Genomic DNA, 72089 nt, shown 5'->3' on the forward strand with positions numbered 1-72089 from the left:
CACAGGCAACTTTATGGTCCCGGGATCCCTTGTGTAACTCGAAACCATGTCCAAACACATTCAAACACATAACGACAACACTATGTATTTAATTAACGAAATTAAACCAAGATCACACCAAATACACCCTAGCACGACTCCTAAACATGCCAAGACTCAACGTAAATCACATAACGATCCAAGGACTTCTGGAAACACAAGAACATCAATAAATCTATATGCAAAGTCCTAAACGCAAGTCCTAGGCTAGACTCAACACCCGATCATGCAAAATCCCACCCAAATATACCAAGAATATCATAATTCGAAATCCACGTTATAACCCTAGGGCTCTAGACGTAATCAAAGTACAAGATCATTCATATAATTTATCATAGTATCAAGAATATCAAGATTATCACATAAACATCAAGATTATCACATAAACACCAAGATTACCACATAAACACGATATAAACCCTAGGCAAAGCTCACAGAATCATATATCAAAGGAGCCAATGAATAAGATATAGAAAGGAAAATAGGTTTTGTTGAGACATGGGTTACCTCTTAGCCTTAATTAATCCTCCCTTGGCTATTAAGGTTCTTCTCTAAGATTTCCATATGATTGATCTCCCTAGGCTTGGTGGTGGGGAATCTCCCGGGAATATATTCGTGTAATGTAACTATGGATGGTGAGGGTTCTAATTGCTTTCTAATCCCCTATTTATAGAGCTAGGAATCATAATAAGACTCTGAATGGTGAAGACCTACATTTTATTTCTAACAGGTATATAGGTCTAGGATTCCTAATTAGAATCTGAGTAGTAAAGGCCTACTATCTTTATTCCTAATAGGTCTAGGATTCCTAATTAGAATCTGAATAGTGGAAGGTCCACTTTCTTTATTCCTAATAGGCTTAAGACTCTAGTGTAGGCAAGGGTCCACGATCCATGGTGGACCACATTAATTAATTAAAGGGAATCCTAACCAAATTAAATCCTTTTTAATTATTATTAACGGAATTAATCAAATAATTAATCCAGGATTAAAGGCCGTAACACAGGGTGTTACAAGGCAAGTTTGAACCCAAAAGCGACAAGGGAGTATTCCTTGGATACTCACCAAATAGTTGAGCTTATAGGGTATATAACAGGATTACAGGAGGACACGAATAATCATGGAGTCAGTAAACGTAGTGGTTGATGATTAACCAGATGTTCATGCCTACAACTAATGCATCCACTGATGCTCAAACGGATTCATTGTCCAAACTTACAGATGAACCAGGTGATACCGATCAATAAACTAATGTAACTGATAATCAACCCCCAGACGACAATGATGACGAAGATGGACTATTTCAAACTCTATCTAATAGGACTGGAAGGAACAGATCCACCAGAGTAGAGAAGAATTATCCTTCTGACAATATTATTGGTGATCCATTAGTTGGTATACAGATTCGAAGCAAGTTAAGAAGAAATCTAGTGGAACTTGCTGGATATTCTTGCTATACATCAAAGATAGAGACAAAGACTATTAAAGAAACTCTACAAGAATTAATATTTAAAATATGCAAATTTGTAATTAAATTAAAAAGTGTAGAAGTTCAAAGGTAAGAATTAATATTTAAAATTTTGATTTATATATATATATTATATATATATATATATATATATATATATATATATATATATATATATATATATATTGTAATAGGGGAAATTGCACTTTCAATACCTCAAATATTGTTGCATATGCCATGTAGTCCTAATTTTCAATTGAGTTAATATCCAAAATGGTCCTCCGACTATGAACTTTTCTCAAATTGGTTTCTTGACTTTTAATTGCACCCAAAGTGGTCCTCCGACTATTGAATTTTAAGTCAAAATGGTCCTCCGTTAGTGTTGCTATTAAGTAGGTGTTAAAATGAGGGGTAAAATTGGTAATTTAGGGTTTTCACTATAGTCACAGGACTACTTTGGGTGCAATTAAAAGTCAAATGACCAATTTGAAAAAATGCCATAGTCGGAGGACCATTTTAGGAATTTTCTCTTTATAGTTCAAACATGATTGTATTCATTTTGATTAAAAGGGTTTGATCTTGTACTTATTTTCATTTTCTAAATAAACAATCTTTTTACTTTAATTGTTAGCTAGAAAATTAATTATTTTAAAAATAACTTAGAATAATAATTTTGATTATGAGCCTAATACTTATATATAGTTATACAAACTAACATTAACATTGGAATAACTCTTTATTATCATCAGGAATGCTTGACATTATGTATTTGGATTTTGATTTTCTATGATCATAAATAGGCATATATATAATGACAAAACTATTGTGAAAAATTACAACCAAATGGACAACAGACATAAACCATTGCTTATTAAAAAAAAAAAAAAGACAACAGTTAAATACAAACGGATAAGAAAGATAATAATAAAAAAATCATTGTCTATTACAAAAATACAATATTGATTTATAGGGCAGAACCAAAAACGCTAGTCAGTGGAGGTGGAAAAGAAAAACTTCAAAACTTGATAAAAAAATATTTGTAATAAAATATGAAATGATTGGAATAAATTGTATATCATCGCTATTAATATTATATTCATAAGTACTTTTTAATTTAATTAGATCAACTCTAAGTATTTTATATTAATTTAAATACGATAATATACAATTGAAACTTTTAGATTATATTAACTAAATAGTTCATAAATATGAAATTTTCTTTTAAAATATTAACTAGATAGTTCAAATTGGTCTTTTGACTTTTAATTGCACCCAAAGTAGTCCTTTAACTATAGTGAAAACCCTAAATTATCAATTTTACCCCTTATTTTAACACCCACTTAACACCAAAACTAACGGTGGACCATTTTGGCTTAAAATTCAATAGTCGAAGGACCACTTCGGGTGCAATTAAAAGTCAAGGAACCAATTTGAGAAAAGGCCATAGTCGAATGACCATTTTGAAAATTAACTCTTTTCAATTATAATTAAGAAATTCAGTTCTTCAATTATTTCAAACGTAGCCCATTTAATCTTTAGGTGAAATTTCTTTTTAACAGTTGTAAGGCTTTTTTGAAATTTCAGACCCCATTAATTATTTTCCCCTAATTTCTTTCTTTAATTTCCTTCGACCATTTTGCCCAAATTTTCGTGATTTAGCCAAAATTTTCTACCCTAGCCCTTGCATAACACTAACACAATACTCCACCAATAATTGACGGATTTGTTGGATAAAAATAAGAATAGAGAATAAACAGAGAAAAGTAATTCTTATTATCATCATCCATCTCTGTTTGGCATTACAACAGTATATATAATCTTTATCATAATAGCCTCTAGGACTCTTAAAACATTTGGAATCCTACAATATGAAGAATCATATCATCAATATAAAGCTAGATTAGTTCCACATATGGTTTTACAACACTCCCCTTGGACATTATTTTACCATAATCATGTCTCGTTAAAAACTTGCTAGGAAAACCTTGTGGGAAAAACCTAGACAAGAAAAGAGTACAATAGAAAATATAGTCATGCCTCATTAAAAACCTCACTAGGAAAACCGCGTGGAAAAAACCTAGTTGAAAAAAAGAGTACATGATATATGTAAAACATAGATTCTATTGGTCGCCTCATTAAAAACCTTAACTTAAGAAATTAAAATATATGAGAAAAAACTTAGTTAAGGGAAAATGAGTACAACCATAAGCCTTCAGGGCATAATCTTCAGGATTTTATGGTTTGTGCAACTTCTCCCCATTTACATTACTATATCATACTCATGCCTCATTAAAAACCTCACTAAAAAATTCGATGGGAAAAAACTAGTTGAGGAAAAGAGTGCATGATGTATGTGTATTCTTGTTTTAGATTAGCTGCCTCATTAAAAATCTTAGGTTTAAGGAAAAACCCCGTGGGAAAAACTTAACTACTGAAAAGAGTACAACTGTTAGTCTTCAAGACCCAATCTTAAGGATTGTAAAATGATACTCCCCTTGAAGAAGACAATCTTCAAATCCACACATAAAATATATATCCAAAAATGTAGAAATGGATTAGTCAAATCTTCTGGATTGTCACTAGGGTGAATATCTTGCACAATAATTTTGTGACTCTTCTAGAGCTCGTATTGGTTGAATTTCGACGCTATATATACTTTGTCAAATATTCTTTAACATACTCATATACCATTTGTGCACATCAGGTGTTATTCTCCTCATTTGGGACATTGGGGGTAATTCATTGTTTAACCAATTTGGAATTTTGGCATCACGGGAATCAAATATATAATAGCCAATACCCAAACAGCCTATCAAAACCATACATTTGTTTCTCATATAAATGCCAAACTCTTTTGTAACTTGGAATATATATTAAATAGTATTCCAATATTTCATTGTAGAAGAAGCCCTAGATGTTGCTAGCAATTTCATCGCAAATATCATGCATGTTGCGATTATGGAACTTCTGGTTCTAAAAAGGTGTTCCAACGACAAATGAAGTAAAGGAATGTTAAGGAATTCTTACTGAGTCTAAACGGTTCCTTATCTACTTCAGGAGATTATTAGGCAACCTATAGTTTTACAAAAACATGATACTTAACCATATAGACAGGTGAAAGCATGCTAATTGGTGTATTAAATTCATTCAAAGGAAAAACTCGATCTTCAAGTCGAGATAATACCAGTTTTCCCAAGCTTTTTTCAAAATCTCCGTCTTTAGACATGAACTGATATCATCAAGCTCTTTAGATATTTCATTGATGCTAATACCATCAATTTTGACTGAGATAATAAATAATAAATAAATTCATTATCAACCCTTTATCGAGCACATAATGGTACATATTATTCATTCTTAATGAGGATAATAACTCCATTCGCAACTCTTTAAAGTGTAAATAATGGCACATAAATTATCATTTCGGGAATTATAAATCCATAAGCGATTTCTCAAGATAAATTTAACTGCATATCTGAATTTATTATTCTACCAATTGTATTATGTAGCGGAACTTAATGTCATTTAACGTGGGAGAGTATATTTTATTAAAATCAATTAAGGGTCTCTGCGTGAACCCATAGGCTACAAACTCACTTTATACTTTATCACCTCATTATTCTTATTTCTCTTTCATGCACACACCAATTTGTAACCTTCAGGCTTAACGTTCAACGGTGTACTGTTATAAAGAGAATTTATTCATTTTAGCAAGTCGAGCTATGCTTTAATTTCTGCTTTATACATACGTTAAATAGTCAGGGCACTTCCGGTGCCAAACTCTGGATCCAGATTATCATATAACAAGTAATTTGTTATGGCAATTGTGTTGTCGACAACTATAACCTTTTATAAATGTCTCCTATATTTGTAAAAGTTAATGGCAATTTCTAATACAACCAGATTCTAGACATTTCCCAAATATATTTTGATCTGGTCGTTCCGCATCCCTAGTATTACGTTTGTTTGGTGCACTTATAATTTTACTAGGGTTTTTCGTCATCTGGACGAACGTCTGCAGGACATAATTATTCAAACTATTTCAAGAGTGACAATGTTTCTTTACTAGATCTAGTATTATGATTCTTAACTTTTACACCGATAGATCTCCTACACTTCTGGCGTCAAGGAGTATCAGTAGATATATTTGGTCCAGGTTGGGGAAAGTATATGGGACCTAGTTATTCTTTTTATGATCAATATAATCAATAGATATATTTGGCAGATTATTTGCTAATATCGCAAATAGATTAATTTTCTGAACTTCCAGTTCAGTTTAACTAGTTCGTGGATTTCTTAACTAATGATGATCTTTCCATTCCATGGAACTTCTCGGCATTTCATTAAATTTGAGCTCATTATCTCCCCCTAATGCCGTGAACCGATCTTAATCAAGTAAGCAATCAGCGTACCTTAGCTTAATACTTATTGATCCCCTATCATGGGCTCTAGGTATTTAAACAACAGACGGAGGTTTCTGTGATAGCCCTTTAGAGGTACGCTATGGTGGTGATATATGAAAATAGACTACGTAGTAAGAATAGAAACGCAGATTGGGAAATGTTCAATTCTAACACGTACTATGTGTATGGGGGAATAATTACGATGTGCAGTGAGTCAGATTTGAATTAATACAAATATCCCCAAAAATAGATAATTTGGTAATTTCTCCTTCACATATGCTTTATAATTTTGATGGATAAGAAATTCCAATATCTAACTCATTATGTTTGCCCTAAGTGACCCAATTGTTCAAGCCATAATGTAAAAGAATTTGAGTCTTTACAATTTTAAAAGAATCGCAACATATAAGTACTCAAAAGTGTATGCAATCATATATGTCCAAATAGAGAAAGCATAGATATTAATTAAATGAAATTGTACGCGTACACAACCATCTTAAGTAAGTTAAACACCAAATAGATGTATAGATGGTGGGGCCATTCAGGATCTCAAAAATTCATGTTTTCAACTTATGAGGAGTAATCATTATCAAATATTATATAACTAATTTGCTTCAGGCAAATTATCATGACGTAATTTATTTCCAGCTTTCAAACACATAGCATTTTAAATAACTATATCATGTATTACGTTGTGACATGATCATAAAATATTTTTGATTGAATAGCATAGCACTAAAGATAGAAATTTAAGACTTTTCACGAGTCATTAGTCATCCAAAAATCAATCCCATATTAGAGGTCTTCTAGACCTTTATTAAAAGGGGTCGATGACCATGCACATTGCCAAGTATGAAAGGCTCGGAACTCATAAAGTACATTCCTACTAAAATTTTGATGTCTTTTAAAAATCAATGACATTCAAAATACTTATTATAATCTGGTCATGTACTTCTACAGGAGTACAAGGTGACTATCACATATGACAATGAGAGCCACACTATTTTAAAAATAACTTTAGTTATGTACTTCTACTAGAGTACAACGGATTCATGTACCATCCGAAAGGTAACATCCGGGAAGTAAGACATAAAGAAGTAAACTTCAAAAAGTAAATTCTGAATTGTCAAATGACCCACGAGAATTAACTGCTCAGATCATGCATTCTATGCATTAATGGATTGTAATAATTTATTGATCGTAGGCCCGTAGATATCTTTCCGGGATTAACTTAGGCTCTATTAATCTTTTCCGATCAAGATATTATATGCTAAACTTTGTCAAATAAGGAGAAACATATTCAATATGTGATATAATTGTCCCTTATGTGATATAATTGACACCAAAAACTCAATTGAGTCATGCACATTCATTTTAAATAAAGAGTATCATGTTTGGTACACACAAGGCATGACATGACAAGAGATATTCTAGTAATTCATAAACTAGAAAATAAAATGAGAGAAGTACCGTGTACCGAAGGATAACGAGCACATGTTTGCTGCTGGGCCCATTCATTCTTATTTCCAGGAGTCAAAAACAGCACTTTTCCAAGCAAGCTCTCATTTTATCTTATAGTTTCATAAAAGCATCATAACAACACAAAATAGCAAGATATACAAGCTGAAACCGGCAGACAATTTTCAGATTTTTGACCTATATTGCAGGATTTTCTGGGAAAGAACGGTAACTCATTTTGACACAAAATTTACCAGATAAGAAGTATATCGAGTCTAGATTGTGCACAAAATTTTCAGACCAATCAAAGGTCTAGAAGTATTTTTCTCGAAAGTTTTCCCAACACTGCACTAGACAAAAAAATAACTGGCAGCACACTGCCAAAACTTTACAAATTTTTTCTGGAACAACCAAAACATATTTTTAACAAAATTTTTTACAGACATCAAATACCACAAGTCTAGGTTCTCTAGAAAAAAATTCATGCCAAAAGGAGTTTAACAAATATTTTTCACAAATTTAATTTAGTTTTCAAGCTGTGCTGGTTGAATTTTTTAGGCATGTCGTGATCACAATAAAATCACTATAAGTCTAATATTTTAGCAAAACACGCTGTCATATATAGTCTAATCTTTCGTGGAATATCAAATATCCAAAGTATACCTCAAAATTTATGCAAATAAATTTACTACACGAGAGGTACAAATTTGACTAAATGACAACTACTAAAAGTTTGATTTCTCTGAACAGATTATTTGAATGGTTTGATGGCAAAAGATATTCCACAAATTAATATAAATGCATTACACTGCACATGTACATATATACCATCTCTCACAATCCATTACAGTATCAAGGCTTACACAGAATGCATCAATACTCAATACCTTGCAGACTCTAAAAACCCATTTACATACAGTAGTACTACAAATTCTGTAGCAAATTCTTTTGATCTAACTACAATCCAAACAGCCAAATGCTAACACATTTAAAAGCATCCCTAAATGGTTAAATCCCTATTAGCATGAAGTTGCCACTGTTCAGATTTAGGTCAGATTAGACAGTCACTAATCAAGGAGTGATTCAACAGTACTTTGACAAATTTTAGTTATTCCAATGTTTGTTCATTAAATAAATCTGTATTTAATGAGATTTGAACTCAAAAATTAAATAAGATATTTTATGTCATTTCAACTATATTTGATTCCCAAGGCATGAGACTTAACATTAATTCTAACAACATTTGAGAGAAGATGCGGCATACCTGGAGCCAAAATTTGCATCGTGGATACCACCTGCATGACGGCTATCGTGGTTCTTTCGCCGGACATTCAGCCTAGCCCCAGTTCTGGCCAGTTGCACCACCGGAGAGATCACAGGACCAGGCCTTGGAGCAACCAGAATGGAGAGGAGCGATGAAGAGATGCGGCGGCGATAGAATTGGATTCGAGATACGATTCGCCGTCGTGGTGGTTCGCTCGACGGAATTGTTTCGCATGTTGGAGCAACCAGAAACCAGACGGCAGCGATGTACGAAGAGAGGTGACAGGTCTAGCACCATAAATACATGATCGTAATCGATTCACATACTGAGTAAAGTGTTGATAACGTGTTGGATAAAAATAAGAATAAAGAATAATAAACAGAGAAAAGTAATTCTTATTATCATCATCAATCTCTGTACAGCCTAGCATATATAATCTCTATCATAATAGCATTTAGGGGAATCCTACAAGAATCCTATCATCAATATAAAGCTAGAATAATATCCAGGTTTTACAACAGGATTAAAGATGAGCTTCAGAATAAATTAATTACGGTTTTAAAGAATTTCTGGGTCAAATAATTCATTAAAGATGAGCTTCAGAATCCGTCACAGATAACTCCTAGCTTAGCTTCGTCTTTGTTCAATTCCCAGCAGCCGCAGCCGCAGCGTTTTTGGTTAAGAAAGCCGGGAGCGGGATGGAGCTTGGTGGCGGCGACGTGAAGAACGACCATCCAGAGTAACGTTCTTCCATTTTCGGCGCTGAAGTAATGGCTGTTATGGCCTTCTCCTCCTTACTGTTTTTGTAGTTCTTCAGCCTCGGGTTCGAGCTGGACAGGCTGCCAAAACCTCCACCTCCGCTAATTCCATTCTTCTGGGAACTTGGCTTCTTCGGACACCATTTCCGACACCACTTTCCGCCACTGCCACTCTTCAACGGGTCACTCGGATGAAGAATCCCAACGCCTGCCATTGGAAAGTTTTGAATTTTCAGGAGAAAAAAAAAGCACGAGTGCAGTTTATGTTTAGAAAAGAAAGTCTGAAATCACAGCTAGTGTCTATGAGAAAGCATATATGGCAGAGATTTTATAGAAAGATTATGAGCGGATGTAAGCGTATTAGAGTGCTGTGTTTCCTAATTTCACTATGAAAAGCCGTACTATTTTTTCCTTGTCAAATAAGGAGTAGGATTTACTTATTTATTTATTTCTAATGTAAAAAACTTTAACTGAATTTAGGTTAATACCCTTGACTTTTATCAATATTTCTATATTTTTTTTTTGTATTATTGACTCTGTTATAAGACAATATCTTATTTATATATACTTTTTGTATCTATTATAGCCTAAAGATCAATTATTAATACATGGACCATGGTCCACACAATTGTGTGGACCATAGATAAAAAAAAAATACATTTTTAATATACTACGTAAGGTAGTACATTTTTTGAAAGTACATTTTTAATATACTAAGACTACATTATTTTATATAATTTACCTTCAATACAAAAATAATGTATATTCAGTATAAAAATAATGTACTTTTAATTATTAAAAATGTACCGATATTCATGATCCACACAATTATGTGGATCAGAGTCCACACAATAATTGTCCCCTTAAAAGTGATCAATACTTATTTAGTTATACATTGGGCTACAAATATTATACTCCATACAATTGTTGGTGTAAATTATCGTATGATCCAACGTATAAACACATGACTTTTTTGGTTTCTAGAAATTATATTTATACCTTTCAATTTTCGGTGGTAGTACGTGCTAAAGAAGTAAAGAACATATGGCAATCTTACATAAATTTATGGCCATGTAACATCTTAACGAGTTAATTAGGTGAAGTTGAGACATCTTATTTGAACATGTTAAAGCATATCCCAACCACACTACACCAAAACACCAAATTTTTTTACAAAATGCCACATCAAAAAGAATATTCTCAGCATATTCTCACATCAAATATTATTCATCTCCAACCCATTACACTAAAACACTAAATTTATATACTAAAATAATTTGATTTCTCAATTATTAATTCGAATTTAATTAGTTTAATATAATTTTAGTTCGAACTTGATTAGTTTAATATAAAATATAACTTGTGATGTAAATTTTAATTTTTATTATGTTGTAGTTATGTTTAATGTATTTGAAATTTTAATTAATATATATTCGATATTAGTCTTGCTTTGATCATTAAACAAATAAAGGGCACAATGGTAATTTTATATCCTACTCCCATTTGCTGCTGGTGAACAGTGCCGCGCCATATATGGCACAGCACTGTTCATCAACGGCAAATTATTTGCCTTTATGCCACGATGAAGACACACCTTGGAGCTCTCAAATTTGCCATTTTGGTGGATTGCCGATGAAATATGCAGTTTTGGCGTCACCTTGGAGTTGGTCTTAGCATTTTCCTTGAAAGTTGGTTTAGTACTTGCATGTTTTCAAATGTAAGTTGTTTCTAATTTTGATTGAATTTTTAGTACTCTCTGTCCTATTTTATGTGTTTGGTTCGATTAACGAGGTTTGACTGGAGTTATTTTTAATCCAATTTTTCATAATATTAAGTTAAGTATTAGTATACAAATTTTATATATTTTGAAACTACACTAAAAGTACTATTAAACACAAAAATCAAATTTAAAAATAAGTATAGTAAAAAATATTAAAGAAAATAAACAAAGAAGAAAGAGTTGATTTGACCAATGAATAGTAAATAGGACAGATAAAATGAGACATATGAAGTACTATTTTGTGGTAAATATACACAGATGACATCACCTTCAATACCCAAATTTAAATTTCTATCATAAATACTGAGAATAAATTTGGGCCATTATACACTTCAGTTTTTTTTTTATATATAACCTTATTCATTCTTAAAATAAAAAATATAAAATAAAAAATCTGTGACTTAATTAATTACTGACTTTGTATCTGCCCATTTAGTACAAAAGCCAGTCCACGGCGCGCTCTCTCCCAGGCTTTTACTTCTCAATTTCTTAGAAATTTATCCGTTAAACTTCAGTCCAATCCGTTAAACTTCAATCAAATGAACAAATAACTAAATTGAGTAAAGACAAATTGGTAATTACAACATAGTTGATGGACCATTCTAATTATTAACTCTTTTTCCTTATTATATGCAAAATTGTAATTAAATTTAAAAAGAAAGAAGTTCAAAGGTAATTATTATTTATTTTAAATTTTGACTGTTATATAATTTTTTTTTCTTTTTTATACGTACTTTTAATTTGTCAACTATTGACGAATATGTAATGTAGTCCTTGTTTTTAATTTTAAGAAATTCGGTCCTTCAATTATTTTAATTGTACTCCATTTAATCTTTTCTTGAAATTTCTATTTAACAACCGTTGTAGAGAATTTCTAGAAATTTTACCTCATACTAATTATTCTTTCCCAATTTCTTCCCTTCCTTTTGCTATTTACACCAAAATCTTCTGCCCTAATCCTTGCAGAACACTAACACCATACCCATTCTCCAACCAAACACCATACCAATGAATGCATATATGAGCCAATTGGGGAAAATAATTAGTGGGACTTTAAATACTTAAAAAGTCCTTGTCAAATGGCTGCTAAAAGAAAATTTTCACATAAGGACTAAATTTGTTAAGATAGAGATAATTGAAAGACTAAAATTTTTAAAATTGAATATCATTGCATATCAGCGAATAATAATTGAGGGACTGAAAGTGCGATTTAATCTTTGTAATATTATCTATAAATTAGCATGATTAGATGAATTCAAGATTTAAATGTAGAAGAAGGGATACTATAATTGATCAAGTAATTATATACATACCAATCAATATATATATATAAAAGTAAAATCCTCATATTTCATTTTCCCGCCCAAACTTTTGTAGTTAAAAGTAAAATCCTCCTATTTCATTTTCCCGCCCAAACTTTTGTAGTCAAATTAATAAAATATTTTATATTTTATTGGTCAAATACTTAATAAAGCTTATTTGGTAAGCAAATGAAAAATGGAAATTTAGTAATATCAATATTATGAATTAATTAGGAATAAGATTAATTAGGAATATTAATATAATGAATTCATTAGGAATATCAATAAAATGAATTGATTAAGGCAATACCTTAAAGTTCAAAAATTATGAATATATATCTGTATAATTATGAACATATAATTCAATAACTATGAACATAGAGTTCTGTAATTATGAATATAGAGTTCAATAATTATGAATATGAAGTTCAAAGATTATGAATATATAGCTTTATAATAATTAACTTATAGTTCAATATTTATGAACATAGAACTGCAAGGTGGGCACGGTTCCACAACCTATTAAAACCCAACGTGTCAAATGGCTCTTATTTAAAAAAAAAAAACTTATCTTAATGGATTCTTAATTTTTATTTTAATTTTTTTTTAATTTATCAGGGGATTTGAGAAAGATTAACCAAAAATGTATATGAGTTGTTTTTGTTTTTAGCAGTTTCGAGCAAATTTTATTAAGTTATTAAATAATATTTTTGGTGTTTTGATAAAATATAAAATGTTAAAGCAGATGAATTTCTTAAAATTTTGACGAATTTGTCAAATAATCAAATTAAAATAACAACAACAACAACAATAATAATAATAATCCAACCAAAACTATATACAAAATAAAATTAAAATTAAAAACAAAACAAAAAAAAAAAAAAAAAAGACAAAGGGGAGTCACGGGCTGCATTTGTAAATGATTTTGAGATCATTTTTATCCCACATTGAAAATGTTTGAAAGGAGAGAGCTCATCTATATAAGAGGAGCAATGATCCCCTTACAAACATAATTTCTTGCCCATCAATGTGGGCAAGTATTGAGATGTCAAAATGTTCTTATTTAAGAAGACTCAACTATGTCTTCTTATTTTAGTTTTTATTTATTTATTATTAATGGGGGTTGTGAAAGATTAACACAAAATGTATGTGTTGTATAAGTTTTTAGCCATTTGAAGCAAATTACTGAATTACTATATAATTTTTTGGGGGTTTTGATTAAAGTTAAAATGTTAAAATGACGGTTAAAATTTTGGCGAATTTATCAGTAATCAATTAAATAAATAATAATAATAATAATAATAATAATAATAATAATAATAATAATAATAATAATAATAATAATAATAATAATAATAATAATAATAATCCAAACAAAACGATATACAAAATAAAATTAAAACTAAAATAAATAAGTGGAAGATAAAAGGGTGCCACGGACTCACCTTTGTAAATGATGTTGGATCATTTGATCCCACATTGAAAATGTTTAGAAAATGAGCTCTTGATCTCCTCTATATAAGAGGAGCAATGCTCCTTTTACAAACATAATTGCTTGCTCATCAATGTGGGCAACTATTGAGAAGTCTAAAGATTTTTTTTTAGTACTATTGACCTGATAAATTATGCTGTGAAATTGTGGCCAACTTGCAAGGTAGACACGATTTCAAAATTGTTCATAATTATGAATATTTAGTTCAACAATTATGAACATATAGTTCTATAATTATGAACATAGTATTATGAGCATAATTATGAACATATAGTTATGTAATTATGAATATAGACATTCAAAACTTATTTGGTAAGTAAATGTCATATGAAAATTAAATAAAATCTATTAATTGGTAATATTATATATGGTATTATATTCTATAATATAATATAATTGATAATATCATTGTTCAAGTATAATAAAAATATAATTGTTCAAGTATAAAATAAAATTAAAATAATAACAATAACAACAACAACAACAATAATAATAATAATAATAATAATAATAATAGTAATAATAATAATAATAATAATAATAATAATAATAATAATAATAATAATAATAATAATAATAATAATAATAATAATAGTAATAATCCAAACAAAACTATATACAAAATAAAATTAAAATTAAAAAAAAAATAAGAAGAAGACAAAGGTAGCTCACCTTTGTAAATGATGTGGGATCATTTTGATCCCACATTGAAAATGTTTGGAAAGTGGAGGTCTTGATCTCCTCTATATAACCATACAATTGCTTGCCCATTAATGTGGGCAAGTATTGAGAAGTCCAAAGGCTTTTTATAGTACTATTAACCCGACAAATTATGCAGTGGAACTGTGTCCACCTTGCAAGGTAGACATGGTTCAAAAATAGTTCATAATTATGAATATAATAATCAATAATCAATATATAGTTCAAAAATTATGAACATATAGTTCTATAATTATGAACATAATGTTGTGAGCATAATTATAAACACATAGTTATCTAATTATGAATATAGAGATTCAATAATTGGGAATATGAAGTTCAAAAATTATGAATATATATCTTTATAATTATGAACATATAATTCAATAACTATGAACATAGAGTTCGGTAATTATGAATATAGAGTTCAATAATTATGAATATGAAGTTCAAAGATTATGAATATATAGCTTTATAATAATGAACTTATAGTTCAGTATTTATGAATATAGAACTGCAAGGTGGACATGGTTCCACAACCTATTAAAACCCAACATGTCAAATGTCTCTTATTTAAAAAAACTTATCTTAATTGATTCTTAATTTTTTTTTTAAATTTATTAGGGGGTTTGGGAAAGATTAACCAAAAATGTATATGAGTTGTTTTAGTTTTTAACAGTTTCGAGCAAATTGTTAAGTTATTAAATAATATTTTTGGTGTTTTGATAAAATATAAAATGTTAAACAGGCGAATTTCTTAAAATTTTGTCGAATTTGCCAAATAATCAAATTACAACAACAACAAAAACAACAATAATAATAATAATAATAATCCAAACAAAAGTATATACAAAATAACAATAAAATTAAAAACAAAAACAAAAACCAAAACCAAAAAGACAAAGGGGAGTCACGGGCTCCCTTTGTAAATGATTTTGAGATCATTTTTATCCCACATTGAAAATGTTTGAAAAGAGAGAGCTCCTCTATATAAGAGGAGCAATGATGCCCTTACAAACATAATTTCTTGCCCATCAATGTGGGCAAGTATTGAGATGTCAAAAGGTTCTTATTTAAGAAGTCTCAACTTTGTCTTCTTATTTTAGTTTTTATTTATTTATTTATTACTTATTTATTTATTATTAATGGGGGTTGTGAAAGATTAACACAAAATGTATGTGTTGTATTAGTTTTTAGCCATTTGGAGCAAATTATTGAGTTACTATATAAATTTTTGGGGGTTTTGATTAAAGTTAAAATGTTAAAATGACGAATTTGTTAAAATTTTAGCGAATTTATTAATAATCAAATTAAAAAAATAAAAATAATAATATAATAATAGTAATCCAAACAAAACGATATACAAAATAAAACTAAAACTAAAATAAATAAGAAGAAAACAAAAGGGTGCCATGGACTCCCCTTTGTAAATGATGTTGGATCATTTGATCCCACATTGGTAATGTTTAGAGAAGGAGCTCTTGAACTCCTCTATATAAGAAGAGCAATGCTCCTTTTACAAACATAATTGCTTGCCCATCAATGTGGGCAAGTATTGAGAAGTCCGAAGATTTTTTTTTTTTTAGTACTATTGACCCGATAAATTATGCTGTGGAATTGTGTCCACCTTGCAAGGTAGACATGATTTCAAAATTATTCTTAATTATGAATATATAGTTCAACAATTATGAACATATAGTTCTATAATTATGAACATAGTGTTGTGAGCATAATTATGAACATATAGTTATGTAATTATGAATATAGAGATTCAAAACTTATTTGTTAAGTAAATGTCAAATGAAAATTAAATAAAATCTATTAATTGGTAATATTATATATGATATTATATTCTATAATATAATATAATTGATAATATTATTGTTGAAGTATAATAAAAATATTATTGTGCGAGTATATAAAATAAAATTAAAATAATTACAATAACAACAACAACAACAACAACAATAATAATAATAATAATAATAATAATAATAATAATAATAATAATAATAATAATAATAATAATAATAATCCAAACAAAACTATATACACAATAAATTTAAAATTAAAAAAAATATATAAAAAAAAAGAAGAAGACAAAGGTGGCACCCCTTAGTAAATGATTTGGGATCATTTTGATCCCACATTTTGATCCCGTCAATCTCGGCAAGTATGGTTAAGTCCAAAGGCTTTTTACAAATGAGAAGTTTAAAGGCTCTTAATTTTTTTTAGTACTATTGACCTGGCAAATTGTGTTGTGGAACCGTATCCATCTTGCAAGATAAACACGGTTCTAAAATTGTTCATAATTATGAATATATAGTCATACTATTATGATCATAGTGTTGTGAACATAATTTTGAACATATGGTTTAGTAATTATGAACATAGAGTTCTGTAATTGTAAATATAGAGTTCAATAATTATGAATATAAAGTTCAAAGATTATGAATATATAACTTTATAATAATGAACATATAGTTCAGTAATTATAAACATAGACTGTGTCCACCTTGCAAGGTGGACACAATTCCATAGCATAACTATTCGATTGACCCTGTTACATGTATACTTTCTCAACTTTTTGAAAACTAACGTGTCAAAATGCTTTTATTTAAGAAACCTTATCTTAATGACTTCTTATTTTAGTATTTTTTTTAATTTTTTTAATTTATTAGGGGGTTTAAGAAAGATTAACCCAAAACATATATGAGTTGTTTTAGTTTTTAGCAGTTTGGATCAAATTGCTAAGTTATTAAATAATATTTTTGGTATTTTGATTAAATATAAAATGTTAAATAGACGAATTTCTTAAAATTTTGACGAATTTGTCAAATAATCAAATTAGAATAACAACAACAACAACAATAATAATAATATCAACAACAACAACAACAACAATAATAATAATAATATTGTAAGTGTAAAATATTTTTACAATATTGGCTATTTTATTTTTTGTCTTATTAGTTTTATTGTTGTTAGAATTATTTCACTTTTGGACCATGTGATTACAAAATAAGTGGATGGTGTCCCCTGGTGAATAAAGTCTACAGGTAAAGATTTCAAAGAAATAGAATGTGTGGCTGTGGCTTATTCGAACAAGGAAGAGCTAGAAAAAGGGCTACATTTGGGGATCTCAAAGGGAGCTCATGAAGTGCTATAAAAGAGTGCTGCTCAAATGAAGACACTGCTAATTTAAGTGATATACATTGTGAGAGCTATTCAGATTTTACGAAGCAATTTATACATTAAATGTAATTTCTGATTTAATTCGTAAGAGTATTTATATTGTACTGCATGATCAGTACGTGGTACTGCTGAAGCAACTTGTGAAGATAGTTCGGGTATTCGTGTGTCAGTCCTGATAGGTGTTAGAAAGAGTGGTAGTGGTAAAGGCTGGAGGCCGTATTTATTTACCTCTTGTAATACTCCTTTGGTGAACATCTATAGTGGATTGGGCAGACGTGGGTTGCCCCGCAGATGTAGGAGAAGGAGCTCCGAACCGCGTAACAATTTCCTTGTGTTTTTATTTTATTTATGCTTTCTGCAGTTATTATTTATTCTTGCATAAACAAGTTTAATTAATTAACTAAACTGGTGCATAACACAATTATCTTATAAAAACACATAACGTTTATTTTTCAAGTATCACGGTACAATTTCAATTGGTATCAAAGCCTGTAGACTTAATTTATTAGTCTATCGATCTGGCGATTCCGTGCCTCTTGAATTCATATCTTCAGCGGCTTTTATTATTTATCTGTTTAGTGCTTATTTGTTTGATCTCACGGGGTGTTAAGTGTTACAGAATGGAGCGAACTAAAGTCTTTTCCCAGTTGACCGGCGACAACTACGCATATTGGAAGGCTCGCACCCGTACGCATCTAAAAGCTAAAGGTGAAGCCGTATGGCGGTCTATGGTGTCAGGTTGGACACATCCCACTAAACCCAGTTCCAGCACTGATGGAACAGAAGTCACTAAGCCAGAGACTGAGTGGACTCAAACAGAAATAACCAATGTAAGAAACAATGATAAAGCCTTAGACACAATTTATTCTCTTATGCATGAAAGTCAGTTTTCAATTGTTGCAGGTATTCCTTCAGCTAAAGGTGCTTGGGAGGCTCTTGAGTCTACATACGAAGGAACTACCTCGGTAAAACAGTCAAAGCTGCAACTGGTCCAGTCAGAATTCGAAGAACTGCACATGAACGAGGATGAGACAGTCATCGACTTTCATACACGCATACAGGAACTGGCAAATCGCGCAATGGTCCTTGGTGAACCATTCTCGCAAGAAAATCTTGTCAAGAAGATACTGAGATCTTTACCGCCCAGGTTCCGAATGAAAGTCACAGCCATCCAAGAGCATGATGGCTGGGAGAAAAAATCTGTTACTCAGCTAATGGGAAATCTTAAAACATATGAAATGGAGATTTTAACTGATCATACGAAAAAACAAAAAAATATTGCTTTTGCCGCTGAAGAAAATAATGTAGTATCCGATACAGATGAAACTAGTGATGATACAGTTGCTTTCTTAACTAAACAGTTTTCCAAAATTTTGAAACAGGTAGCCAAAAACACACGCAACAGAAATTCACAAAAGGGAGCAACGCCATTCAAGACTGCACCTAGGACAGGGGCGTCAAACTCCAAACAGTCTATCTCACGTCCAGGTCAGTCCAAAGAAAGGTCCAACAACAAAGGCATCAAGTGTTATGAATGCGAGGGATTTGGACATGTACAAGCTGAGTGCGCCACCTATCTTCGACGCAAAAAGGCTATGTCAGCCATTACCTGGAGCGATGACGAGCCCGACGTTGAACCAACTGGGTCAGATGTCGAGGAAATTTCGGGTTATTTTGTTGCATTTACGGCACGATTTACTGACAGTTCAGAACCTATTGAAGACTTAGAAGGTGGTGACTATGTCTCTGCAGAAGATGTGGAACAAAATGCTTTATCTTTTGAAGCTAAATTTAATATGTTGTATCCCAAATGGGAAGCATTCAGAAAAATGAACTGCAAACTAGCTAGTGAAATAGAGATTGTAACCAATGCAAATAAAGTATATCAAAATCAAGTAGCTAATAGGAATATATTGCTTAAAGAAGCAGCTGATCGAGAGGAAAGACTACAAAACGAAGTACAAACTGGAAATGTACTACTTAAGGAGGCAGCCGACCGAGAAGAAAAACTCCAGCAAGAAGTACAGACCTTGAAACAGGAGCTCAGCACCTACAAACGACAAATCCAAATGATGGATACCACTTCAACACTTGATAAGATTCTTGATTCTGGCAGAAAGTCTTCTGCAAAATTTGGTTTGGGTTTCACTGGAATTAACTCGAAAGATAAGACTGTATTTGTCAAAGCATCCGGACCTGATCCAGACGACATCCCTGAATCCAGCACTATGAAACGCCCCTATGGTAAAGTAAGCGCAAATAAGATGCATTATAAACTATATAATCCTGTTTGTCACTATTGCAGGTTACGCGGTCATACCAGACCCGAATGCTACTACTTCTACAAGGATCAAAGAACTGAGAAGTTTAGGCAAAAGAACATCCGACCTTTTACAAAACAAATTTGGGTTAGGAAAACTGACTTCGTATCTCAATCAATTCCAATAACATCTCAAGGATGACAAAATAATTGGCAAACATGCTGATTAAGGATTCCAAATAAGAGTAACAGGTAAGTCAATTTACCTTTTATTTTAATTATTTTATCTTATAACATTTGCTAATGTTTCAGGAACAGGTTTATTATATCTTAAATTATACAAAGGCTTTTTTAATCCTTCAAGAATTCAATTTCTAATCTTTTAAAATATTTCTTTACCTACCAAAATTCTTGTTCCAAATTTTTTTTTTTTTTTTTTTACATATTTCCCCTATGATATAAAAAAAAAAAAAAGGGGGATTTTTTTTCCCAAAAAATGCATCGCGACCCAGCCAAGCCTCATCGCCTGAAGTTGCAATCAACGTGTCCAGCCGGTCATCAACGCCAATGCCTGCAGTCACCATCTGTCACCACCATCACCGGAGATGCCGCAGACTACGAAGCCACCGACTACTATTGTTGCACCGCCACTCCTGCCCGACACTGCCCAGGTCACTCTCTTAATTTTATTAAAATTATAAAATAAAATAAAATAAAAATCTAGGGTTTCTCTGCCTATTTTTTAATCTTTAATACTGCATTTGTTTTCCTACATCTATATCCAAATTTTTTAAGTGTTTTCTTCTCTAATCCGTCGTTATTTTGGATACCTCACACAATGTCCTTATTTCAAATTTGTCTGGCTCAGTACCTCCTGCACTTTATTTGAACATATGTGTACTGCTTTTTCCATGAGGAATGTGTCACTATATGTATACATACCTCTTTTTCCAGATCCACACACATCCCAAATTGTGTCAATACCTAAATATGCTTCCACTTCTGTATCTGTGTCTGCGTTCTTTGTGTCTATTTCATCTGTTCAGGTACCGATTGCCTCCTGCATGTTATTAAGAGTATCATTGACAAGTCATCTGAGGTAGCTGATACAAAACACGATGGGAAAATTGATATGGAGGATGAAGATTAACGGGAAAAAAAAAGGAAGAAAATTCTCGCTTCTTTAAATGCTTCAAAACACTCAGGATATTGGTACCTCTATCTCTTCTCTTTTAGTTGGTATTACTTCAATACCTAGTCTATGAATCTTATTTTTTTCTTATCTTTTTACCTGATTTTTTTTTTTTTTTTTGCTACTCCTATATGTCATTTATGTTTTAAGTATCTGCTCCTTAAAATGTGGCTAAGATGACCTTTTCTTGATATTATTGTGTGAATGAGTTATCATTTTCTGTGTGTTCACTAAATGTCCTATCTACGTTGTTTTGGCTGCTTTTGATCCTTTGATTATGACTTTTGTTGGTGTTTCTTGTGCTAAAAATTGGATATCTATAAGGTTGCTTGAATGGTAAATTTGCTGCAAGTAGATATTCGTAGCTATGTGTTTACGTGAATGTACCTATTGATTTACCTGCTTCTCCATAAAAGTGTTATCTATAATCTTGCTCTGTGTTATGTGTTATGTGTTTAGTCCGGTCATGACCGTATTTGTGTTTATTTACGTGTTTCCTGTGCTATCTGTGCCTAAATTATTTGTGTGTGTTTTCCGTGATATCTGGTCTGACTCTGTGCCTAAATTTGGTTTATATGTGTCTATGTCTGAATTCGATTTATTTTGAATCTTTGGCTTGCTTTACATGAATGTGCTTACTGTTTTATTTGATAATTTGTTTGACTCGAATTGAGAATTGAAAATTCCTGTGTCTATGTCTGAATTCAATTTATTTTGAATCTTTGGCTTGCTTTACATGAATGTGCTTACTGTTTTATTTGATAATTTGTTTGACTTGAATTGAGAATTGAAAATTCCTGAACTTTTTCTTATGTGTTTTGCTGAGTTGTTTGCAAGTTGCGTGTGCATGGCTCTAGGGCTCTCGTTTTTTTTTTTTAAATCTTCTGCAGGTTCAAACAAAGCAAATAACTTATTATGGAGTCCCAATTACTGCTTCAAGCTAATGTGAAATTCTTGGCAAAGGAAACAATCACGATGTACATTTTGAGGGGGAGTTCTTCCTAATCTCTTATGAACAAATTCAAGTTGTGTATTTATTGGGTATTTTCGGTTATATTGGACTTCTTGGGTATATATGGATTTTCTTACTAGACTCTATCAGTTTTTGGATTATCTCGTTGGGTTATCATTTTATTTGGCTTATCATAATCTCTGGGGTCTCCTTTTATAATTATCACCTTATTTGGATTCTTCTTGGATTATCTACTTGATGAGATTATTTCTGAAAAATATTTTGGATGGGATTGCTTTTCTTGGTGTATGATATCTGATACTGATGATGCTGATGACGGCTCAGTTTCGGGCACCCCGTCTGCACGGTATATCTAATCCACTATTATGATGTTCACCTTCCTTTGTCATTTATTTGGCAAAAAGGGGAGAGTTTTTGAGTAAGGGGGAGTATTATGGTAACTTTTGGAGTCTTTTGGATTATTATGGTATTTTTTGGACGTATTGGATCAGTATGGAATTTTTGGTAAGGACTATGATGAAATATTTGGTAGTTTGGCAGTGGTTACATTTGTTTGGTTGTTTTTTGGATTTCATTATGGAAATAATAGAACTATATGTGTAAGGGGGAGTAGTAGTTTTGTTTGGTGCATCTAAACAAGTTGAATGGATGTTTCGGGTTATGCTACTCTCACATGAACAAGTTATTATATGATGTGGTATGCTATGAATTCAATGCTTCTGTGTGTGATCCAAGACTTGAAGAATTCCAATCAGGTACTTTATTCACAAATGGTCCAAAAAGAATTTAAGTTGTTATTTTTGGTTTTATATCTTGTGTCCTGTTAAGTACCTATACTACGGGCTATAAATAAAATTAAATTGATTCTTGCCCAAAGTATTTGATACTCAAGTTTTCCCAAATAAAATGCCAAAGGGGGAGATTGTAAGTGTAAAATATTTTTACAATATTGGCTATTTTATTTTTTGTCTTATTAGTTTTAGTTTTAATTAAATTATTGTTGTTAGAATTATTTCACTTTTGGACCAAGTGATTACAAAATAAGTGGATGGTGTCCCCTGGTGAATAAAGTCTACAGGTGAAGATTTCAAAGAAATAGAATGTGTGGCTGTGGCTTATTCGAACAAGGAAGAGCTAGAAAAAGGGCTACATTTGGGGATCTCAAAGGGAGCTCATGATGTGCTATAAAAGAGTGCTGCTCAAATGAAGACACTGCTAATTTAAGTGATATACATTGTGAGAGCTATTCAGATTTTACGAAGCAATTTATACGTTAAATGTAATTTCTGATTTAATTCGTAAGAGTATTTATATTGTACTGCATGATCAGTACGTGGTACTGCTGAAGCAACTTGTGAAGATAGTTCGGGTATTCGTGTGTCAGTCCTGATAGGTGTTAGAAAGAGTGATAGTGGTAAAGGCTGGAGGCCGTATTTATTTACCTCTTGTAATACTCCTTTGGTGAACATCTATAGTGGATTGGGCAGACGTGGGTTGCCCCGCAGATGTAGGAGAAGGAGCTCCGAACTGCGTAACAATTTCCTTGTGTTTTTATTTTATTTATGCTTTCTGCAGTTATTATTTATTCTTGCATAAACAAGTTTAATTAATTAACTAAACTGGTGCATAACACAATTATCTTATAAAAACACATAACGTTTATTTTTCAAGTATCACGGTACAATTTCAATTGGTATCAAAGCCTGTAGACTTAATTTATTAGTCTATCGATCTGGCGATTCCGTGCCTCTTGAATTCATATCTTCAGCGGCTTTTATTATTTATCTGTTTAGTGCTTATTTGTTTGATCTCACGGGGTGTTAAGTGTTACAGAATGGAGCGAACTAAAGTCCTTCCCCAGTTGACCGGCGACAACTACGCATATTGGAAGGCTCGCACCCGTACGCATCTAAAAGCTAAAGGTGAAGCCATATGGCGGTCTATGGTGTCAGGTTGGACACATCCCACTAAACCCAGTTCCAGCACTGATGGAACAGAAGTCACTAAGCCAGAGACTGAGTGGACTCAAACAGAAATAACCAATGCAGGAAACAATGATAAAGCCTTAGACACAATTTATTCTCTTATGCATGAAAGTCAGTTTTCAATTGTTGCAGGTATTCCTTCAGCTAAAGGTGCTTGGGAGGCTCTTGAGTCTACATACGAAGGAACTACCTCGGTAAAACAGTCAAAGTTGCAATTGGTCCAGTCAGAATTCGAAGAACTGCACATGAACGAGGATGAGACAGTCATCGACTTTTATACACGCATACAGGAACTGGCAAATCGCGCAATGGTCCTTGGTGAACCATTCTCGCAAGAAAAACTTGTCAAGAAGATACTGAGATCTTTACCGCCTAGGTTCCGTGTGCCGAAAGATAACAAGCACATGTTTGCTGTCGGGCCCATTCATTACTATTTCGGGGAGTCAAAAACAGCTCTTTTCCAAGCTCTCATTTTATCTCATAGTTTCATAAAAGCATCAAACCAACACAAAATAGCAAGATATACAAGCTGAAACTGGCAAAAAATTTTCAGATTTTTGACCTGGATTGCAGGATTTTCTGGGGAAGAACGGCAACTCATTTTGACACAAAATTTACCAGATAAGAATTACATCGAGTCTAGATTGTGCACAAAAATTTTCAGACCAATCAAAGGTCTAGAAGTATTTTTCTCGAAAGTTTTCCCAACACTGCACTAGACAAAAAAAAACTGGCAGCACACTGCCAAAACTTTACAAATTTTTTCTGGAACAACCAAAACATATTTTTAACAAAATTTTTTACAGACATCAAATACCGCAAGTCTAGGTTCTCTAGAAAAAAATTCATGCCAAAAGGAGTTTAACAAATATTTTTCACAAATTTAATTTAGTTTTCAAGCTGTGCTGGTTGAATTTTTTAGGCATGCCGTGATCTCAATAAAATCACTATAAGTCTAATATTTTAGCAAAACACGCTGTCATATATAGTCTAATCTTTCGTGGAATATCAAATATCCAAAGTATACCTCAAAATTTATGCAAATAAATTTACTACACCAGAGGTACAAATTTGAATAAATGACAACTACTAAAAGTTTGATTTCTCTGAACAGATTATTTGAATGGTTTGATGGCAAAAGATATTCCACAAATTAATATAAATGCATTACACTGCACATGTACATATATACCATCTCTCACAATCCATTACAGTGTCAAGGCTTACACAGAATGCATCAATACTCAATACCTTGAGCAGACTCTAAAAACCCATTTACATACAGTAGTACTACAAATTCTGTAGCAAATTCTTTTGATCTAACTACAATCCAAACAGCCAAATGCTAACACATTTAAAAGCCTCCCTAAATGGATAAATCCCAATTAACATGAAGTTGCCACTGTTCAGATTTAGGTCAGATTATATTAGACAGTCACTAACCAAGGAGTGATTGATCAACAGTACTTTGACAAATCTTAGTTATTCCAATGTTTGTTCATTAAATAAATCTGTATTTAATGAGATTTGAACTCAAAAATTAAATAAGATATTTTATGTCATTTCAACTATATTTGATTCCCAAGGCATGAGACTTAACATTAATTCTAACAACATTTGAGAGAAGATGCGGCATACCTGGAGCCAAAATTTGCATCGTGGATACCACCTGCATAACGGCGATCGTGGTTCTTTCACCGGACATTCAGCCTAGCCCCAGTTCTGGCCAGTTGCACCACCGGAGAGATCACAGGACCAGGCCTTGGAGCAACCAGAATGGAGAGGAGTGAGGAAGAGATGCGGCGGCGACAGAATTGGATTCGAGATTCGCCGTGGTGGTGGTTCGCTGGACGGAATTGTTTCGCATGTTGGAGCAACCAGAAACCAGACGGCGACGATGTTTGAAGAGAGGTGACAGGTCTAGCACCATAAATACATGATCGTAATTGATTCACATACTGAGTAAAGTGTTGATAACGTGTTGGATAAAAATAAGAATAAAGAATAATAAACAGAGAAAAGTAATTCTTATTATCATCATCAATCTCTGTACAGCCTAGTATATATAATCTCTATCATAATAGCATTTAGGGGAATCCTACAAGAATCCTATCATCAATATAAAGCTAGTATAATATCCGCATAAGGTTTTACAACAGGATTAGAATTACGATTTCCACTTTGTAATATTATGTAAATTACATCAATATAAATTATGGTTTTAAAGAATTTTTGGGTCAAATAATTCATTAAAGATGAGCTTCAGAATCCGCCACAGATAACTCCTAGCTTAGCTTCGTCGTTGTTCAATTCCCAGCAGTCGCAGCCGCAGCGTTTTTTGTTAAGAAGGCCGGGAGCGGGAGGGAGGTTGGTGGCGGAGACGTGAAGAACGACCATCCAGCGTAACGTTCTTCCATTTTCGGCGCTTCAGCCGCTATGGCCTTCTCCTTCTTACTGGCAACGCTTCCACCTCTGCTAATTCCATTCTTCTGGGAACTTGGCTTCTTCGGACACCACTTCCGACACCACTTTCCGCCATTGCCACTCTTCAACGGATCACTAGGATGAAGAACCCCAACTTCCGCCATTCAAAATTTTTTAATTTTCAGGAGAAAAACAAGCACGAGTACAGTTTGCGTCTAGAAATGAGACTGCAATCACAGCGAGTGTCGTCTATGGAAAATCTGAGAAAGCAATGCAGAGATTTTATAGAAAGATTATGACCGATGCAAGGAGTGTTGTGTTTTCCTAATTTCACTATGAAAAGCACTATATTTTTTCCTTGTCAAATACGGAGTAGGATTTACTTATTTATTTATTTCTACAATATATATATATATATATATATATATATCTATAGGGTGAGGTTCAAGTGAGGCTAGGATATTAGGTGAGGTCTGTGGACAAATTGCATCCATCAGATCAGGCCTTCTAACGGCGCCGATTGCACAAGGAGAAAATTAAAACGTGCAGGAAATCAGGTAAATAAGTGTAGTAGTAATTAATATAAGGGGTAAAAGGGTAAAATAATAATTGATTGTGCAATAAAAGAAAGGAAAGAGCGAAACGTCCGGGTATGTACGCGTAGGGTTAAAACGGCGGAAGTGAAAGGAAGCTGTCAAGATTGCACATTCACCATAGATGAAATTGAGAGCTCAAGCGACAACTAGTTGAAGAGGTGGGTAAGACTACACAACCGGGAGCTATGGCGGACGGGCCTCAAAAAGAAATCAACGGCGTGCATCTGTTGAGGCAACGAGTAGACTCCGTAAGCGAAACCTTGTATATTTGTTTTTGATTATTTTTGTTATTTCGATCACTTGCCTGCAAAATTGGAAAGAATGTTTGTCAAATTGCATGTTCGAATGGTTTGCTTTTGTGCAATTTTTGATTTTTTTTTTTGGATAATAAAAATTGACCGATGGTCGGTGTGGATTAGGGCGACTCGCTTCGACTCCGTTGGAGTGCGCCGGTGGGTGAGGGCGGCAAATACAGTGCGGGAACAATGGGGTTCGTAGTCAATGGTTTTGTGCGCTTTAGTTTTTTTTTTTTTTTGGATAATATAAATTGAACGATGATTGGTGTTGATTACCCCGACTGGCTTGGACTCCGTTGGAGTGTTGCCGATGGGTGAGGACGGCAAATAGAGTGCGGGAACAAGGGCACCTGTTTTTTTTTTTTTTTTTTTTTTTTGTCACTGCTAGGCGATAAGACACCATTGGAGGAGCTTAATTTGCATGTAATTTATTTGTTAAGGCAGTGAGAGGGGCATTGTGTGCAATGGACGCCCATACAGACATTGCATCGATTTATTGCATGAGGCAGTGAGTATGTATGCTGGAATCGAATTGTGAGGGAGAGTGATGGGGTGAATATTAGTATTTGGTTATTTGTGCAATCAAATTGCACACTGCCAGTGGCAGAATTTTATAAAAATTGGGGAAAAAAGAGAGATTTAGTTAATCTTTTAAAAACTATCAGAACAAAAGAGATGATTGGGATGCACAAGAGGTTAGGTAGCGTATAGTAGGAACCACAGTAGTATGTTGTTTTGGACTGAATTAGTTTGAGGGGGCTCCACAATACGAAGGAAAATGATTTACATTGGGTAAAAATGTGCGTTTACAGAACAGAACTTTGTGCATACATAAATGGCGTGTGGGCTTAACAGTATAAACGTATGCATATGAAATTTCATATAGAACTATGTATAATTTATTTGCAGAAAATCTTGAAAATGAATGACATAAATATAAGAAGAGTAATACAACATGATGGTGTTAACTTGAATTAACTAACACTATTAATAATTGAACAAGAAATATGTTAAGATTGAAATGGAAAATGATAAAGAGTCATAGAATGAAACAGATATTTGTATTGTGTAAATGGTTTCAATACAAGAAAAATGATTAGAGTGCATGACAGTAGTTTGTATTTGTGCATGTTAGTTGCCAGTTAGTATGTGAAAGAAGAATGAGTTTGTGCATTGTGCGTCATGAAGTAAAGGTATGAAGAGATGATGTGTGTATTTGTGAGTAACCATATTTGGTTAAAATGTGAAATGAAAAATAGATTGTGGTTTGGTGGTTTGTAAGTGTTGAATTAGATGAGGGAAAAAATTAATTTACTGTGAGTAAAGATTGGGAGTGGTTCAATGAGTGTGGTCATTGAACTGTGCATTTGGGTAATAGAAATGTGTGCAGAAAGATTAGGAGTATGCGTAATGATTAATGTGCGTCTTGTTACTTCTGATTTGTGCATTTTGTAATAATAAGAATGTGTGCCTGAAGTCTATGTTTATGCATTCCAATGTATTCGGTAGACGCTATGCATTCGATCATATGATCCGTTTGTGTACTGAGTTAATGTGTGCATTTGAGGGTGTGTACGTTATGCATATAAAGTATCGTGGTTACATACCTAAATGTGGGTGATGAATGTCTACGTAAATGTGATAAAAAAATGTGGTGGGGAAGTGTATGCTTGTATTACTGAGTGTCCATTAGCAGTGGAATAGTAGATTTGAGGACGAATGCATAAAGTGCTATGATAGTCCTGTTGTGTGTGCATTTGGGGGCTTGACCATCGAGCATTGTATAAACTGATCTTATTTGGTTTCTTTGTAATGTGAATTTGCAGCGAAGAACAAGAAATCCAAGAAATCTAAGAAGCAACATGTTGAGATTACGGACAGCCATAACACAGATGATGACTTCGTTGATCCTCCGGTTCAAGAAACAAGTACACAGGATAACCAAGACTGTTTGTTTCTGTGCCGTTATGTTTTGTAAAGTATGCATTTGTGGGTGTATTGTATGTTAGTGAAAGTGTGCATCAGGTAATATTATTTCAGTGCAATTTTGAATGTTTATAATGTGCATAGTAGAGGTTTGTGGAAAATACTGCCATGACAGAATTCTCATTTGCAGGCGTGTGCACTTTGGTTTTAGTGCGCTGCCCAATCACGATACTTGAACATCTGTCGGAATGCAATAAAACTTCAATCACAATTTTCATACATATTATACACTTGGTGTAATTCCTTTTTTTAAAAAAATTCAAAACGCATTTTAAAGTAGTACATAGTATTAGTTTATTTAAATGCCCACAGCTCTTTGTTCCACACCACTAAGTTGCCTGTAGGAAAAGAACACAGTAATCCATTATTGTCAAACATAATAAATAGAATGCACAGCAAACTTGATTCACAATACACAAAGGTAGAATGAAAATGTATCGCTAAACAAATATGAAATAAAGCAAATGACCAAATGACATAAATTAACTAAAAAACAAGTTTAAAAGAAAAATGTTGAATAATGGTGGATTGAAAGTTGAAACATAACTAAAATATTCATCAAGCTACGACTATCAATTACAACTATCATTATGCCCAAGCTGTTTGCATGCCCTACATTGCCGCTTGGGGGGGGGGGGGGGGGGGGGGGGGGGTTGAAGCCTTATCCACGGACATCTCCCTTGAGCTTTTGAGACGATTCCTATTGCCTTTGTTATTAGAGACAACAGTAGGGCGAACACAAACTTTCTCCGATGCAGAAGTGCCACAAAAAGACTCAAACTAGATAAATGTTTTTAACACTGATCAGTTTCTACCACCACCAACAACAACCATTGCTTACATGATATTAAAAAAAAAAAAAAAAACCATGAGTTAAAAGAACATGCTTGGGAAAAAAAGACCGCAAGTAGATTAAAATATAAATGGTAATACAGTAATACACATAAAATGATACCAACAATACACAAAACCGCATAAAGAAATATTGACATACTAGTTAAGACAATTTTGACACAAACAAAACACTAGCATCATCCACAAAGTACCCACCAAATCCTAGCATGGCTAACAACAAATTTAAAAAACACATGCATAACAAACGTGCGTACAAAAAGGACCGTCCATAAGAAAAAAAAAAACGGTAGTGAATAAATGCACAAATACATAGAACAACTACCACACCAAAGAAAAACGGTAGTGAATAAATGCACAAATACATCGAACAACTACCACACCAAAGAAAAAGAGGAAAACAAATGACACAACCCAAAACTGCTAAGATTGAAAATACAATGCAAGAACACCAAAACGAACGTTAAAACAAAAACAAACTGTAAAAAAAAAAACAAACAAACAAACAAACAAACTATACAATAACTAGAAGTTTAGAACGAAGGAAATGACGTTAAAACAAAAACAAACTGTAAAAACAAAAAAAAAAAACAAAAAACAAAAACAAAAACAAAAAAAAAAAACAAAAACAAAAACAAAAACAAACAAACTATACCGTACCTAGAAGTCTAGAAAGATTGAAATGGAAATGATTAGAGGAATCCTACACTACCTTAATTATTAATCCTAAAAATATGCCTAATAAAACTATTCTAATTAAATCTATGGAAGGAAAATAAAATCATTTACTAAAAAACCCCTACCATGCAAAAAGGAAAGAAAATAAAATAAAATTACATCCACACATCTAAACAAAATTCACGGCTAGAATTAAACCTCACGTCCTCACCTAAGGATGAGTACTCATTTGATCCTTAATGTATATATATATATATATATATATATATATATATATATATATATATATATATATATATATATATATATACTAATAATTGCCCAAGAGAGTTAGACCTACAATGGGTAGAAAAATGGGTAGAAAAATGGTGGTCAAATTTTTTAATCAAATGAATGGCTCAGATTGATCAGATTTTAATTTTTTCCTCAAGATTATCCGTTAAATATTATCTGTTCCGTTAATTTCTGTTAGTTCACCGTTAACTTACTCATTGATTTCAATAAGAAAGGTCTTAGGTTTGAAACTCATCCCAATCAAAATTGGCATAATTAGTTTTCTATTTTACTCTTATTAAATTAAATAATAATTTAGTAGCTACAACAAAATATAATACATATGCATTTCTTTAATTTAGAATTATGTGTCTACAATATCTTTATTCAAAAAAAATTATTCATTATCAATAAATTAAATAAGAGAAATAATTTCATTAGTTATATTGTATTTATTTTTCTCCAATATAAAAATTTTTTACTTTCAAATTCATCAATTGATTATATTCGCTATATTGTCCCTACAATGTCTTTATTAAAAAAAAATTATTCATTATCAATAAATTAATTAAGAGAAATAATTTTATTTGTTATATTGTCTTTATATTTCTCCAATGTAAAAATTCTTTACATTCAAATTCATCAATTGATTATATTCACTACATACATTGTCTATTATCTTTTTTGTGCACTATTTTTTAATTAAATATCAAAGTTATAATACAAAATAATGTTATATATTTATTTACCAAGTATTTTATTAATATCATGGAAAAATTTTTAAAAAATATATATAATTAATAAAGTCAATCTGGTTTTTGAGGAGGAAGAAGAAACCAAGAAGAGAATAGTAGCAAAAACTAGATTGATTATGGGGCAGATCTTACTATTCATATCAATATATTATAAACCTTTCCATATTGCTTTGACTAGACCTCGTACAATAACTGCACTCGGGTTTTTCTATCTTTTTTCCCAGATCTTCTGGAAAAGTCAGAAAAACGTTTTTGCTAACCAAAATTCCATGTCTAATCTCAGCTGTATATTTCTAAATCATCGCATTTTACGGCAGTTGCTTAACACTTGCATTTTACCAAGTTCAGCAACACTACTTGAGGGATTTGTTGACAAATAGAGTATTCAAATCACACAACAAATTAAAGTGACTATCTCGCAATGCCCTTGTTTAACGATCAGGAGTTAGTAGTGAGCGTCGGATTATATTAGCGGATTTGACCAGCGAATTATATCAACGGTTGGTAAAATTATATTTGAAAAAAATTAACTGTTTAGATTAACATGTAAAATGACATAATAATAATAATAATAATAATAATAATAATAATAATAATAATAATAATAATAAATGTTTAAAAAAATAAAAAATATATAATTAAGCCAATCATATTCAAATCACACAACAAATTGACGTGGGAAACTACCTCGCAATGTCCTTGTTTGGCAATCAGCAATTAGCTCTTCAATATTAGTATATATTTAATATTTAATATTTTATGCCTTAATTTTTATTTGCTCAACCTTATTTCCCGTATTTAGTTTCAACCATACCTATACAATTATTTTATTGACAATTATAATCAATATTGACTATATTATCTTGCATTTATAAACTTAGAATTACCTATTTAAATACACAAATTTAACATTCAATTATCTATGCATGAACAATTCTCATATAATCTTGCCTTATTATACTTTAAAGTACTTATTAAAAAAAAACATTAGGTATTATCTCGTAAAAAACTAGTAGAATAATATAGTTCCAACATAAGTACATACATAATCTCTCTCTCAAAAAAAAAAAAGTACATAACTATGGAAAGACTGATTTCCTAGGTTGATGAAAGGAATGTCACATGTCAGTTGGCTTTTCTTCATTCTTTGTCATCTTACTCTGCACTGTGATATAAGTACATTACACTCTTCTCGTTTGCTTTTGTCCCTTCGTCTGTCTTTCTGTTGCAGTCTAAATCTCGAGTGTGTGTGAAGAAGCTGATGAGGACAGTAGCATGTGGAGTTGCAGAGGCCATTGTTGCTTCTTCTTCATTTCCTGTGAATGTTCTCAATCTCAGTCTCTCTCCCACGAATCTGAATTCCAAGAGCCTCAAATATATACCACCTCCCCCGTTCCAATTCCAGGGCGGCTTCTTCATTTTCTGTAAATATCCATTTAACTCTCCCTTTCCTCTCCCAAAACCAGGTAAGTAAGATTCATCTGTTTGCTATCTTTGTATGTATTTTGTGATTCATGTTGGATGCCCAGATGCATATTATTGGCCTGCATACTGTGAATTATGGTTTATGCATATCAACCAAAGGTTTCAGATGGATTTTTGAATAAAAATGCTATTTTTATTAGGATTTAATCGTAGTTAATTTTTTAAGCTAGAGTGGTCAAAACAGGTTTAGTCATTCTTGCCCTGCAAAAAGGCGGGGCTGGCGAGCTATGAGTTTTCTTATACAGGTGTTTGTAGGGCCAGTCAAGTAGCTGAACTAATCCCAAGCATGTCACCAGAAATTGTGGTTAGGGAGGCAAGTGATGGAATAATTACGGAGTGGACCTGGAGCGAAGAAATATGGAGCGAATCACACTCGGCACCGAGTGGACTATGCATGCAGCCGGACAGACAATGGAGGGGTCTACCTCCCTGGGATCCTTGACTACTACCACGGAGTCCTCGGTTACTATCACGGAGTCCCCGGTTACTGCGCACACGGAGTGACGAACCACCCCGGGGTCGGCCTACTGGGGTCGACTCGGTCGGGACGGGGTCCCCGCGTTATCCGAGTCGTGCGGCGGCAGTTGCGACTCCTCCCGCGTACCCGGGCGTCTCTTTGAACCCGGTCCCGAGCTAGGACGCAGTTTAGCTTTCACTTGCTATTATGATAATGCGTTCTTGGTTAGCTTTGAGACTTAACTTCCTATGGCTCTTGTGAGCTTATACTTAGCCATGCATTGTTCAATTCCCATTCGTCATCCTTAGAGAACGACATCTCGGGGATGTTATCTTCTCCCACCTACTTTCCATCCTACGCATACTACAATTGTCATCTAGCATCATTCAAACCAACAGAGTGAATTTGATGGTTTATAAGATGAGGATCCTAATTCTCACTTGGCCAATTTTCTTGAAATTAATATGTGATACTTTCAAGATCAGTGAGCCTCTAGTGGGCCTCTAATGATGCTATCTGGTTACGATTGTTTTCCTTTACTCTGAGGGGAAAGGTATGTAGTTTTTGAGATCATTTACCAATGAGCAAATACCAATTTTGGCTCCATGAGTATTAGTAAAATGACAATTTTGACCCACATGTTTAATTCATACAAATTTTCATCATCGACTGTTATTTTAGTACCAATTTTCATCTACGACTATTGTTTTAGTGCAGAAATATAATTCATCACATTGGTCACCCATTCATTTAATATATGCCAAAATATGAAATTATTAAGGGAATTTTGTGCTTTCAAATTAATATTCCAATTTGTGCATAAACAAAGGACAGGATTTAAGCTCTAAGATCGATCCCAATTTACAATTCTTCTCCTCAAATTAAGGTAGGATGAGGAAGAGAACTGTGAAATGGGATCGATCTTAGGGTTTAAATTTCATTATTCATGCTCAAATTGGGATCTTAAGCTGAAAAGGACAAAAATACCCTTAAAAGTTTTAGATTTAGGCATGTCTTAAACAAATGAGTGACCAGCGTGATGAATTTTTGCACTAAAATAATAGTTGTGGATGAAAATTGGTACTAAAACAATAGTTTTGGATGGAAATTGGTAGAAATTAAACATGTGGACTAAAAGTGTCATTTTGCTAATACTTATGGGACCAAAATTGGCATTTGCTGTTTACCAACCAAACCATTACCACTTGGGAGGAGTTGACTCGGGTTTTCATGTCCATGTACTTTCCACCATTGTTAGAAGTAATTGTTTATAGATTGTGACGATGTTAAGTAAAGTGTATAGTCCTTGTAGACCCCTAAATTATACTTGGGTTCTTGTTGCTACCAGAAGCAATACTAGAATATGTTCAATCGGAAGAAGCCTCACTGGAAGGAAATGGAATCAGAAAGAGACATTTCGGATGGTAGCAGTCGATAAAAGCATATCCGAAAGGAGATTATCGGAAGAAGGCACTTCCAAGACAAGTCGTCAATGACTTTGGATAAAGAATCAACCTTAGAAGGAGTTCATACGAGGAAGGATAAAATTAAAAGAGCTATTGGACACAGTGCAATTTATTTGACACCTATTAGTCTACACTCAAAACAAATTAGTGATAAGTAGAGTCTTTTTGAACCAAAGTGTGTTTATACACTGGTAGCGAAATAGTCTTTACCCCATGGCTCATGAGCCACACATGTAAAGGATTTGGCACCAGATTTTCAAAGACTGTGGCCGCTTTTGGATGACTATCACTTTCTAAGTAATAATAGACAAATTCAAAATTCATGTTAGCGCTCAACCCTCCTCATCTATAAAAGGAGGACCCCTTGCTTAGAAGAAAAATGTTCGAAACAATTGCGAATGTATTTCTAAAATGATCAAGAGAAAGAAACCACTAAGTGCTTTATCAAGTAATCTAAGCTAAAGAAGAATCGTCCTGATTTTTAAAAGTCCAACACTCAACAACAACAAACATCTTTATGCGTTGAAGGAAGTTTGCAAATCAATCTAGCAAGGCAACTTGGTGATAACACTTGGCTAGAGTTTGATCAGGCAGTGAATGACAAGTTAATTAGTGAGAGCTCGTAACCAGCTTTCTCAATGATAGCCACCGGATGAAGCCAATGGTAGTGAATGAGAACAACTTTGCTCACTTTGTATTGTGTATAACAGATACTTAGTGAAATCATCCTTGGAGTTTAAAGAGAATATTAGAGTAGGAAAGCTTTCCGAACCATTATAAAAATATCTCTAACTCTCTGTCTTGCATTATATATTTCTCATTATTTATTGTGCAAACTAACCCGGCCTATACTTGTTTTAACACATACACGCTAACTCACAAAAACTTAGCAACAAACCCTTTTCTTTACAAGTTCAATTCAAGACTTCTGCTGCAAGGAAATTTTATTTTCTTACTCTAGTTCTTAAAATCTTTAAAATCTATTCAACCTCTCCCCTTCCCACCATCACGCCACCCCTTCTAAACTTTAATTTTCCCAGGACCAACAACCAATCAAAAACTACTAAATTATGGAATGATATCTCTTCTTTTACCTAGATGGAATCTGAGAGCTTCTATGACACTTAGGGGAGGTACAATGAGCGACTATAAAAATATATTTTTCAATCTCTCTCCCTTACTCGGATCTTTATTTATTCTTTAAACAATCCATCAAAAACAATACACACATCTATGTAAATTTCCTTAAATGTACAAAATTAAGCTGCAAAACACTTTTGTAATTTTAAGTTAAAAAAATTGTAAAAGTCTATTCTCCCCTCCTTCTCTCTATACTTTTACTTGTCTGGGACCAAAGCATATCGTGGACTTTATATGTTTATCTATATTTGGAAAACTTCTACAATATTGAGTTGTCGCCCCTATTATTAAAATAAAATAAAATTATGATAATTTTGTAAATAGCTATGATATATTCTATTATAAAAATGTCATTCTCTTTTTTTTTTTAATACATTATAGAAAAAGGATATATGAAAGTTTGAACCCTTAATTTAAGGGTCTATCACTATTCTTGTGACAAAATGCGGAATCTCTAACCCTAGGCACCCCTACAGTCAGCCCTACATGAGTGCACTTACCTCCCTCCATTTTGAGAGGTTACTCTCACATTGTCACTGATGAGACTCAATCTTTGTATCTCTTGTGACAAATTTCACCCATGTGATCAATTAAGTTGTCCACGCGGACAGTCTCTTACTACTCTTGCCTTGAAGATTGGGGGAGAATGTAGCATATCGTGAAATATGCCTTAAGATATGCCCTTGAAATACTTGTATACTAATACACATAACAAGGCTAAATTCATAACTTCCTTTTATGTTCTTGGTAACAAAAAAAAAAAAAAAAAAAAAAAAAAAAAAAAAAAAGAGAAGATATATGATATAATATCATCATAGCATATACACGATTATGACAGCTAAAATTTCATTAATTATGCTTTACTTTCTATTAATTTTTTAGTATTACCAATTTTGTTAGTATAGTATCTATTCATAACTATTTTCTCAACCTACTAATGAAGTACTACTATTCATTTTTATTTTGTTATTAATGATATATCACACATTTCATTTTACGTTTTATTTTACGGAGTATAATGTATTAATTGCTCATTAAAAAAATATAATCTATTTTTGGTCCTAATAAGGGTGTGTTTGGTTCAAGGGGTTACACACTAGGAATGGGAATCAAAACCATAATTAGTGTTGATTGACAACTTTTTAAAACAGTACGGATTTGATTATGTCGACCTTCAATTAAAAACCCTATTTCCTAGTTAATTAAAAATCGTTATCACGTACTCCATGTTATTAGTAATCTGATTTTTGTTTTGATTTGTTAGTCATATTAGTGTTTTGGATGTTATTATATTATGAACAATGGCCTTAATTTTTTTTTTTTGTTTTATATTTTTAAAACATTTATTTCCATTATAGGGTCATACATAACCCAACATCAATATGACAATATATATTAGTAATCATTCTAATTCTATCCACTACCAAACATTCAAAATACTTTCAGTAAAACTCATTATTACTATTACCAAATATTTGATTCCATTCTCATTCTGATTCTCATGTGCAAATCAAATATACCATAAAATTACTATATAATGAATTAATGATCATCCTAATATAGTGTGACCAATGAAATTCTTTATTTTTATTAGTTACTATAAATTTGTTAATCTCATCACAAGTTAACAAAAATTCATGTAGTAATCAAATGCAAAAAATAATGGCACATTATGTTGTGAAAATTAGAATAAATTTTTGTAGATCAGAGTAATGTAACAGTACATTACTTTTGATCATTTATTTATAAGGAAGTCTACTTCTCCATTTTTTCTCTTGCCTTTTCTCTTCTTTTTGCCAATTAAGTCATGTCACAAGAATATATTCCTTTAGGACCTAACAAGCCTATATATATAGAGAGAGAAAATCGTGTGTATGTACCTTAGAAGTAAATATATAATCTTTTGTCTAACATATTCGAAATTAATTCTAGATTAAAAAACATATAAGTTTTGAAAGGACTACGTCATCAAGAAGGAATATTATGTTCTTCAATGATGTTATTGATCATAGATCATACTCAATAATACCAATAAACTACCTAAACCATATATAGTGTCTAAAACCAGGTAAGTTAAATTAATTATCCTAGTCTTCAGTGCACTCAAAAGTCTAGGGGAGGAAAAATCCTGGTGCAGAATCAACCAAGTATGGGACAACAAGCTGCTGCAACTGAGGAATGGTTATTACTAGGTGAACTCCAGGCACCTTGATGAACTTAACCTTTCCAGCTTCATCCAATGTTCGCAACCCGAATAAATCCTCCTTGTACCATCTAGTCTGCAAAACGAAAATGCCAATCCGAAATTGTGTCAAGCTAAGAATACATAATATATTCAGATTAGTCTGTAATTTTGGAAACTGGAAATTAAAGAAGTGCTTGCTACTTTACCTGCTGTGGAGGCAGGATTGTTGAGGAATCCCCGTCTTGATAGAAGCCGAACCAGGAGCTTAAAGGCGGGTTGACAACGCCATCGCTTTCAAACTGCATGTTTTCATGGCAGAATTAGTATATCAACATAATTAAGTCATCTAAAAGTGGCAGAAATCAAGGCTAAGCTAGTTTCTTGGCAAACCATGATGAGAACAAGATTTTGCAGGCTGGTGAATCTCTGCTTTTGGATGGCGTTGTTCGCGCTGGGGATTTCGTTGTTTATCTTTGGCAGAAATCTGCAGCCTCTCAAGTATCCAGGGATATCCTGGGAGAAGGTAAAACCATAAAACACTGTGAGCAAGAATTCCTGCAATTCAAGGTTGGTGTAATCCCAGCAAGATGACTATAGATACAAACTTGTAATTAGAAGGTCACGAGTTCGAATCCCAACCCCCTTGGTTTGAACAGGTCAATATGAGCAACTTTGGCTAGTTTACCAACTAAGGGCACAAGACGGAATTTACTCAGTAAGTGCACACCCTCAGGTAGTGGCTACAGTTTCCCTCGTCAGCCCAAAAAAAAAAAAAAAGCATAAGATTTTTGTGTATTTTTTGGCTTACATTTGGAATCCTGGTATAACCACTGGGAGCCAAGCGAGCCTGCAATTCAAGAAAATGAAGATATAAACAACAAAAATGAACCCAATTCTAGCAAAGAACACAATAAATGATAGGAAAGAATTTACTTGAACATAGTCATTGTAGACTCCCATTCCATTATAGAAACCAATAGCAGCACACCAGGGACCAGTCTGCAGAGTAATTGAAGAATATAATGTAATTCTATTCTCTTTCACGCCCCGCTAATAAATTAAAAAATGTGTTCTGTCTCAACCAAAATCCTTACAATGCAAGCAGGTACTGCAGAGACGCCGGCATTAGGGCCTCCTATTGAGATGAAATTCTTAACCTGTTTTGTTATATATCCCACAAAATACTCAATAATGTTGGAATTGCATACATGAAATATGTTTTAACTATGGTATAAAACCTTAATGAATAACATATCTATATATAGTCATATGAAATAACATTAAATTTCTCATAACATATTTTGATCTGCAACTAGTAGGAATATATAATTTCAGTGAAATTCTTACAGGTGGCACATCGTCACATAACTCAATCACTCCTCGGGCTACAACATTTCCCTGTAAAAAAAATAAAATTGGGAGACATAAAAATCATCAAAGCCATATATAATAATAAACCAGATAAACAATAAAAATCCTTTGTGATTTTACCTGGGAGAGTCCAACAAGGTTGTAACCTTGTTGAAGTTCTGGCATCATTCTAAGCTGTGAATTTAAACAGATCAATTAAGCTTACAGAGAATCAGATAAACCAAAAAGATGATGGAAAGAAAGAAAGGCCAAGCATCACCTTCTCACAAGCAATATGAACCTACAGGATAGCAAATGAAAAAACATCATAATAAGCAGAAAAAAAATTAAAACTTAAGAATCCTGGGATAAAAACAATAAGAATACTGATGTTTTGCTCTTACTTGCTGTTCCAATGGCATGGTCCAGGAATCATATGCTCCATTTCCAATTTCCCTTCAAATATCATTAAGCCCACAACACAATATTTAGATGAACAAACCTTATTAATTTTACTAGTATTTTCTATGCGCTATTCGCAAAAATAGATGCTCAATATTGATACTCTATAATAAAATTTTAGATTTATTTAGATTTTAGATAATAATAACAATAATAATGATAATAATAATAATAATAATGTTAACCATTTTCATACATTTTATATTTATATTTTAGGAAATAACTTATATAATACTTCAATATATAATGTCTATATATTTTTTGAATACTATTAACTCTATTATAATAATGTCTATATATTATTACCATTAAAAAAGTTAAAGAAAATATTTGGTTGAATGCATTTGCATGGTTATAATAGCAGGAAAAGATAACAAAAATATTATGGTAAAGTTATTTTCGTCAAAAATAATATATATATATATATATATATATATATATATATATATATATATATATAATTAATGAAAAAAAGGAGACACAATTGAAGCTATAAACTTCATTCACTTTTATTAGATTTTAGATTTAGATGTTTGCATTATCAAGAAAAGTGGTTACTTACACGCATGTTCCTTTAATCCCAGTCAACATGCTAAGCGAAGACTGATAAAATATGCTTCCTTGATCATTGCATTGCATTCCAAGGCCTATTATATCCGCCATAATGGAATATGGAAAGCCATTATATATAAATATTCGCAAATTTTCTAAAATATAAATGAACAAATTTTTTTAACAATAAAATAAAAGATTTGCATTACCGTGGAGGATGACGAACGGTATAGAATGTGAGAGTGGAATGGAAGTGAACATAACAACTAGAAGCATAATCGGAACTGATAATGACAATGGTGAGAAATGATACGCCATGATTTTGAGAAAAAAAAAATAAAAAAATCTTCTTGTTAATATAGGACTTTAGGAGTGATGGTTGTGTAGATGATGATATGCAAACTATGAGGTTTTATAGCTGACTTTTTTTTTTTTTTTTTGGAAAGTTGAGTATCATAATATGATTTGTATCAATTAATTTGTTTAAAATCTCCATGAATATGGTCTAAAAATAAAATTAGATATTAATCAAGATTATGGAATGATAACAGTCTTTGATTGATCTCTTTAAAATAAAACAAAATTCCATAATTTTCTTTAGAGAAAATATAGAAAGTGAAAATTAAGTTTTAATTTTCTTTTAGAGTTGGGGTTTTTTTTTTTTTTTTTTTTTTTTTTTTGAATACGAGTTGGGTTTGTTTATAAGTGAAAATTAATTTTAAATTTTATTGTATACTAGGGTTTGTTGCAGCAGTAAAAAATAATAATAAAAAATAAGAGTTAATTCTAGCGGAGGTCCTTTATCTTTGGTAGAATTTTAAATATAGTCTTAAAATGTCATTTTTGTCATTTAATACCCAGGCTATCATATTTTGGACACTGTTGTTCCTTCCAATGACTTTTCAAGTGAAACACTCTTTTAGGCAATGGTATTTTCATGTCTTCAATTTTTTTTAAAATTATTTTTCCAATGAGTTAATTCTAGTGGAGATCATTTGTCTTTGGTGGAATTTTCAAATAATTAAGTAATAAATATGTTTAGAAAAGTAGATACATTTTGTTAATTAGAAATAAAAGAGTTTCATAATAAAATATAAGTCTTAGATATTTTGTAAAAAAGGACCCGGTCAATATTGACTTTGTTTTTTAATGATGTGATATCTTCTCCTTCATCGCTGGTGTATAGAATCTATACATCGGCGGTGCATCAAATATTAATCCTTATCAATTTACTACCATTTAGCTTGCATGGGCAACTCAATTGGTCCTGGGTGGTAGATGTGGGTAAAAAATTTATATCCTTTAATGATTTGTAATATATGATAATTATAAGCATGTATATTAATTTACTTTAATTTTAATATAATTCAAAGATTTGTGCTTCCCTTTTTTGTTGATTTAATTTACATAAATTGTAGTGAATTGTAAAAAAATTAGATATGTCCCCTCCACCACCATTTTTAATTTGGTTTATTTCGTTATGTGTATTGATGAATTTATGTATGCATATTCAAATTAAATATCTTTCTATCCTATTTTTTATTTAATTACTTATAGATACTGTTATGCATGGTTAAATATATATTATTGTAATGGTGTCCCTTACACTAATGTATGTGTATTCCCTTATTTGAATCAATTATTTTTCATCATTTCCTTAATTATATGAGAATTAATATGTATTTTTTGTTTTACTTGATTTATGTCCTTATATGACTTTTCATGTCCTATTATATATTGGTAATAAACTTACAAAATATAAAAGTGAAAATAATAATAATATTATTATTATTTTGGTCCTCCGTTTATTTTGTCGTTAGACATTCGTTAACTTGGAACCAAATTGGTAATTTTGTTATAGTCAATGGACCGTTTCGGTCATCACATGCACTATTTTTTCCGAAAGTTAATTAATGAAATGATCCCTAATACAGTGCTCAGGACATCATTTTAGACTCACAACATCAAACGAGACACAACGGGGCACGGGGAAACAACCAACAGGGCAAAACGGAGCACCGCACCGCCTATACCAGCGGGCGGTACGACGGGAGGACAACCTCCCGCCGGTGGGCTGCCACTGTTCCAGCGGGTACTCCGGCGGGTGGTCGTCCACCTGCCGGCCACCCGCTGGAATGGCGGCCTTTTCCGACGGGTGGTCGAGTGGGGGTTCGTAACGTTAGCCCTTGGCATAGTTCCCCCTTCGGGAATTCATCAATTTTACCCAAAATCAAGTCCAAACACACATCAACAACAATAGGGATTTGAACACATAGAATAAACCAAGGACTAACACTATTGAACCCTAAACGCAAGCTCTAAACATGCCAAGACTCAAGGATAAACACATAATTGTTCAAGAGCATCAAGAACATCAAGAAACCATCATATATATAACACCCCCGATTTTAAGCAATATTCTAAAACAATTAAAGCTTAGGAATAAAGATAAATCTAATCATTATCATAAGAAGTCTCGGAAGCTAACATTCAAATCGGGAATGTCACGCCACATCTAACTAAGAGCTAGATGCACAGGCTAGGAAACAAGTATTTAACCATCCAAAACACAATATTAAATTCACAAGTTCAAGTCTATAGGCACACAGGCCTCCATAACTAGCTAAGGGCAAAAGGGAGCTACGCTAAACTAATTCATCTTCTAGCGCGCTCACAACGATCTACTCTGAACCTGTAAAACATAAGGGGGTAGCACCCGTACGTTAGCGAATAATGCTAAGTAACCCACCACTACTCATTGAGTACTTATAATATAGATATAGGAAAATCACTTTTGAGACATGGAATACATAGTATATAATCTTTTAAAATGAGGAATAGACACATCATGGAACACTCTCAATCAACCGACCATCATACGATAAATCAAGAGATCAATACAACGATAAGAACAATGAGATCATCAACAACATATGATAATCAATAACAATCAAGGTAACATCATAACATGAAGAATAACATCAATACATGCTCATAGCAATTGAAAGTCAAAGATCGCAACCAATGACATCTTCCAACCTTATGCCCGGTTCCAACCTTATATCACCGTTCCAACCTTATTTCAGTTCCAACATGTACCTCTTAGTGCCACCCTGTACACCAAATCCAACCTTATCCCTCCTGGAGTCATTGCTCCCGCCTGCTTCCACCAGCTTGTCGTTGATCTCATAGACATCGCAATGTCATTAATAAAATAGTACTAATCACGTGATAGTATACCGCCAATCATTTGCACCGCATAGCATTACCACCAATCTCATAACAATCACATAGTCATTGACATAGAGGATTGAGGCTCATCAATAGCCCAATCAAGATCAATCAATAGAGTACAACATATGTACTAGATAACAACGAGGAATTCAATCGTAAGACTTCAATGAAAGACATGAAACGAACAATCAAGACCATAGCACGATAACAATAGGCTTCAATACAAAGATTACATTGATTGGTGAATACAAGCTACCAATCTTCATTGAGAACGAATGAACAAGCACATACTAGTACCAACAACATCGTAACTAGCATGCAAATTAATAGGATAACCATAACGGTTCAAACGAACATCAAGACTTCACATTAATCCAACGAATCACAAAGTTGGACCTTTAATCATGATTCAAGACTCATAATCCTATCATGGATACTTAGGACATCGTTCTAGACGTACGAAACATCAAATGAGACGCACAATTGCACAACGGTTCAACAAAACAGAGGCCAAAGCACAACGTACCAGTGGGTGAACAACCTCCCGCCACCCCTACCCGCTGTAGCAGCGGGTGGAACCACGGGTGGACAACCACCCACGGTCCCCCCCCCCCCCCCCGTCACCCCTTCACACACGTTCTCCGTGGGTGGAACGGCGGGTGGGCAACCCCCCGTTGTTCCTCCCGCGGCTACATACTCGAGAGCCAACAATTCCCTTCGGGAAAAAACATCAACATTGCAAAGTTCAAGTCCAAAACACCCAAAATCTTCACATCAATCATCAAAGGAACTTGAACCACAAGAATATCTCAAAGAATAGCATTTATAAACCCTAGATACAAGCTCTAAACATGCATAAACACAAGAATATGCATCATTTCATTCATGAACATCAAGAACATCAAGAATCACCATAGCAAGTATAAAATAGGTTTTGTAGAGCATGGGTTACCTCTTGTAGCCTAAGTACACCTTCTTCAACCCCTAGACCTCCTCTTGAAACTCTTCCTTTACAAAGTCTTCTCAACACACACCAAAGTCCACAAAAACAACCAAAACTTAAACAAAGATAAGGAGAAACTAACTAAAAACACTATCTAAGCTCAAGTCTTACCCCTCCTAGAGTCTTGGTGGATGAAAGTTGGAATCTTGGAGGATTTCTTGCAAGGTTGATGGGAGATTTTGGTTTAGCTTGGAGAAGAAGCTAAGCCTCTAGAGAGAAGGTAGAGAGTTATGTGTTTCTTGCCAAATGTGGAAAATGCAATGTAGTGTTATTAGGGTAAGGCTTGGATACCAAGTAAGGTTGAAAAGACTAGAATGACCTCCCTTATTCTCAAAATTAAAAGGTTAGGAAGACATCAAAAGGTCAGGTACAAGGCATAAAGCTCAATGTCTTTCTCTTTGACTAATTTAATTGACCAAGGAATTTGGTCAATTTAAGTCCTCCGAATATTTAACTAAGAAATTAGGATGGGACTTTGCAATGCAAGTTTAGAATTAATTAAATAATTAATTCCGTTTAAAAGATAGATTTTCGGGGTGTCACACTATAAAACCCTAAAGACAAGCTCTAAACATGTTTAAACACAAGAACATGTATATAAACACTTACGAATATCAAGAACATCAAGATTATCAAGAAACCACAATATAAACCCTTAGACGAGCTCTATCAAGGTATAATTACACGATCACACATACAATAATTCAAATGAGCCAATAAATAAAAGATAGCAAGGAAAATAGGTTTTGTAAGACATGAATTACCTTTTTGCCTAATTAAACCTCTCACGACTTCTAGGATCTTTCCTCAAGGGCCTCTTCCTATCGATGTTTCCTAATCTTGGTGACGGGGAATTCTTTGTCTGGATTCTGGGAGGGAATTTTCGAGTGGTAGAGAGAGATGAGAGAGAAAGGGTTCTAAAGACTCTCTAATTTTCTTTATATAGGTTTAGGATTCCCAATTAGAATTTGATTCGTAATGGACCCTCATTCTTTATTCCTAACCGGCTTAAGGTTTTAATATAGACAAGGGTCCACGGTCCACCGTGGACCATACTCATTAATTAAGGGGTCCCTGCCCGAATTACATCCTTTTTAATTACTCCTAACGGTAATTAATTAAATAATTAATTCGGATTTAGAGGGTGAAACACGGGGTATTACACTCTTCCCCCCTAACAAGAAGCTTCATCCTCGAAGCTTGGACGCGACGCGATCAACAAGGCACGTAATCTGGAAAGTAGATTGTGTGGTAATACTCAAAGTATTGTTAAAAATCCTACACCCAAATAACACATTTGACTTTACCCCTGTATCTATAACCTTTGTACTAATTATTATGGCCCTAGGGAAAATATCATCAGACACCATATTCACGGGTTTTATACCTAACTATTGTACTAACAAAGTATACCAAATAATAAGGCTACGGACATGCAATTCACGTTATGAATATAAACACAACATAGAAATCTTACTTACGACATATTCATCATTTAAACAATTTATAATGATTTAAACATATAGGATCATAAGTTGCACCGAACATGCAATTAAATATGATTATTTATATACCTTAATAAGAGACTAATACCACACATGTGAAAATTCGAATAGCCATATAATCATTATAAAACATATATACACATATATCAACACAGGCGAACCATATTTACGAATGGATATAAACATTTAATGCGCAAATTAGCATGTCATGAGCCAAGTACCACATAAACAGGATTTACACCTAATCATTGTGCTAAAACATAATACACCAAATACTCACAATTACATAACAACAAGCCTATCATATATGATAATCTTTCCTTCCCTAATTTTAGAACAGTAAAATCCACATGCTTTGCTTTTTAACTAATGAGAAAACAAATATTTAACTGCATTTTACGCCTACAAACAAAAAATTTTGTCAGACTTTAGAAAAAAAATAAAAGAAGTTTTTATCTCACTGTCAACTGTTCATTCCATTTCAAGTGGCCGCCAACTAGCAGCCACTTTGAAATGAAATGAAGTTTTTATTTGTTTTTCAGTTTTTCAGTTCTTTGAACTGGCCGTTGCAAAATGATTGAAAGCTTTTTGTTTAATTTTTATGTTTAAACGGCCAGTTCTTATGTTTAATTTTTTTTTGAAAGCTTTTTTTTTTTTTTTAATTTAATTTAAAATGATAATAAATAAATAATTAGATTTTATTATAAAATTTATATGTGATAAAATTATAATTTAAAAAAATTGTAAATACTTATAATTTCAAATTTATTTTAATTTTAATATGTATAATTTAAATATAATAAAAATAATAATTGTAATAATAATTTTTAAAATGATAATAAATAAAGAAATAATTAAAATATAGTAATAGATAAAATGGTGGGTACACAAAAAGTTGTGAAAAACTTTAAACTAATGGGAAGAAGAGATTTTGTGATTGAGTGAGATAGTGGATGATGAGGTGGATGTTATGGCCAACAAAAATCTGGGGTAAAACCCCTAATTATTGAGGATGCCCTTAGGAATATCTGAGAAACTTTTGTGTCTGCCCGCCCAGAAACAACAACTACAACTCAATAAAAAATAAAAAATAAAAAATAAAAGGAAGTAGAGTATGTTTTATACTCTTCAAGTCATCGTGCCAATGGAGGAACTCAAGCCACGTCGAAACAGAACAAAAGGCAGTAGAGTATGTTTTATAAAACATGCCCAAAAATATCTTATCGGAGAAGATGGATAAACAGTTCTGCAGTGCTCAAAAATATGTGCGAGTGGAAAAAACAAGTCAGTTATGTCATACTTTTAATAAATATTGAAAATAAGCTAATAAAAAAAAAAAAGCTCCCCATCAACATATTATTACCTACAATTAGTAGGAAACCTGTAAAAAAAAAATCAAAGTGATTTTTTTTTTTTTTTTTTTTTTTATAATTTGTGCATCGAAACAGCAGTTATGAAAGGTCAAGGTGCGACATGAAAAATCGGTTTTGATTCATGGTGCGAAATGGCACTTGAACCAAGATTAAATGAACTTTATTTGGATACCATTTGTCTTGAGTTGGTACACTTTTTACTATGTACCAATATTTATATAAATTTTGCTCATAACAAGATAATGTGTAAATGATGACATGAACTTTTTTAAATATAGTTTTATATAAAAAGAGACTTGTCATTGTGTTTATGTCTATTTAGTGTTAGAGTGCAAATGTTAAAATTACTTAAATTAGCATAATTTTATGTATGTGTATAATAAGTCATTGATTTTGACAAGAGGTATATATATATATATATATATATATATATATATATATATATATATATATATATATATATATATATATAATTAAGTTCTCGTGCGGTTGTGCGGTGATTAATGTGCGTCAGTTTTGTGCTTAAGGTGCGTGGGTTGTGTAATTAATGTGAGTAGTTGTTGAAACTTAATATGCGTGAGTTTTGTGTTTAAGGTGTGTGGGTTGTGTACTTAATTTGATTAGTTGTTGAAACTTAATATGCGTGAGTTTTATGCTTAAGGTGCATGAGTTTTGTACTTAAGGTGCGTGAGTTTCCTTCTAAATGTGCGTTGTTTTCCTCCTTTTAAGTGTGTGATTTGTATGCTTAAAGTGCGTTGTTGTGTGAAACTTACAGTGAACCATTTTTAAAACCTTAGGTGCGTGGTGCATGAGTTTTGTGCTTAATGTGCGTGGATTGTGTACTTAAAGTGCGCCAAATTAATGCTTAAGGTGCGTTCCTTCGCACAACCGCACGGGAACCCCTTCCCGCACTTGATCTCTTCCCCATATATATATATATATATATATCAAGTGCAGCCATGTTGTTAGGTTTGGTTATATGGTCAATTATAGGCCATTAGATTAAATAGATTCAATCACATTAATCAAAATTCTTCCAGTATTTTCGCGCATACCCGGCGAACTGCAAGGGTAAACTCATCATAGGGCACCAGAATAAGGGAAATCACATTGTTGTGTGTTTTATTTGTATAATTGGTGCATTATTAACTTACTATGGTGTATTTGTAGATTCCCATTGGTGCCAAGTTCAGGTGCGACAATGCCTTCCCGTGTGGTTAGTGCGGCCGCACCAATTGTTATACAAATATACACCATCCATGTTATGAAATGCACAGCAAAAAACATACACAAATTAGGTACGCATCACCCAAAACGCGCTATTAGATATGAATAAATACACCATACAGTGTTCGGGAATACACTATTGGTGTGTTTCGCTGTGGTGTGTTTTATTACACTATTCGTGCATGTTGTCAACACTGTTGGTGTATTTCGAAATCCGGCCACCATAAATGGCCACTGTTTTTACCATAACACCCCCACTTACCAAAATGGGCAAAAATCCTCATAATAATTAGCCACTGCCGTTAGATTAAACTGATTTAATGACACACACACGCATATATACACGTGTGTGTAAAAAATAAATTATTTATTTATTTATTTTGATCCCAAGTTTTTTTTATAACCAAACAAAGAGTCGTGCTCTATTTAAATCCGAGTTAATTCCAGCAATAGTCCTCCGACTATATTGATTTTTCAAAATTAGTCCCTGACTTTTAATTTGGACAATTTAAGTCCTTTGACTATCAATTTCTTTTCAATTGAGGTCCTTTCGTCAGAATACGGTTAATTGGACTTTAAATGAAGTGGCAAATTCATCATTTCACCTACCTATGCATTATTCTTTGTATTTCTCCCATCGTATTTCGATGTTATACCTTGTAAACATATCAATAATGGAAGAATGCACACACGAGCAGTCAGCAAAATGGAGAACGACGAGGAACATTATAGGGCTTCGACTGAGATTATCTTCATATATATCGTGTATACAAGGGAGAAAAACAAAGAATATACATAGGCAGGTGAAAGGACGAGTTTACCCCTTCATTTAAAAGTCAATTAATTGTATTCTGATGAAAGGACCTCAATTGAAAAGAAATTGAAAGTCAAAGGACCTAAAATGTCTAAATTAAAAGTCGGAGACTAATTTTAAAAAATCAATATAGTCGGAGAACCATTACTAGAATTAACTCATTTAAATATATTATCAGTACCAACTATTTGATTCAAATTACCATTTCCATACCCATGTTTGATCCAAGCGGCCACTTAATTATTATTTTTATTTATTGTTATTATGAACACCTGTATTACATAACTAATTTAACTTTTTCAGCTGAATAGAATAAGAATAAAAATCTGAAGACAAAAACACAAGGCTTATTAGTTCAGTTGGTTAGAGTGTTGTGCTAATAACGCGAAGGTCATAGGTTCGAGACCTGTATGGCCAAATTTTTTCATCACTACTCTCTGCACGCAATAGTCATTCCAAAGCGCACTGCAGGTCTGAACTAGCCATCCTGGTTTGGTCCACTGCCCACCAAACATATAACATCATTTAATCATAAATAAAAAGTATATTAAAAGTATATTATTTATGTACAGAAAATATATATTATTTGACTACGGAAAGTACATAATTTTACATAATATCAAATAATGTATATTCAGTGTAATTTATTTTTATGATGGTCAATACATAATTTGCCACAGCCCACTGGACCAACCCTGAATTATTGTGTGGACTGTGGCCGACTAGGTCAACCAGAATTATTGTGCAAATTATGTTGTAGAAACGAGTTCACCATGCGCATGATAAACACAGGGATAGATCTATAATTTCCATACTGTAGATTCATAATTTTTTTTTTTTTAAACGTAGATTCATAATTTTATTTTTTTTTCATTTGTGTAGCATTTTACATATGAACACTTGTATTACATAACTAATTTAACTATATATATATATATATATATATATATATATATATATATATATATATATATATATATATAGTTGCACTCGGGTGCGAAGGGCTCGCCCAGACGCGAAATAGGAATGGATTCTGTTCGTCCACGTGTCCAGATCTAATGGATAAGAAATACTGATTTTTTTAAAAAATGCGGTGGCATTTTCGTAAATAATTGAACATCGAAGTGCAAGTAAAATGTATTACAAGTGCATGTAAAATGTATTATAGGTGCAAGTAAAAATTTACACTGAGCATCAGTACTTAGTTGCACTTATAGTTCTAAGTAGTTGCACATATAGTTCTAAGTAGTTGCACACATAGGTATAAGTAGTTGCATCTAGGTGTATGAATGTTTGCGAGTGGTTTTCAGGAGTATTACTACCCACTGAACTCAGATCAATGAATGTTAACAAGACAAAATTACATGCACTTATAGGTGAAAGTAGGTGCACAAATAGTTATAAGTAGTTGCACCTATAGTTATAAATAGTTGCACATATAGTTATAAGCACACCCAGGTGCATGAATGGTTGCGGAAAGTGAATGCTAACAAGGAAAAATTATATGCACTTATAGGTGAAAATAGGTGCACTTATAAGAGATTTTACTTGCACTTCGATGTTCAATTATTTACGAAAATGCCACCGCGTTTTTTTTTAAGTTATTAGATCTGGACACGTGTCACGCGCTGATTCGTTCGCATTTCTTTCCTGGGCACTTATTCGCACCTGAGTGCGTCCCTATATATATATATATATATATATATATATATATATATATATATATATATATATATATATATATATATATATATATATATATATATATAGAATTGCATTCAGGTGCGAATGCTTCACCCAGGAGCGAAATAGGAATGAATTCTGTCCGTCTACGTGTCCAGATCTAATGGATGAGAAACACTGATTTTTTTAAAAAGCGTGGTGACATTTTCGTAAATAATTGAATATCGAAGTGCAAGTAAAATGATTTACAAGTGCATGTAAAATGTATTATAGGTGCAAGTAAAAATTTACACTGAGCATCGATACTAAGTGCACCTATAGTTATAAGTAGTTGCATCTATAGTTCTAAGTAGTTGCACACATAGTTATAAGTAGTTGCACATAGGTGCATGAATGTTTGCGGGTGGTTTTCAGGGGTATTACTACCCGCTGAACTCAGATCAATGGATGTTAACAAGGCCAAATTACATGCACTTATAGGTGAAAGTAGGTGCACCTATAGTTATAAGTAGTTGCACCTATAGTTATAAATAGTTGCACCTATAGTTATAAACACACCCAGGTGCATGAATGTTTGCGGGAAGTGAATGCTATCAAGGCAAAATTACATGCACTTATAGGTGAAAGTAGGTGCACTTGTAAGTGATTTTACTTGCACTTCGATGTTCAATTATTTACGAAAATATCACCGCGTTTTTTTTTAAGTTATTAGATCTGGTTTTTTTTGTGTCACGCGCTGATTCGTTCGCATATTCCTTCCTGGGCACTTATTCGAAGTTACTGGCTCTATTACATTGTAGTATCTGTTCATATACTTTCTCAACCTACTGAAACACAAAGAACCAATAACGCCTCCACTGAGGCTTGAACTTATAATCTTCCAAATGGAAGTCCAACCCGGATACCATTAGACCACATAGTCCTGGTCCCTATATATATATATATATATATATATATATATATATATATATATATATATATATATATATATATATATATATATATATATATATATATATATATAATCCTAATCATATAAGAACTTCTCCCTAGGTGATAATTTGGTGATAAATCCAAACCATTGATCAATCCTAAACATATAAGAACCACTTCTCAGGTGAGAACTTGTAAACAGATCCAAAACATTGATCAGCAAGATCTGATGGATGGGACATTAAGTAACAAATGAGGGACATTAAGTAACAAATGAGCGGGATCATTTTCATAAATATTACAAAGTTTTGTTTATTTTCAATTGTTTGATCTACTAGATCAATGGTTTGGATTTACCTACATGCTCTCACCTAGAGAATGGTTATTACCTGATTATGGACACACATATATATTATGAGTGTCATTACAAAATTTCAAATAAAACTTTTTAATGATATATTTTTATCCAATACTTTTATTTGTACAAAAAGAAAATGATAAAAATAAATTTATGTTGAAAAAATGTATACAAAAAAATAAGGATATGTTTGGGTAAATGTTGCTACATACACCATGATTAATGACATTACTATTTTGCCATGGTTAAAAACACTACCAGAAATTGAGCATGTATAGAAATTGAGCATGTACAAATTGATTGAAGGTTGATTATTCTAAACTCGTTTAGTTTTATATGAGATTTATTATTTGTAGGGCATAGTTGGAATTAGCTTATTCGTCACACCTCACTCCCTTAGTCCCTTACCTAGAAATCTAATATTGTATTATGTAAATCTAGGTTCACTATTTGTATGTGCAAGGTTCAGTATTATTTGTATGCTCAAGGTTGACTATTTGTATGCATAAAATTCACTATTTGTGTAAATGTGTTTTGATGTATGGTCCATACACATTGTGTTGTTATAATAAACCTATTGTGTGTATAAAATGAAATTAGATAGCAGAAACATGAAATGCAATTAAAATGATACTTTAACTTTACTATAAAGAAACTAGTGTGTTTCCACAGTAAAATCTACCCCATACAGTTGTGTAGACCATGATCCACAGTAAAATTTTCCGTGAAAAGAATGCCAATTGTTATACAATCGTTATACCCTGCACCACGGCGCACAGTGCAATGTGCGCCCCGCGCCTCCCAAAACGACGTCGTTTTGGGAGGCGCGGTAGGAAGTTGATATGATTATGTATATTTGTTATACAATTATGTATAATTTTTATTATGTACATTTTTTATACAATTATGTATATTTTTTTTTATACAATCATGTACATCCTAATCAGGAAATTTGTGTGTATTATGTTAAGAGTTGATGTGTATTATGTTAAAAATTTATGTTTATTATGTATTATGTTAGATTATGTGTATTATCTTTTAAAAAAGAGTATGTGTATTTTGTTATATAATTATGTACATTCATGTATACAATTATGTGTATTCTAGTATAACATTATGATTTTTTTTAAGGAAAATTAACTGCCAAACACTGGGTAGCGAAATTTCAAAAAAGAATTAAAAATTGAAATGACGTCGTTTTGCATCTGGGCGCACAATGCAACACGCGCCGTGGTGCAGGATATAAATTGCCATTGTTATACCATGACCATGGACCGGATCCACTTTGCATTGCATGGACCCTAGTCTAAAACAACATTCAAATTATATATACCTGTAGTATTACAATTACCATATTTTGTACTTGCATATTATGTACTTTCAACTAATAAACTATGTACCTAGTGTATCTATTATAATGTCATTTTGTATCAAGGTTCACAATGCAAGGTGCAACTTGGACTATGCTATAATTTGCAAAATACTATGTACCTAGTGTATCTATTATAATGTCATTTTGTATCAAGGTTCACAATGCAAGGTGCAACTTGGACTATGCTATAATTTGCAAAATAACGTATTACAGTAAAGTATGTAAGAAACTTATCCGATGATATATGATATACTGTAATAATTTGTTATTGTGTATAACATTCTTTCCAAAAGGTTGAACCTCAATCCTACGGTTCCCCAGGCTCGAGGGTTGAAGTTGATTTGGGTACGAAGAATTGCATTTCTGGGTGGATCTTAATAAGAAGAAAGAATCATCCCAAATGAGATGAAGGATGAGAAATTACCATTAAGACCTTATTTTTAACAGTCAACTAACAGAATTTTTAACAAATGACTAAATTATGTAAAAACTATCAATGTCGAGGACTAAATTGAGCACAAAAAGTTATTTAAGAGTAAATTGAGTAAAACTACTATAGTCGAAGACTATATTGGGTATTAACTCTTAGACGAGTTGTAAAATTTGTCATAAGGAATAGATAAACCAAAATTGAGGGCATGAAATACAGTCCTATCACGCAGGGATAGGAAAATTGTTTGTAGATTATTGATATTGGATGACCAGTAAATTAAATATAAACTCAGAAGATTTGAACCAAAAAATGCCCAAGAAGAGAGTTCATTCATTTACAATATCATCCTGGCTTATTCTCACTATCAACTAGGTAAGGAAAACCAGAAAAAATAAGATAATGAACAAGACAAGCAAGAATAAGATCATCATAAACTGACCCTTGGGACTGGCCTTTTTCATAACCATAGCAACCCTTTTCTGCAGGAAAAAATAAAAAACCAAATAAATATGGATTATTTGAATCCAATTAATTGCGAGTTTCAAATAATTAGAAGCTTCAAATTAAAAGAATCCCAATTCTGGATTTCAACCATGATAAATTGCACCATCAACCATGACAAAACGAAATGTGTTCAATGTTCAAAAAGTATAACATGAATAATTTAGAGAACGAAAAAAACCAACTATTTCCCAAACTATAGCGTGAGTGGTCTTTGGTAATTTGATAAATATATGAAAATAATGCCATTAGTTGTTTCTCCATTAGCAGTACAATTACTAGACCTCTCGCAGGTATTTTAAAATGGCAACATTCAATCCTTGAACAAGCCCACAAAGACTTTGTCAAATTGGCAAGGCTTGAGCCCAGCAGAATTTTACAGGCTGTTTGGTTGGATGTACTTTCCTTGTAATTGAATTGAAATTCAGTGAAGCTCTAAATTACATTGTTTGGTTGGAGAGAATTGCAATTCCACAGAATTAAAATTCCCTCTTTTTGTTGAATTGCAATTCATGGGGGTACCCCATGAATTGCAATTCAATGAATTTGAGAAAGGAAAACTAGATCAAATGACACTACTACCTTGGTTTTTATTACTATTATTATTGCATAAGGGTATTTTAGTCATTATACCACTTCTTTCCTTCTCAATTCCAATAATTCTATTTCTCCCTACCAAACAACGTGATTTGAATTCCTATTTTATTCCACCTTATTCTTTTCCCATTGAATTACAATTTCTTTCCCTCATGATTCTTTCCTTCCAACCAAACACCCCGTTAGTTTTTCGAGTTAGAGTATTTAGTCCCCATTTATTCTGGGTGTGGTAAGTGGTAATAGGCTATTATTAATTGTAACAACGTTTTAGTAATTTTTAATTGTTGTGTATAAAATTGTCAATTGGTTATAACTCATTGTAGAGAGAAAAAAAATAAATACATACCTGAACAAAATCAAGACGAGTAGATGTACTGTCCATCTCTGAGCCCAAGTCATTAATAATCTTATCCTGCCACATTAACTTCAACGTTAGCTAAATATCCCATTATATCAAATCTTAGAAGCAGTGTTGCAAAAATCGCGCCTAGGCGCCAATTAGGCGGTCGGCCTCCTAGGCGCTCTAGGCGCCCGCATAGGCGCTCTAGGCGCCCTAGGCGGTCCTCAGGCACCTAGAGGGCGGCTAGCGATTTTTTCAATATTGCTTAGAAGCAATGAATAAAGTACCAAACTGCCCTATACAAAAAGATGTGGCAAACACAAATTATGTAGGGTGCATGGTTCAGAGATCAGTTACCTGTGCACGAAGTTCATCATGTATAGTAAGCCCAACACCTCCAATTCTTCTCACACTAGCACTAAGCTCATCCAGCTCATCATCTTGCTGCCTGCACAAAGCAGATCCTTACATTATAAGAAGCAGAAGAGAAACTAAAATGTTAAGTACAACTATGGGGTCCACTTTGACTGCGTTAATAACAAGGTTGAAAAAATCGCTAGGCGCCTGGGGAACACCTAGGGCGCCTAGGCGGGCGCCTAGAGCAATTAATCGGCCCCTAGGCGAGCACTTAGGTGGCCGACCGCCTAGCGCCTAGGCCCGATTTTTGCAACACTGGTTAATAAAGATATAGCCAGAATACCCGAGTTGACAAAAAATCCAGGGCCATAATATACGAACTAATCTGACAAAATTATGATGAAAAAGGGAAAGCATGCGGCAAGAAAGATTACGAGAGAGTGGGAAAATAGAACATTACTTTATGAGGAGTAACTGTGTATCAGATTCAGCTGCTACATAATCATCATTATTTGCAGTACTGTACTTGTTTGGTTTATCTACTATCTGATGAGGATCTGGCAGATTCATCAGTTCTCTTCGCATCTCAATAACGCTCAATCCACTTGACTCCTGTCCAACTATTACTGCTTTCTTAACATTCCCAACCTAATGAATGAAAGGAGAAAGTGATCGTGAACAAAAGATACACAAGCAGCTTTACAGACCTACAAATTGTCATTGTTAAAACAGCAAATAACTGTTCTAAATTGGAAAATAATTTAAATTAATATTTGCTATCATTTCATGGATATACATCTATACCTGAGTACGAGCATCGCTTGTCCACCTTCTCCGCTTTCCAAGCTCAACTTCATTTATACCATACCAAGCAGGATCTTTTGAGGCAATAGAAATTGTCTTGTCCAATTCATCCACCTTCCTATTGCAAAAACATTTTTCAATATTGACAGCATGGTTAAAAAATTTGCTAGGCGCGCATCAGGCGCTAGGCGGGGATTAATCGGCGCCTACGAGCCTATGTATTTTTTATTTTAATTTTAATTTTTTTAAATTTTTTTTAAATTTTTTTAATTTTTTAAGACTTGATAATTATAAACTATTAAGTACTTCAATAGTTAATACTAAAATATTAAATATTAACATAAAAAACATTAGAGTTTGAACAATTTAGGGTTATTTCGCTCAAAACAATGTCGTTTTGAGTGATAACTCGTTTAAAAAAGAATGGGACAATAGTTAATTGGCCAACTAGGTGGCCTAGTCGGTCAGTGCCTACGCGGCCTAGTCGGCCACCTAGCCGGCCAGCCACCTAGACCACCGATTATGGTGATACGCTAGGCGGCCGTCCAGCGCCTAGCGCCTAGGCGCTGATTAATCGGTGCCCAGGCGGGATTTTTGCAACATTGATTGACAGACTAGAACTTAACATCTAAAGGTGCAAAAATTAGTGCAAGTCCAGTTAACAAACGTCATATCATATATGGAGCTTAAGTTTTTTAAGATGCCTCTATCCAAGTAATTAAGTGACATATAGTAATGGCCTATTGAAGACTAACTAAACTACATTTGATAACCCTGTGAGACCCATACCTGCCATGAAATGCTCTCACATGCAGCAAGAAGCTCCTTCACAAGTTGTTGATGCTCTCCACTATTAGGAATGCGCTCCCATTGACGAAATGTAGACAACAGCCTGTCAATCTAGAAAAAGAAGCACTCTGAATCTCTAGTACTCAGACCTGTACTAAATAATGAATGTATTCATTTCTTTTGGTACTTCTAGAAGAGAGAACACAACTAGCATATTTGGCTAGCGAATTTTAAATTTATGCCAAGCAATACCTTCAAATCCCAAATTTGTTATTACAAGGATGCATGCTCATGGCGTGCACAACCCAACAACTAGAAAATATGATAACAAAAGTATTACAGATCTTCAAGGCACAAGAATTGAAGTTTGAAACTCATGTAATTGACTTCTTTTGGTTAACCAGTTGAATGAGAAAAATTAACCATGTGCTCTTTTCATTGATATATGGAGCTCAGCAGTTAAATATTTGACTTCACTTCCACCAAAATATGACATTGTGAAGATAGCAACTATCATCAGTCATATTTTCCTTCAACATATTCATCTTTTTCCAACATCTATTAAACATTTAAACTAATCTCAATGTAATCCTTTTTCTTTCAACTCAGTCATACAAGTAAAAGCTATCCCAATGTGAGAGCAGTAAAGAAAGAAGAACCAATTTCGGTAATCACACAGCTTACCTCCTGTCAAAAAGCAAATGGCCTAAGCAAAGCTGACTTATATAGTACAACGAAATTCTGGCAGAATAAAAATGCCATGAGGCTAATATAAGGCTCTGCAAAAGGATGCTCAGGTTCTCAAATGAAATTGCAATCCCTTTCAATTGGATCAACTTTATTGGTATTTCACAATGGAACTATGTATAGAGAAAATAGTGTAAATGAAAAATTAAGCAGCTTTTATTGCTGTGGGATTTATTTTATTTTTCTTAAGAGAAAATAAATAAATTATTGATCTCAAAAGAACAATCAAATTTGCCAATTCCATTAATACCAAGATGATCAGAAACATAAGAAAAAACTTACAGATTCTTGAATTTCCTCCTTCACAATATAAAATGGGTCTTGAGCTGCAGACATCTTGTGGCCCAATTATAAAATATTTACCTGAACGAATCACCTAAGTTGAGATTTATAAAACCGGAAACACCATATATCGATTGCATAAATGCTTGCATATGTGAAATACACAGAAAGCAACATGAAGAATAAAAATTGAAGATCCAAAAGATCATAGCATGTGATGAACAAATTCAGCACTATCAAGTAATCTGCAGTGCAATGTGGTATATTGAAATTTGTGGTAACCAAAATGTCTGGATTTTAAGCTTCTATGGCAGCTATAATCAAATGTGGGAGTTTCAATTATGGGATAAGATCACACCATTCGCCTGCATAAAAAAAGATACATCCCATCTATTCCTTTCTCCTGTCATAACCCCTAAGACTCCATCACTAATCTCTGTTCTTCTTGAGTTATATCAATGCACCACAAAATTGAATTGAAACCCATCAACAACACCACTCTAAGATATTCAATTGGCCATTTTCACGAAATTATGAAAGGAGATCAAAGCAAAATTCATGAAAACATCAAGATCAACGTAAATAAAGAAAACACATCCGGTTAAAATTGAAATGCGAACCTCAAATTAACAATTAAAAACAAGCTGATCATTAAGCCAAGGAATCGAATCAAATCATGATAAAAAACAGCTGAATTGGGATCAGGAATGACAACAGAATTAGAACATTTTAATTGCTGGCTCCCCTCTTCTACCTGAAGGAGCATAGATCCACAGTATGAGCTCCTAATATGAGTGCTTATCGTACGATGTGAGGGTTAAAATTCGAGTACTCGCCAAAATCTAAAAACATTTTTGTCATTAAATATAAATTTGAAAAGATTTAGGGACATGTGATCATTTTATTTAAGTATTGGCCATATGGCTATATGTTGCGAAGGAATAATTGCCATTTTTCTAAAATGATATAGTAGGGGTATATTTCTAATAGTTTCGATTGAAAAAAAAAAAAAAAAGTGATGAGGAAACTGTACGTTGAGGAATATTATTTTTATTATTATTTTATCTTTTTGTAGGTAATTAGTATTTTCACCCGTGCGATGCACGGAATGGATTTGTTATAATATATTAAGAATATTTCGATTGATATATAATTATTTAAATTATAACATCAAATACAAAGTATTATATAGTGCAATTGAAAATATGGTTTGGATCGTTTATGTTCGTTAATGTTATCATTGCTTGAATTTAAGCAAGTAATTGTTCAAATTAATAGTTAATGTGTAGATGTACGCATATAGTACTGTAACTTTAGAGATTTTTATATATCATTGTTTATGACTTTTATAAATTAGGCAAATGTGCTCGTTCTCTAGCAAATTAGTTATAGTAATCAATTATTGCTATCCTAATTCATTTGTATAAAGGATATATTTTTGTCTAGATATATAACAATTTTGTCATTTTGAAAAAATAATAATAATATCATCGATTGTATTTACACATTATTGAAAATCTATTTATAGACGACATTGGTAGTTGCAACACAATCTTGTCCATCCCTGTCTAAAGCTATCGCCTTCAGGCCATCAGGATGGGTGACTCAGGAGAAAGCCACGTACAATTGTATGTGATTAAAGACCAATTTTTTTTTTTTTTTTTTTATCAATAATCCAACGTGAATTAGTGTTTGACCTTGGCTTTTGTTGATAGTCATGGCATATCCAAGCATCAACGAGAATTGTTTACGCTGGAACTTGAAGGGCAATCTTGTATAAAAAGGAGTGAGAGACATTCGGGAGATAAGAACTTTGGTTCTTTCATGTGTCCCATTAACTATTCTTGCTTCGACAATGTGATCTACCAATATTGTGATGATGAGTTGCGTCTCATACAAAGACCTAAAAAAATATTGTGGTCTATGCTCCGCAATAACATAACAGGTGCACCGACTTTTAATGTCAATGAATGATTATGAAGACCCGACAATCTCAAACTATTTAAGAATTTAGGAATGTGTACTTCTGATAGATTTTCACTGTCTGATTATGTCTTACACAAAGAGTCACAACTTAAATATATTTGTCCTTCTACAGTATTCATGTCGCACATGTACTGATTAATTTGATCAACGACATCTAAAGTCGGCGATTTGATCGGTCGGCCTTCTAGCTGCGACTCATCAAGTATGCCATATCTCGAGCTTGGGAATGTGATTTCCATTATAGTTGCTATGGGATTGTGTCCACACTTCAACGAAAATTGTACCAGAATATCGATCTCAATAGAATCATTGTTTACAACCCTTGCAATCTCATCTTCGATGTCTGAAATCCATTTTGAAAATCAATCAACTGTCTGTCTATCTTCCTCTGAAGCTAAGGTCCGTAATCTCAAGTTCTTGGTGAGCCTTAATACCTTGCAATTTGTCCACAATTATGAAGAATTAATATTTGCTCCGACAACTATTGGTCTTGTTGCTTTCGGAATAACAGGTAAGATCTGTTTAAAATCGTCGCCCAAAACTATTGTCTTTCCACCAAAAGTCTTTTTAGCACCATCCGCTATGGCGAACCTCAATAGATCCGTCATAGTTTTGTCCAAAGCCTCAAAATAGTGTTTGTGCGTCATCTGTGTTTCATCCCTTATTATCAATTTGCTCTTTATTATAAGCCTAGCAAGGTCACTGCCTTGCGATATATTGCACGTGGGATGGAATCTTCGTTCAAGGAGAGTGGTATAGCAAATCTGGAATGCGTCGTCCTGCCTCATGGCAAGAGCAAAGATGTTATTCCACTAGAAGCAACATTTAGAACAATATCACTATGGCTCCTTATCTTTGACAATAACATTCTCTACCTGAACGTCTTTCTTGTTCTTCCGTAACCATACAAAAAGAACAATCCACCTCTATTGGAATCAATATCATTCATCACAGAGTCGTAAACATTCTTTTGCTCGTCGGTCAATTGTGTTACCAATATTTCATGATTTATCTTCAACAATTCCTTGTCATACGCCAACTCTTCAGCTATCAACATGTTTTCATTTAAACCTATGCTAGTTTCGTTTGGAATTGGAATTTCTGAAAAGTCATTCAGGATTGACATTTGCTTGGTTTACCTTGGTGTTTGTTGTGTGAAACCAGTGTCAAAAGATTAGGATGAATACCGAGTTTTATCGTTCTTTACGGATGACAAATTGGAAATGCAAAATGAAAATCAAATTGAGGAAGAGGTTTGTGTGTGTCGAGCAAGTGTCACGCTCCATGAATTAAAATGTGGTAAGATGATGAAACAAAAGCTAAGCATACACAACTAATGCAAACAATTGAATTGAAATAGGATTAAATTGCTTGTCTTTCTCATAATGCAAGTAGGATCATTAGTATTAGGTAGAATGTTGTAATGACTAGTACCTAGGGAGGTTTTCTTACGTCCTTTCGCCTCTCAACTACTATGACTTGTTCTCTAGACAATAGAACACCTCTTTTAGGGTTTAAAAGCCTAGAAAACCTTTCCTCGAACACCTTGCATACGCTATCTTCCTAGCCTAGGCCTCTTGGCTCATTAAGCTAGTAAATGCCAAAGATTGGAGCTTCAAGTGATCTAGCAATCTCTTGCCTAGATCACTTGCTTAGCACAACTCTAGGAGTTGGCCGGACTCCATAGAGTGCATACAATTCACTCCAAGACAACAAGATTCATATGCATTGCAATCATCCTAACCTAATTGAGAATTAAGTCTCACATAAGCATCATGATCAAGACTTCACAATTCAAATCCTAGAAAGAAATCTAGCCACTCATAGCTAGCTACCACATTCAACTTTGCATTCATGAATTAAGCAATCAATTGAAATATAAAAGCAATAAAGAGTACCAAATTGAAGTGCAAATGTTGAAAGCTTCTACAACGATCCTTGATTGGAAGTGTGTTGATGGGCATATTTTGCACTCATATTTTAGGAACATTTTTATAATATTTTTGCATTAGTTATTTACTATTATTTAATAAATGCATGCAAAGAATTAAACCTCAAGAGTGACTCATTCCTTGTTTTTCTTTTGTACAGGCGTGTGGCTGTAGACATCTTCAAATGCGCAACAAGAGGAAATGGCGTGTGGCTGTAGACATCTTCAAATGCGTGAAAGTAGGAAATTGAGTGGTAGGAAATAGTTTAGGTTTATTTTGGAAAGTGTATAAATAGTGGAAGATTTCTATTCTAAAATGTTCATTCTTCCCTCCTCTATAGTATTCGTTAAAGTTGTTATCAATGTCCATTTGTGGCTAATTTCTAGTTGGTTTAGTGAATTGAAGCCCCGGAGTTCATAACGCTGTAAGGTTATTTATTTAACTTTATTATATATATGTTTTTATGCATTTTGAGTATTAAATATTCTTCTAAATTATTTGAATAGTTGTATCATTTAATTGCTAGGGAGACCTACTAGTTATTTATTTGATATAATTATTTGCTATATTAGATAATGTTGTGCTACAAATTATTCTAATATTCAGTAGCAACTGAGGTTAATTATTGACGGCTTAGTGATAATTGGTCTCGGGTAGAATATTTTCCTAAATTAAATGCAACCGCTTGTGCTTGTGTTATTTAGTTTGTCGGTTTTCCTAGTTCCTATTGCTGCTATTAAATTAAATCTATAGCGCTTGTCTTAGATTATTTAGTAGTTAGGGGTAATTAAACCGCTTGTGCTTTATTTACCTACAACTAAGGGAAAACAGAAACGAAATAATTTCATGACAAATATTCAATTGCATATTAATTACTTTATTAATCAATGATCAGTGTTGAATTCCGGTGGTGGATCTTTACTAACCAAGGTCTCCTATTATAAGTGTTTTCGATATATTATTTTCATTGCTCTATTCGTTCAATTAAATTTCTTGTTTATTTAAATTCTCTTTTATTTTATCTTTACTCTCGATATATTCCAAATCCCCCCATTGTTTCCTTAAGCACAAAGGTTAAACTAGTTACTCCTCGTGGGATCGATCCTTACTCCCGCTACTACGTTTGTAAGGTTTTAATTTGGGAGCCTACGACAGCTCACCAAATTTTGGCGCCGTTGCCGGGGAGATTTTCTAGCTTATTTTGTGTTTGTTTATTTATTTAATTATTTATTTTGTTATTTTTTTATTTGTTTTTCAATTTGTCCCAAACGAAAATAAAAATAATAATTTTCTTTTCTTTCATTACTTTTACATAATTGCAAATCAAAATATATTTCCTTTTTGTTTATGCCTATAACTCGATCTGCTAATCAAGAACTCTTGCCGTACTATCCGGAAATTGAAAGAACTATACGCAGGTGGAAGAAACAAGCTTTGAGAAAATTGGAGTTTAGTGATCTGGCTACCGATTCTACCGATTCTACCAATTCTGATTTAGAAGAGGAACCCATGGCTCAAAATCGGACTTTAAAAGAGCTTGGAGCTCCAAATTTGGATCAGCAACCTTTATGCATTACTTTTCCCGCTCTGGATGCTAATATACAATTTGAACTAAAATCTGGGTTAATTCATCTTTTGCCTTCTTTTCATGGACTTGCAGGTGAAGATCCGCACAAACACTTAAAGGAATTTCATGTGGTGTGTTCGAGTATGAAACCCACAGGGGTTACTGAAGAACAAATCAAGTTGAGAGCCTTTCCCTTTTCGTTGAAAGATTCAGCGAAGGATTGGCTATACTATCTACCTCCTGGGAGCATCACCACATGGAATAACTTAAAGACATCATTCCTTGAAAAATATTTCCCAGCTTCAAGGGCGGCCAACATTAGGAAAGAAATCTGTGGTATAAGGCAAAACAATGGAGAGTCCCTGTATGAATATTGGGAGCGTTTCAAGAAACTATGTGCAAGCTGCCCACACCATCAAATTAGTGATCAATTACTCATTCAATACTTTTATGAAGGACTTTTTCCAATGGATAGAAGCATGATTGATGCCGCAAGCGGTGGTGCTTTAGTTGACAAGACACCGGACGCTGCAAGAACTCTAATTGCAAACATGGCTGCAAATTCTCAACAGTTTGGCAATAGACTTGTCCAACCGTCTAAGCAAGTGAATGAGGTAAACATTTCTGCTCTTGAACAACAAATTACTGGTTTAACTACTCTTGTTCGTCAATTAGCAGTAGGCAATATGCAAACTGTAAAAGCATGTGGAATTTGCTCGGTAGTTGGGCACCAAACTGATGCCTGCCCAACTCTTCAAGAAGAACCTATTGAACAAGTCAACATGGCTGGAGGTTTTCCTGGACAACCTCAAGGTAAGTATGATCCATTTTCTAATAAATATAATCCTGGATGGAGGGATCACCCGAACCTTAGCTATGGGAACTCACAAGGGAACCGGTTTGTTCAGAATCGTTCCAACTTTCAACAGTATAGACAACAATTTCCTTCCAGCCAACTACCAGCCCAAAGCTCTAGCTCTGGTATGAATTTTAGAAGATATTGTTAAATCTCTTGCTACTAACACTTTGCAGTTTCAACAAGAAACACAACTATTCCAACAAGAGACAAGAGCTAGTATTCAAGAAACAAAGGTTAGTATTCAAAACTTAGAAAGGCAAGTGGGCCAACTAGCAACTACGGTAAGTCGGTTGGAAGCACAGAGCTCTGGCAAATTACCATCTCAAACGATCGTTAATCCTAAAGAGAATGTAAGTGCAATTACTGTGGGAAGTATGTCGCTGGAAAAGAATGTTGATTTAGACAAGAAAATAAGTGCAGGTAACATTGCCAATAAAGAGAAGTCCCAAGGTAACCTTTCTTCTTTTTCTGATTATGAACCAGTACCCCATTTTCCTCAAGCTCTTTTGGAACCAATAAGAGGAAACTCAAATAATGATTTATATGAGACATTTCGTGAATGTGAGGCTAATAAACCATTTTTAGATTCTATGAAAAAGGTACCTCGCTATGCAAATTTTCTAAAAGAGGTATGCACATTGAAAAAGAAACAAAATGAAGGAGTTGATGAAGTGAAAGTGCACGAGAATGTCTCTATGGCTAGTCAAGGCAATCTTCCTGAAAAGTGCAAAGACCCAGGTATGTTTACTATTCCGTGCATGATAAGTGGGGTGAAATTTGAAAATGCTATGTTAGATTTAGGAGCTTCTATTAATGTCATGCCATATTCTGTTTGTGCTTCTTTAAATCTTGGACCCCTAAATAAATCTAGTATAATAATTCAATTGGCTGATGGATCTACTACATATCCTAGGGGTGTGATTGAGGATTTGATTGTTGAAGTTGATAACTTGGTTTTTCCTGCTGATTTTTATGTGCTTGATATGGAAAATAATAATCTTATTTTGTTAGGAAGGCCATTCTTAAAAACTGCAAAAACAAAAATTGATATTCATAGTGGTATGCTTACTATGGAGTCTAATGTTAAACTTGTGACTTTTAATATTTATGATACCATGAAATCTCCTAGTGATGATAATTTTGCAATTTTTGTTGATTCTTCGATGTTTGCTAAATTTGATGAAATTACGTCTAATGAAAGCAAAGAAGAAAATAATAATAAATCATCTTTGAGTACTAATCTGCATGAAGTGATCGTTTCTTTGAATACTCATAATCATCGAAGGTACTCAAAAAGACGATGGAAATTTAAAGAAATATCATAAGTCGAGCCAACGACGATAAACAAAGGCGCTGCTTGGGAGGCAACCTAAGGTGTGTTTGTTCCATTTTTTTTCTTTTATTCCATATTCTCATTCAATAACCCTTTTTCTGTGCTTTTTTGTTCAACATTGAGGACACTGTTGATAATAAGTGTGGGGGGAGGGAATTTAGTTTTATTATTTGTTTGCATATGTCAATATTTTCAAAAATTTTCACAAATATTTTACTAGTGTTTTATGCAAAATAAGTATTATTTTGAAAAAAAAAATATTTTATTTTTCCTTTCTTGGAATTCATAACATGATTGAATAAATAGTTTGGCAAGTTGCGATTAATTTGTTAGCATTTCCTGTTCAATGTGTAGTGGCTAGATTAAGTAAGCAATAAACCTGTGAGATTTTGAGCCATTGACTGACACTTCGGTCTTATTTTCTTTCTATTGTGTGATTTCTTCCATAATTTCGTTTCTCTAGAACTTGCCTTGATTCTCTTTTAAATCTAATTAGACCATGCATGATTCGAATGTGATTAAGGCCATTATTTGATTTTGAGCCTCACTAGCCAAATAACCGGTTTGTCCTATGATTTATTTCCCTTTGTTAACCACTTTGAGCTTTATGGCTATTCCTTTCTTTATTTTGAACCACTTCACAAGCCTTTTATATCTAAAAATAATGCCTTCACCCAGCTGAATAATTAGTGGAGCAAATTTTGAATTATTCTTGTAATCTACGTGAGGTTGTGAGGAAGAAGTGTGGGGAAGGTCACTTTCTTGTGTTAATATGATTGAGAATGAGGTGAGTTGTATCTTCATTACCGATTTATCGCTGGTCTTCTATGAAAAAGAAAACGAAGACAATTCATGATTCCAAAAAAATACGGAGGCTGAAAAAAATGAAGAAATGGGAGAAATGATTAATGTATTTTGAAAAAAATGTTGCTGAAATTTATGAGAAAAAATGAGAAAGAATCAGCAGTTTGTTTTGAGTCTGAAGTTATCTCTGAATAAATGAAGAAGGGGAAATTCTGGTAATACTGAGGAAGCATTCTATATTTTTGAGAATGATACTTGAAGTGTCAATGAGAAATGTTTTGAATGGAATTGAGGGTGTTGGATTATTTGTACTTATTTGCTCATCTAGTTTGAAAGCTTTTGCATAAGATACTTTCCAAAAATATTCCCTACCTTAACCCTAGCCCCATTACAACCTGTGAAAAGTCCTTATGATTTGTGTCATGCATGACTCTTGTAGTGGTAATTGAGAAGATATGCAAGCCTGTGGTAGAGCAATTTTATAGGAATGAACTTGAGTGAAATTTATACCCATCAAACACTTGAGTGATGAGTGATATTCCTGTGAGGGCTTACTTATTTAGCTCTATCAATTTTCAGACAGGGGTGCTAACTTATTAATTGCAGGTTACTTCAGATTATTGTTCATGATATATTATGAGTTTTAGGAATTTCATTTCCATTTACTTCGCAAATAATATTTTTGCTTGGGGACAAGCAAATTTTTAGTGTGGGGGAATTTGATGGACATATTTTACACTCATATTTTAGGTACATTTTTATAATATTTTTGCAATAGTTATTTAATATTATTTAATAATTAGTTCTTTTTATATATAATAATATATAATATATAATATATAATATATAGAAAACATATTAATATACATTCTAATATACATATATATTACGTACATACTAGTGAATATGTATTTGCATTATAAATTTAATAAATTAAGTAAATTTAATCTAATTTTCCTAGCATTCATGCAAAGAATTAAACCTCAAGAGTGACTCATTCCTTGTTTTTTTTTGTACAGGCGTGTGGCTGTAGACATCTTCAAATGCGCAACAAGAGGAAATGGCGTGTGGCTGTAGACATCTTCAAATGCGTGAAAGTAGGAAATTGAGTGGTAGGAAATAGTTTAGGTTTATTTTGGAAAGTGTATAAATAGTGGAAGATTTCTATTCTAAAATGTTCATTCTTCCCTCCTCTATAGTATTCGTTAAAGTTGTTATCAATGTCCATTTGTGGCTAATTTCTAGTTGGTTTAGTGAATTGAAGCCCCGGAGTTCATAACGCTGTAAGGTTATTTATTTAACTTTATTATATATATGTTTTTATGCATTTTGAGTATTAAATATTCTTCTAAATTATTTGAATAGTTGTATCATTTAATTGCTAGGGAGACCTACTAGTTATTTATTTGATATAATTATTTGCTATATTAGATAATGTTGTGCTACAAATTATTCTAATATTCAGTAGCAACTGAGGTTAATTATTGACGGCTTAGTGATAATTGGTCTCGGGTAGAATATTTTCCTAAATTAAATGCAACCGCTTGTGCTTGTGTTATTTAGTTTGTCGGTTTTCCTAGTTCCTATTGCTGCTATTAAATTAAATCTATAGCGCTTGTCTTAGATTATTTAGTAGTTAGGGGTAATTAAACCGCTTGTGCTTTATTTACCTACAACTAAGGGAAAACAGAAACGAAATAATTTCACGACAAATATTCAATTGCATATTAATTACTTTATTAATCAATGATCAGTGTTGAATTCCGGTGGTGGATCTTTACTAACCAAGGTCTCCTATTATAAGTGTTTTCGATATATTATTTTCATTGCTCTATTCGTTCAATTAAATTTCTTGTTTATTTAAATTCTCTTTTATTTTATCTTTACTCTCGATATATTCCAAATCCCCCCATTGTTTCCTTAAGCACAAAGGTTAAACTAGTTACTCCTCGTGGGATCGATCCTTACTCCCGCTACTACGTTTGTAAGGTTTTAATTTGGGAGCCTACGACAGCTCACCAAATTTTGGCGCCGTTGCCGGGGAGATTTTCTAGCTTATTTTGTGTTTGTTTATTTATTTAATTATTTATTTTGTTATTTTTTTATTTGTTTTTCAATTTGTCCCAAACGAAAATAAAAATAATAATTTTCTTTTCTTTCATTACTTTTACATAATTGCAAATCAAAATATATTTCCTTTTTGTTTATGCCTATAACTCGATCTGCTAATCAAGAACTCTTGCCGTACTATCCGGAAATTGAAAGAACTATACGCAGGTGGAAGAAACAAGCTTTGAGAAAATTGGAGTTTAGTGATCTGGCTACCGATTCTACCGATTCTACCAATTCTGATTTAGAAGAGGAACCCATGGCTCAAAATCGGACTTTAAAAGAGCTTGGAGCTCCAAATTTGGATCAGCAACCTTTATGCATTACTTTTCCCGCTCTGGATGCTAATATACAATTTGAACTAAAATCTGGGTTAATTCATCTTTTGCCTTCTTTTCATGGACTTGCAGGTGAAGATCCGCACAAACACTTAAAGGAATTTCATGTGGTGTGTTCGAGTATGAAACCCACAGGGGTTACTGAAGAACAAATCAAGTTGAGAGCCTTTCCCTTTTCGTTGAAAGATTCAGCGAAGGATTGGCTATACTATCTACCTCCTGGGAGCATCACCACATGGAATAACTTAAAGACATCATTCCTTGAAAAATATTTCCCAGCTTCAAGGGCGGCCAACATTAGGAAAGAAATCTGTGGTATAAGGCAAAACAATGGAGAGTCCCTGTATGAATATTGGGAGCGTTTCAAGAAACTATGTGCAAGCTGCCCACACCATCAAATTAGTGATCAATTACTCATTCAATACTTTTATGAAGGACTTTTTCCAATGGATAGAAGCATGATTGATGCCGCAAGCGGTGGTGCTTTAGTTGACAAGACACCGGACGCTGCAAGAACTCTAATTGCAAACATGGCTGCAAATTCTCAACAGTTTGGCAATAGACTTGTCCAACCGTCTAAGCAAGTGAATGAGGTAAACATTTCTGCTCTTGAACAACAAATTACTGGTTTAACTACTCTTGTTCGTCAATTAGCAGTAGGCAATATGCAAACTGTAAAAGCATGTGGAATTTGCTCGGTAGTTGGGCACCAAACTGATGCCTGCCCAACTCTTCAAGAAGAACCTATTGAACAAGTCAACATGGCTGGAGGTTTTCCTGGACAACCTCAAGGTAAGTATGATCCATTTTCTAATAAATATAATCCTGGATGGAGGGATCACCCGAACCTTAGCTATGGGAACTCACAAGGGAACCGGTTTGTTCAGAATCGTTCCAACTTTCAACAGTATAGACAACAATTTCCTTCCAGCCAACTACCAGCCCAAAGCTCTAGCTCTGGTATGAATTTTAGAAGATATTGTTAAATCTCTTGCTACTAACACTTTGCAGTTTCAACAAGAAACACAACTATTCCAACAAGAGACAAGAGCTAGTATTCAAGAAACAAAGGTTAGTATTCAAAACTTAGAAAGGCAAGTGGGCCAACTAGCAACTACGGTAAGTCGGTTGGAAGCACAGAGCTCTGGCAAATTACCATCTCAAACGATCGTTAATCCTAAAGAGAATGTAAGTGCAATTACTGTGGGAAGTATGTCGCTGGAAAAGAATGTTGATTTAGACAAGAAAATAAGTGCAGGTAACATTGCCAATAAAGAGAAGTCCCAAGGTAACCTTTCTTCTTTTTCTGATTATGAACCAGTACCCCATTTTCCTCAAGCTCTTTTGGAACCAATAAGAGGAAACTCAAATAATGATTTATATGAGACATTTCGTGAATGTGAGGCTAATAAACCATTTTTAGATTCTATGAAAAAGGTACCTCGCTATGCAAATTTTCTAAAAGAGGTGTGCACATTGAAAAAGAAACAAAATGAAGGAGTTGATGAAGTGAAAGTGCACGAGAATGTCTCTATGGCTAGTCAAGGCAATCTTCCTGAAAAGTGCAAAGACCCAGGTATGTTTAC

General features: G+C 33.1%; 2 protein-coding genes and 1 long non-coding RNA gene across 8 annotated transcripts; 1 reads left to right on the top strand and 2 right to left on the bottom strand.

The window, feature by feature from the left end:
• Positions 1-27432: 27432 nt before the first annotated feature.
• LOC109184290 lies at positions 27433-29655 on the top strand. The gene is made up of 3 exons (XR_002054738.1): positions 27433-27535; positions 27707-27777; positions 29410-29655. It is a non-coding gene; the product is annotated as an uncharacterized LOC109184290 (long non-coding RNA).
• Positions 29656-38673: 9018 nt separating this feature from the next.
• On the bottom strand, positions 38674-41542 carry LOC109184357 (palmitoyl-protein thioesterase 1-like). Its single transcript, XM_019334351.1, has 12 exons — positions 41434-41542; positions 41235-41319; positions 40615-40666; positions 40491-40511; positions 40352-40405; positions 40208-40258; positions 39955-40017; positions 39794-39859; positions 39669-39707; positions 39251-39373; positions 39067-39159; positions 38674-38954 (listed from the first exon to the last, which is right to left on the bottom strand). Exons 1-12 carry the CDS (start codon positions 41540-41542, stop codon positions 38787-38789), a joined length of 924 nt encoding a protein of 307 aa, XP_019189896.1. The 3' UTR covers positions 38674-38786.
• A 13851-nt stretch (positions 41543-55393) lies between these two features.
• On the bottom strand, positions 55394-60457 carry LOC109184292 (syntaxin-61-like). 6 transcript variants are annotated; one of them, XM_019334291.1, is made up of 8 exons: positions 60331-60457; positions 59577-59657; positions 58548-58658; positions 57759-57872; positions 57415-57602; positions 56955-57045; positions 56604-56669; positions 55394-55638 (listed from the first exon to the last, which is right to left on the bottom strand). In XM_019334291.1, exons 2-8 carry the CDS (start codon positions 59628-59630, stop codon positions 55528-55530), a joined length of 735 nt encoding a protein of 244 aa, XP_019189836.1. In that variant the 5' UTR covers positions 59631-59657; positions 60331-60457; the 3' UTR covers positions 55394-55527. The 6 variants fall into 6 exon arrangements, with proteins under 6 accessions (XP_019189836.1, XP_019189837.1, XP_019189834.1 ...); XM_019334292.1 differs by having other exon boundaries at positions 59577-59670; XM_019334289.1 differs by having other exon boundaries at positions 60197-60457.
• Positions 60458-72089: the final 11632 nt, after the last annotated feature.

This window comes from Ipomoea nil, unplaced genomic scaffold (assembly GCF_001879475.1).
Source record: "Ipomoea nil cultivar Tokyo-kokei standard unplaced genomic scaffold, Asagao_1.1 scaffold1259, whole genome shotgun sequence".
Taxonomy (NCBI): domain Eukaryota; kingdom Viridiplantae; phylum Streptophyta; class Magnoliopsida; order Solanales; family Convolvulaceae; genus Ipomoea; species Ipomoea nil.

Coding starts and splice junctions, on each gene's coding strand:
- LOC109184357 (XM_019334351.1), bottom strand. CDS start 41,542: ATGGCGTATCATTTCTCACCATTGTCATTATCAGTTCCGATTATGCTT. Junction 40,259..40,351: donor ACCTTGTTGGACTCTCCCAG/GTAAAATCACAA, acceptor TTTTTTTTACAG/GGAAATGTTGTAGCCCGAGG. Junction 39,708..39,793: donor TCTACAATGACTATGTTCAA/GTAAATTCTTTC, acceptor CTTGAATTGCAG/GCTCGCTTGGCTCCCAGTGG.
- LOC109184292 (XM_019334291.1), bottom strand. CDS start 59,630: ATGTCTGCAGCTCAAGACCCATTTTATATTGTGAAGGAGGAAATTCAA. Junction 56,670..56,954: donor ATGATGAACTTCGTGCACAG/GTAACTGATCTC, acceptor TTAATGTGGCAG/GATAAGATTATTAATGACTT. Junction 55,639..56,603: donor CTCGTCTTGATTTTGTTCAG/GTATGTATTTAT, acceptor TTTTTCCTGCAG/AAAAGGGTTGCTATGGTTAT.